Raw genomic sequence first — 72,089 nt, forward strand, 5'->3', positions numbered from 1 at the left:
TCATGAAATCCACGGGGGAAGGCTCTGCTATAGGTACCTCGCCCTGCTCCTCGATGATGGGATACTCTACTATATCCAATGTCGGTACAACTGGGGCAACTCTAGGACGTCCTCGTCCTCTACCTCGGGTTGGTGCCCACCCTCGGCCTCTAGTGATGGAGTGGGGGGGGGGAACTCCTCTTGGGTATGGAACATCAATTGTACGCATTCTCACCATCAGTGAGAGAATAGAAGAAAGAAACATAGTATACCATCAACTACACGTTAGAAGATGAATAAAGAGTAATTTCCTAATACCCTATAGCCTCTCAAAGATAAGTACAGACGTCTTCGCACCGATCTACAAGACTCTTTTAGGCCTGCCCATCACTTGTGAGACCTCGTAAACCTTGTGCTCTGATACCATATTGTCACGACCCAACTCCATGTCAGGCTGTGATGGCGTCCAACACCATTACTAGACAAGCCAAAAGTGAACAAGTTAGTGATTTCCCATTTTTATTAAACAATCCCGTCATCTATCTTTTCTTAAATTTAAAGCATTTGATAAATAACAGATTTTAAGGTAAGTAAACGGAAACAACTAGAAGAAATCATAACTATAGAATTAGAACCCAAAAATCAAGTCTACTAATATGTGCCAAGATCTAGTGTCGCAAGTGTTTGGACAACTAGCAGAATATACAAAACATGACTATCCTACTGTCTAAAATAGAGTAGATAGATACAAACAAAAGAGAAACTCCGGCATGCTGTTGAACGGCTCGAAAGGGGCAACTCACCGTGAAGTCTCAGTCCAAGATCAAGTATGCCTGCCGGGCAGGTAACTAGATGCACCTGCCTCAGATCCTGTACAATTAAGTACAGAAGCGTAGTATGAGTACATAAACAATATGTACCCAGTATGTATCTAGTCTAACCTCGAAAAGTAGTGACAAGGAGTCAACTTGACACTTACTAGGGTCAACAATAATATAATTAAAGTGTTATGCTAAGCATGGATATCATGAATATTAATGACAGTTTATAATAGGAAGTGATAAGTTCTTCTTTCATGAATATGATTTTAATTTCAGTCATATCATTTAACCACTTACATTTCAAGGCATTTAAGTAGTATAAATCACAGAGAATTCCAAATAATTAAAATGCGCAAATATGCTGAGGTCGTATGGCCCGGTCCAACATCATATTAAAATGTGCAATGCCGGAGGGTCGGATGGCGCGAACCATAGATGCATCTATTTACTACCGATGCGCTTGACCCGATCCACAAATAACAATTTATTTTCAAGAAAGCACACATTTTCCATTTACGGTCAAATATTTCATACAAATCCTCAAGTAAGTGAGTATAACCTTATACAATTATTTTATCAATTTTCAACATGCCGAGGCGCTCGACCCGATCCATAAATAACAATTTATTTTCAAGAAAGCACACATTTCCCATTTACGGTCAAATATTCCATACAAATCCTCAAGTAAGTGAGTATAACCTTCTACAATTATTTTATCAATTTTCAACATGACTTAAGTGATTATAATAGCAAGTAAGGACACAAGCATTTCAAATATAGCATGATACGGGTCCTAAACTACCTGGACAATAACACAATAATAGCTACGTATGGACTCTCGTCACCACGCACATACGTAGTCCCCACAGATAGGTACAAACATTTATTTAATTCACCTATGGAGTTAATTCCCTCTTACAAGATTACAAAGGAGATTTACCTCGTCTCAAAACCTACTTCCCAATTCAAGAAGGTGCTCAAACCTCCAAATTTGTCGCCAAATGACCCAAAATTAGTCAAACATTACATAAACTAATCAATCTATGCTCAAAAGTCCATAATTCCACCATTTAAGTGATTACCCAACCTAGATTGCAAGATAACCAAAATTCACCCCCGGTCCCACATGCTCGAATTCCGGAATTTTTTAAAGGAAGTTGTTACCCATAGCCTTAGGAACATAATATATAATTTCTACTAAATTCCATAACTAATTTCGTGGTTAAATCTCATTTTTATCAAAACCCTAGCTTTTCACCTAAACCCTTGATTTTCACTAATTTACGTATTATAATCTACCCATAAACTATGTATTTAACTCACATTATGTAGAAATTACGTACCTCAAAGTACTAAGTCGAATTCCCCTCTTTGAGAGCTCCCCAATCGCCCAAATAAGTAAAGAGTGGGAGGAAAATGCCTAACTCCCGTATTAAATGAAGTCCACCGCCTCTATCGTTTTCGCACCAGCAGTGCCTTGACCGCACTTGCGGATCCGCTTCTGCGGACCATGTGTCCGCTTCTACGGAATTGGCTGGTCCAGCTGGGGTCGCTTCCGGGGACGGGCTCCCGCTTCTGCGATCTCGCTTCTGTGGAAAAGGTGCCGCATCTGCGGAACCTGGGCTCCCCTCCTTGGGCCTCATTTACGAGGTGTTGCCCGCACCAATGAGCTCGCACGTGCGGCTGACCAGCCAAAAGTGCAATTATGACAGCAGCTGGAGCTTCAGCTCTTGCTCCAAACTTTCAACTTGGTCCAGGGCTCGTTCGATTGATGCTCGGGGCCCCCAGTCCAGCCTGAATGTACCAACAAGTTCGGAATCATAAAGAAGATTGCTCGAACTATCAAAACGCCCGAAACAAAATTAAAACTAAGAATCACTCCCTAAAATCAATTGAATCAAACTTAAGAACTTCAAGTTCTTCAATTTACTTCCAATGCACCGAAATGTACTTATACTACTCGAAATGACACCAAATTTTGCGTGCGAGTCTTAAATGACATTATAAAACTATTCTTGGTCTCGGAATTCCGTTTGGACATTGATATCACCAAAACCCACTCCAAACCATATTTTAAAGAACTTTCAAAACCTTCCGAACCAATCTTTCACTATTAGGCGCCAAAACGCTCCCGGGTCATCCAAAATCCGATCTGAACATACGCCCAAGTCTGAAATCACCATACAAATCTATCGGAATCATCAAATCCTGATTTTGAGGTCATTTACTCAAAATGTTGACCGAAGTCAAACTTGATCTTTTAAGCCAACCTTAAGGAACCAAGTGTTCTGAATTCAATCCAAACTCTTCCAAATCCCAAACTAACCATCCCCGCAAGTCATAAATCAGTATAATCAAGTACATAAGACTTATTTAGGGGAACGAGGTTCTAGAAAGCAAAACGACTGGTCGGGTCGTTACATACCAATTGTTAGAACTAAAATACTTTAAGATGAAATCCATCATCATTTACCTAAGACCTATCATGTCAAATTATTGACTATAAAAATAAACATACCTGAATCCATGGAACGGATGAAGCTTGTCATGTGGTTAGTGGTCTTCCAAACTAATACGTAAGTTGTTCTCGTCTTTCCAACGATGCGATACTGGAAAAATAACTCTAAGTCTAATTTGAGGACCATAAACTATTTAATAAATGCAAGTTTATGCATTTCTGATTTATTCCATCAATGCAAGTTTATATGTTTTTAATTTAGTCCATCATTAAATGAGACATAATATTCAGATATGAACACATAAGATCCTATTAGGCCCCAAGTCTGGAGGCGAGATCGACATTCGGTGCCTCATCTATCCTTGTGTACCAACTTGCGACTCAGGAATTTTGGACATATAATATCATACTTTGGCCAGGGGCCACATTGCAAGACAATTTGTAAAGCAAAATATAAAATTAAATAGAAACTAATGCTGACTAAATGTCAACATAAAGCTAGGCCGGTAAGGATATCATAACTACTATAACTGACAGGCCAACACAATATACGTACAGGGCCTACAAGCCCAACATACTGCACTAACTGACAGGATATGTCTACAAGCTTCTACTGATGGATGTACTGTGATCGAAACAGGGCCCCGAACTACCCATAACCTATCTACATATATAAATAAGATGTACACAAAACTTCTAGACCCGGCAAATCTGAAGGACAGGGAGCTTACCGATAAAGCTGAACTTGGGCAACACCTACTGAGGAGGTCTACCCGTCTATCTACCTGAACCTGCACGCATGAAATGCAGCACCCCAAAAAGGGATGTCAGTATGAAATAATGTACCGAGTATGTAAGGAAATATACAAAAAGCTGAAACTGAACTGATAATCTAAACATATGCTTCTCTACTCATACTGACTCAACTCTCTCAATATAGTAAATACAATAGCTGTCCGTCTCCATAAGGCTCAGTGTGTATATACATATATATATAAAATTGCTCTGCCGTAGTAGGCTCGCTCATAGGTGCTCGGCCATACTAGGCTTTCTATCTCGACCAACTGGGCTCGCTCATAGGCGCTCGGCCATAGTAGGTTTAGTATATAACTTACCATCTGACCATAGGTTGCCCAATAGGGTCTTGCCTATCGATTATAGCTCGATGGTAATGAAAATATTATAATACTGTATATATAGACGTTTTGCACTCTTGATTGGAAAAAAGAAATGCTCAATTGAATATGAAGTCCCGATAAGGAGAATATTGTAACTTACAAGACTAAGAAAATATACGTAAATTCCGGGATATGAATTTTTCTTTATGCCTTGTTATCAAACTCGTGTAATTACGAGATCATTCCAAAATGAAGAAAGGTCTTAGCCTTAACATAACTGGAGAAGAGGAAAATCTGTGTGATATTCTTGATAAGGTTTACACCGTACTCCTTTACAATTTTAAAACCTCACGTTGCTTACGATACTACGAAACCTCTGTTTGAATTATTAAAGAACCTTAGCTTCAGATGGCCTTCAACGTTGGCTTCAGGTACCTTTAATGTTAGCTTCAGATGGTCTCATGTAGAGCCTTTTCTTATTCTTTCAAAATGTTGAAGATAAGCATCTTTTAATTCTTCAAAGATATTTAGCCTCCTAATGTTTAAAAGAACTCTTTAAGAGATTTGTTTCATTCTGTCCAATGTTGAAGTTAGCTTCAGAAGGTCTCATGTAGAGCCTTTTCTTATTCTCTCAAAATGTTAAAGATAAGCATCTTTTAATTCTTCAAGGATATGTAGCCTCCTAATGTTTAAAAGAACTCTTTAAGAGATTTGTTTCATTCTATCAAATGTTGAAGGTTTCTTTTAATTTATTGCCACCTACCCAACATGACTAATGAGTCATTTGTTTTGGGTAGTGGCTTGCTTCCACATGGGGGCGGGGTTGGGAGTGGGGGTGGAAAATTTAATCTTTATCCACTTATTAGGTAATTAGGTAATGCCCTGTTACTCGGTAATTAACCAATTATCCGCAAAATTAAGAATTGTCTCAAATTATTTAAAATTCTACTTATTTTTAACACACCTTATACATCATACTATCGTGGTCATATAGTACTTTGTACGGTACTAGTCCATAAGTATCGGGTATTAGAGCTTGGACCGTATTTTATCCAAATTAGACAACCTTCAACAAAACTCATTTTCTTTAATTCGTGCACCCTTTCCTTCATGGAACTTACTTATTTCTTGGAATAAATAGCATAAATATGCTAACCTCAAGATAATCTCATCCCCGAGTTTATGTCAATTAACTGAAGACAAAACTTTAACATACGAATAATGCGAGATGTAAGATCCTTCCCCCTTAGAAACATTCGTCCTCAAATGTCTACTCTTAAATACTTTGGAAAATTTTTTGCCAGAGTCTCTTACGTACACTAGACTAAAACCAACTTGTACGTAGCCATAAAAATACTATACATGCCACATATGGCCACTGTCTATAAATAGCAACATTTTGCTTCACACAACTGTCCATTATAAATTCTGAGAGTCAAATGAAAGCTTACCTGATGGCCTACTGGTCTGAATAGAGCTGTACTGAGGTATCCCACCTTGAGCCATATCTTCAGTTTGAAATAGATGGGGGTATTTAGACTTCATTTCTTCCTCTGCTTCCCACATCATCTCTTCCACATTCTTTCTCCTTCATAAAACCTTCATGGAGGCTATTTTCTTATTCCGTAGCTTGCAGATTTGTCAGTCTAGGATGGAAACCAAGATTTCCTCATATGACAAGTTCTCCATAATCTGTACATCATCTATGGGCACCACTCAGGTAGGATCGCCAATGCACTTCCGTAGCATTGATACCTGAAGAACCGGATGGACAGACTCCAATTCTAAGGGTAATTCTAACTCATATGCTACTTGGCCCACTCTCCGAATGATCCTATAAGGCCCAATATACCGTGGGCTAAGTTTACCTTTCTTGCCAAACCTCATCACACCCTTCATAGGTGATACCTTTACGAATACCCAGTCATTAACCCCGAACTCTAAATCTCGTCGCCGCACGTCAGAATATGACTTCTGACGACTCTGAGCTGTCAACAGTCACTCTCGAATGAGCTTTACTTTTTCTATGGCCTGCTAAACCAGGTCTGGCCCATGTAATCTAGATTCTCCAACATCAAACCACCCTATAGGAGATCTGCACTTACACCCATACAAAGCCTCAAACAGAGCCATCTAGATACTGGAGTGGTAACTGTTATTATATGCAAGCTCGATAAGAGGTATATGTTCATCCCAACTTCTTTTAAAATCTAGTACAGATGCTCGTAACATATCCTAGAGCATTTGAATTGTGCGCTCAGCTTGTCCATCAGTTTGTGGATGAAAAGCTGTGATGAGATTCACCTGAGTTCCTAGACCTCTCTGAAATGACCTCCAAAAATGTGCTGTAAACTGGTTCCCACGGTCAGATATAATAGATACTGGTACTCCATGTAGTCACACTATTTCTTTAATATATAACTTTGCATAATCTTCTGCTATATATGTAGATCTGACCTGTAGGAAATGAGCTGATTTCGTGAGCCTATCAATTATCAACCATATGGAATTGAACTTACGATGAGAATGAGGTAAACCTGTGATAAAGTCCATGTTTATCTCCTCCCATTTCCATGTCGGGATATCTATAGTCTGCACTAGCCCTCCGGGCTTCTGGTGCTCTATCTTCACCTGCTGGCAACTAAGGCATTGAGTGACATACTTAATAATGTTCTTCTTCATATTGTTCCACCAATACACATCCTTAATGTCATGATACATCTTTGTCGACCCAGGGTGAATGGAGTACCACGAAAAATGTGCCTCTGATATAATCCTGTCTCGTGCCCCACTACATCTGGAACATACAAATGACCCCTATACCTGAGAACCCCATCTCCGTTGAGTTCTAACAACGACTTCTTCTATTGCGGAACTCACTCTCTAACTCGACTAACTCTACATCCTCGTACTGCTTCTCCTTTACTTCAGCTATGAGAGATGATTTTGCAGTATTTTGGAGTACAACTCCACCATTACTAGAGTCTACTAACTGAACCCCTAGACAAGCCAATTGATGAATCTCTCTAGTTAATTGTCTTTTTTTGGCCTCTACATGTGCTAAGCTACCCATAGATCGGCGACTTAAGGCGTTTGCTACAATATTAGCTTTCTCTAGATGGTAAAGAATGTTAACGCCATAATCTTTCAATAACTCAAGCCATCGCCTCTATTGAAAATTCAACTCTTTTTGCTTGAAGATGTATTGCAAGATTTTATGATATGTGAATACATCAACATGAACACCATATAAATAATGCCGCCATATCTTAAGTGCATGGACAACTGCAGCTAATTCGAGGTCGTGGGTCGGATAATTCCGCTCATGCTTCCTTAACTGCCTTGGAGCATATGCAATTACCTTTCCATATTGCATCAGGACACACCCTAACCCGACACCTAAGGCATCACAATACATAGCATAACCATCTGGACCCTCTAGAAGTGCTAGAACTGGTGCTGAAGTCCACCTATTTTTAAGCTTCTGGAAACTCCGTTTGCAAGCCTCCGTCTACTGAAACTTAGTTACTTTTTGCGTCAACTTTGTTAGTGGTGCCAAAAGAGAAGAAAAACCCTCTATGAACCTCCAGTAGTACCCTACTAAGCCTAGAAAGCTACGAACCTCTGTTGGAGTGGTAGGTTTAGGCCAGGATTTCATAGCCTCAATCTTTTGAGTGTCTACCTTTATACCTCCATTAGATACAACATGCCTCAAGAATGCTACAGACTTCAACCAGAACTCATATTTAGAAAACTTAGCATATAATTTACTATCACGGAGGGTTTGGAGCACCGCTCGCAGGTGGTCCGCATGCTCATCCTCTGAACGTGAATAAACCAAAATATCATCAATAAAGACTATCATGAACAGATCTAAATATGCAGGAATAGGCTGTTTATCAAGTCCATAAATATGACAGGTGCATTCGTCAACCCGAAGGGCATGACAAGAAACTCGAAGTGGCCATATCGGGTCTTGAAAGCTGTCTTGGGGATATCTCTCTCCCGAACCCTAACCTGGTGGTACCCCGACCTCAAATCTATCTTTGAAAAACATCTAGCTCCCTGCAATTGATCAAACAAATCGTCTTAATAGTTACCTTGTTCAGTTGCCTATAATCGATACACATCCTCAGCAAGCCGTCTTTCTTTCTCACAAGCAGTACCGGTGCACCCTGTAATGACTGGTTCGGGATTTGGAAGAGTTTGGGTTGAAATAGGCTCACTTGATTCCTTAAGATTTTCTTAAAAAGCTAAGTTTGACTTTGGTCAACATTTTTAGCAAATGGACCCGGATTTGTGTTTTGATGGTCCCGAAAGGTCCGTATGAAAATATGTGACCTGAGCATATGCCCGAAGTTGAATTCCGAGGTCCCTAGCCTGAGTAGTGAATTTTTGTTAGAAATTGTTAAATTGAAATTCTAAGGATTTAATGAAAATGAATAATACTTGATCATGTTGGTATCGGGCTCGTATGTTGGTTTTGGAGCCCGGTACAGGTCCAATATAATGTTTTAGTCTTGTCTATGAAATTTGGTGAGAAACGAGACTGATTTGACGTGATTCAGACGTCCGGTAGTAAAGATAGGAATTTGAATGTTCTTAAGGATTTCATGCGTTTTGGTGTTGAATCCGTGGTTTTAGGTGTTATTTCGGCGATTTTATCGCTCGAGCAAGTTTGTACAATGTTGTTGGACTTGTGTGAGTGTTTGGAGTAGAGCCTTGAGGGCTCGGGTGAGTTTCGGGCATAGGTTGGGAGTAGAAAAGCACACCAGATTTCTGGTGTTTTTGTTGCTGCTGCAGATTTCGCAATTGCGAGATATTGATCGGAATTGCAAGGTAAGCATAGCATTTGCGAACCCAGCAGGGTCCGCTTTTACGACCCATCTATCGCAATTGCGATCAAGGTAGAGGAAGGCCCAGTTCGCAATTGCGAACATTTCGTCGCAATTGCGACTTCGCATTTGCGAGCCTGATGTCGCAAATGCGACATTAGAGGCCTGGACACAACTTTTAAAAAAATGGGACTTAGGCCATTTATTTCATTTCACTTCTACACTTGGGCGATTTGGGAGCTTTCAAGGAGAGGATTTCAACCTAGCATTGTGAGGTAAGTTATTTCTACTTAAGGTAAGTTTAATACTTGGGTTTTGGGTAGATTAACACACTAAAATTAGTGAAAATCATGGGATTTGAGTGAAAACTTAGGGTTTTGATAAAAGTTAGATTTAACCACGAAATTTGTTATGGAATGAAGAAGAAATCATACATTATTGATCCTTAGGTTATAAAGAACAACTTTCTTCGAAAAATTTGGGAATCCGGGCACGTGGTCCCGGAGTCGGATTTTAGGAAACTTGTGTTTAAGGTTGGGAAATTACCTTGATAGTTAGAATGCGATCTTGTGAGCTTGTATTGACTAGTTCCTACCTTGTTTAACTAGTTTCGGATCGTTTGGCTCGAAATTGAGAGTTTGGCTCGTTCTTGGTATTGGAAGTACACTTTGGAGCAAGGTAAGTCTCCTTTCTAACCTTGTAAGAGGGAATTATCCCCATAGGTATAATAATTGAATCATTTGCCACTAAATGCAGGGGCTACGTATGCACTAGGTGATGAGAGTCCGTGCGTAGATACTATTATGTTAATTGTCCGGGTAGTTTAGGACCTGTATCATGCCATATTTGCAAATAATTATATACTTTCTTGCTAATGTGATCGCTTAGGATATGTTAAGGAATTGGAAATGAACATAAGTAAACGTATGTACTTGTTGAAAACTTGTATGAATTTATTTGAATATAAATGCACCTTCATGTATTTTCTTGATGATAATTGGTATTTGTGGATTGGGATGATCGCCTCGGTAGAAATAGATGCATCTATGGTTCGCGCCATTCGACCCTCTGGCAATGCACCGTTTTCTTTTCTATTGGATCAGACCGTCGACCTTGGCATAATGTGCGCATGATATCTATGTGAAATCTTATTCATGACTTGCTTTGTTAAATGTTTTGCAATGTAAATGGCTAACTGTGATATTAATAAGGACATGACTTTTTACTTCTTGCTACAAACTGTTATTTACTTGTGACTTTCATGCTTAGCATAACACTTTATTATATTATTTGACCCTAGTAAGTATCAAGTCAACCTATTGTCTCTACTTCTTCGAGATCGCCGCATCGCAGGGTTGTTTTGAGTGTAGAGACCTTGGTCATATGAGGAGATACTACCCCAGGCTTCGGGGCAAGGCAATACAACAGGGTCAGCAGCCTATGATTTCAGCAACGGTTGCCCAACCGTCTAGAGGTGGGGGGCAGACTGGTAGAGGCCGTCCTAGAGGTGGAGGTTAGACAGGTAGAGGTCAGCCAGCTGCTGCTCTGTCAGGTGGAGGCTAGCCAGCTAGCGCTTCAGCCAGATTTTATGCCCTTCCGTCTAGGCCAGATGTATTGGCCTTAGATGCCGTCATCACCGGTATTATTTTTGTTTGCGGTAGAGATAGTTCGGTATTATTTTATCTAGAATCTATCTATTCATATGTATCATCTCTGTTTGCTCATTTCCTGGTTATTCCTCCTGAGCTTTTGGGCACTCATGTTCATGTGTCCACTCTTGTGGGCGATTCTGTGGTTGTGGATCGGATCTACCGGTCCTGTATGGTCACATTCTATGGTTTCGAGACTAGAGCAGATCTTCTATTGCTTGATATGATCGACTTTGAGATCATCCTGGGCATGGGTTGGTTATCTCCATACCACGCCGTCCTAGATTGCCATGCCAAGACTGTTACATTAGCAATGTCAGGGCTGCCAAGGTTGGAGTGGAAGGGTTCCATAGTTGATACATCTAGTCGGGTTATCTCTTTCCTAAAGGCTCGACATATGGTAGAGAAGGGGTGTTTGGCTTATCTGGCTTATGTTCAGGACATTATAGCAAAGTCTCCGACGATTGATTCAGTTCCAGTAGTCCGGGAGTTCACCGATGTGTTTCCTTCTGATCTTCCTGGCATGCCACCGGATTGTGATATTGATTTTTGTATTGATTTGGCTCTAGGCACCCAGCCTATATCTATCTCACTGTACCGTATGGCTTCGAAAGAGTTGAAGGAGCAGCTTGAGAAGTTGTTAGAAAAGGGGTTTGTTAGACCCATTGTATCACCTTGGGGTGCACCAGTGTTATTTGTGAAGAAGAAGGATGGGACTATGCAGATGTGCATTGATTACCGCCAGATGAACAAAGTCACCATCAAGATCAAGTATCTGTTGCCTCATATCGATGATTTGTTTGACCAGTTACAGGGTGCTAGGGTGTTCTCTAAGATCGACTTGAGGTTAGGTTACGATTAGTTGAAGATTCATGACTCGGATGTTCCGAAGACTGCATTCTGGACTAGATATGGTCATTATGAGTTTTTGGTATTGTCCTTTGGCTTGACTAATGCCCCAGCATCATGTATGGACTTGATAAACAGGGTGTTCAGACCTTATATTGTTTCCTTTTTCATCGTCTTCATTGACGACATCTTTATATACTCACTTAGCCTAGGGGAGCACGAGCAACATTTGAGAGTAGTGCTTCAGACCTTGCGAGAGCAGAAGCTATATGCTAAGTTCTCCAAGTGTGAGTTTTGGCTAGAGTCAGTGGCATTCTTGGGGCATGTGGTGTCAGGAGAGGGTATTAAGGTAGATCCCAAGAAGATTGAGGCAGTCTAGAGTTGGCCACGTCCTACTTTAGTGACTGAGATCAGGAGTTTCCTGGGGTTAGCAGGTTATTACAGGTGATTCGTGCATGATTTTTCATCTATTGCATCACCTCTGACTAGATTGACCTAGAAGGGTGCTCCTTTCCTTTGGTTTGATGATTGTTAGGCGAGCTTTGAGAAGGTCAAGACCGCTTTGACTGCAACACTAGTTCTTGTATTGCCTTCCGGTTCAGGGATGTATACGCTATATTGCGATGCTTCACGTGTTGGATTGGGATGTGTATTGGTGCAGGAGGGGCGAGTTATTACATATGCTTCACATCAGTTGAAGATTCATGAGAAGAATTATCCCGTTCATGACTTAGAGTTGGCCACAATTATTTATGCTCTTAAGATATGTAGGCATTATCTGTATGGAGTGTCATGTGAGGTTTATATTGATCATCGCAACTTACATCATTTGTTCAAACAGAGGGATTTTAATTTGAGGTAGCATAGATGGCTTGAGTTACTGAAGGATTATGACATCACCATTCTTTATCATCTGGGCAAGGAAAATATAGTCGAGGATGCCTTAAGCAGGAAAGCAGAGAATATAGGTAGCTTGGAATTCATTCCAGCAGAGGAGAGGCCACTAGCTTTGGACATTCAGTCCTTGTCTAACAAACTTGTGAGGTTGGATATTTCAGAGCCCAGTTGAGTTCTTGCATGTGTTGTTGCTCAGTCTTCATTATTTGGGCAGATCAAGGCCCGGAAGTTCGATGATCTACATTTGGCGGTTCTCAGAGAGACAATGCTACAGGGAGGTTCCAAGGAGGTTTCTATTGGCGAGGATGGTGTTTTGCGACTCCAGGGTAACCTATGTGTTCCTAATGTTGATTGTCTGAGGGAGAGGATACTAGAGGAGGCACACAGTTTGCTGTATTCCATTCATCTGGGTGCGAGGAAGATGTATCGTGACTTGAGCCAACATTATTAGTGGCGGAGGATGAAGAAAGACATAGTGGAGTATGTGGCTAGGTGTTTGAATTGCCAGCAGGTTAAATATGAGCACCAAGGTCGGGTGGCCTACTTCAGCAGATACCTATACCATAGTGGAAGTGGGAGCGTATTACTATGGACTTCGTAGTTGGGCTGCCCCGGACTTTACGGAAGTTTGTTGCAGTGTGGGTCATTGTTGATAGGTTGACCAAGTCGGCACACTTTATTTCGGTTGTGACTACTTACAGCTCAGAGAGATTGGCTTAGATTTACATTCGGGAGATAGTTCGGTTGCATGATGTGCCTGTTTCCATCATATCAGATAAAGGCCCTCAGTTCACTTCCCATTTCTGGAGAGCCGTTCAGAGTGAGTTGGTGAAGAGTTTAGCATAACATTCCATCCTCAGATCGACGGGCAGTCGGAGCGGACATTTCAGATTTTGGAGGACATGCTTAGAGCATATGTGATTGACTTTGGAGGATAGTGGGATCAGTTCTTGCCTTTGGCAGAGTTTGTTTACAACAACAACTATCAGTCCAGCATCGGGATGGCTCCATTTGACGCTTTATATGGTCGGCGGTGTTGTTCTCCTATAGGGTGGTTTGAGCCTGGTGAGGCTGTGTTATATGGCATAGACTTGGTGAAGGATGCCTTGGATAAGGTGAAGTTGATTCAGGAAAGGCTTCGCACAGATCAGTCCAGGCATAAGAGTTAGGCAGATCAGAAGGCACGTGATGTATCATTCATGCTTGGCGAGAAGGTCCTCTTAAAAGTCTCGCCAATGAAAGGCATTATATGGTTTGGGAAGAAGGGCAAGTTGAGCCCAAGGTTTGTTGGCCCATTTGAGGTGTTGAGGCGAGTTGGGGAGGTTGCTTACAAGCTTGCTTTATCCCCCAGCTTATCGGGAGTTCATCCAGTTTTCCATGTGTCCATGCTTAGGAGGTATCATGCCGACTTGTCCCATATGTTAGACTTCAGTACTATTCAGCTGGATGAAAGCTTGGGTTATGAGAAGGAGCCAGTTGCCATTGTTGATAGACAGGATCGCCAGTTAAGATCCAAGAGGATTTCAACGGTGAAGGTCCGATGGAGGGGCCAACCAGTCGAGGAGGCGACCTGGGAGTCCGAGGAGGACATGCAGAATAGATATCCACATTTATTCGGCACCTCATGTACTTTTCTATGTCCGTTCGAGGATGAACGTTTGTTTAAGAGGTAGAGAATGTAACGACCCAATTGGTCGTTGTTGATACCCAATTTTTCCCTATATATTTTAAATATGCATAAATACCTTCAAATAGCATATGTATGCATATATAAGCATGCACAAGGGTTTTATTTATTTTTCATAATTTTAAGGGTTTAAATTGATTTATTTTCTCCCCTTTTATCCATAAAATCCCCAATAAATATTTTCCAAATTATTGTTAGGTTGATTTAACCAATTAATTTCAATACTTATGTCAAAATAGGGCTAATATATTTTTCATGCATTTTTATAACTAAATTTAATATTTTTTAAGCTAAATTGCATATAATTGCAATGTTAGCCCATTTTAAGATATAATTATATTTTATATGCATAAAATTGGTCCCTATATTATTAAAATATTAATTATGTATTTTAAATCATTTTGGAATCTTAAATTATTTTCCAAAAATTACCTATTATTTTTATAAATTAAAATAGGGAAAAACTGGCTATTTAAATAATAGCCATATTTGGCTTTCAATTGTAGCCCAACTCGGACCAATACCCAACCCAATTTTCTATTAAATAACCCAACCCAGACCCTATAAACCCCTACCTAAACCCGGATCCCACCTACCCGGTTGAATCCTGACAGTTGATCTCCTAGATTAACGGTCCAAACAAGCCCCTTCCTTTTTTTAACTCTAATCAACCCCCCAACCCTAATCACTTTTTCAATTCGTCGCCGTCAAATGCTCTCATCTCCCTCTTCTCTCTCAACCTAACCCTAATCACTTTTCAATCGCCGCCTCCTTCTCCAGTCATCTCCGGCGATTACCTCTCAACCCCAAGCCTCCAATGGTCACTCCACCGCCTTGCTCATCATCTCTAAGGCCCTCAAGGGTCCTGGGCCCTGCCGATTTGGATCTAGGGTTTCTGCTTCCATGTTCGTGGCTTCCCTGGTGTGATTTTGGGCAAATTCACACCATATGTGTTACGATTTGTGAAGTTTGCAACATGTTCTTTCGTTTCTATTTAGGTTTCCTTTAAAACCTTAACTCTCGTTTGAATCTCTTAAGATGTTTGTTATTTTTAACACTTTAAGCCTGTTTCCTTCTATGATTTGCTTAGTCTCGAGTTTCTTCTGAAAGATCCTCTACTTTAAACCATTTTTACTTTCCTTGAAAACTAGGGTTTCTCGGAGTTCCTTCTATGCTTGTTTTAACTGATTTTTTCATGATTAAACCTTTTTCCTTGCTTATTTTGACCGATTTTATGTTCCTACCGCTTTTTAACTTGACCCTGTTAAAAGCCCTAATTTTTAAGATTTTCCTTGCTTTGGTTCTGTGTGTTAGCATGATTTTCTTTGCTTTGGTTATATGTGTTAGCATGATTTTCTTTGCCTTGGTTCTGTGTGTTAGCCTGTTTACCTTATTCTTGTTAATCTCTCGTGGTCATCAGGCTTCGAATGTGTCTTACTGAATTCCTAGCCTACTTATGTCACTTCTGTGTGACTATGCTCATTTTGTTTGTGCATCTATTGCTTCTTTCTGTCAATATGGCTAACCTTTCCATTTGCTAAGTCTGTTGATCTCCTCTATTTATATGTTGAAAATGCAGAATCATGACTCCCTCTTGATTGATTCTGATTTCCTTAATTGATGGTGATTGAAAGATTTCTTTTAAAGCCCTAAAAGCTTTACCCCGTCTGTTTAAGCTGACTGATTTCATTACCATATTTGCTATGATACTTTATTTCTACTGAGTTGTGTCCTTAATTAAGGCTTTATGAATTTTATCCTAATTGACTACTCTATGCTACTGAATCTTGGCTTCTTCCATATTTAGTCATGCACTGATTTTTCTTCTGGCATTATATGATACTGAATCTTCCCGTTTGATTTGATTCCCTTAACTTAAGCGAACACTCCCTTGATTCTTTAATTGATTGATTCTGAGTTCTTCAATTATTATACTACTATGATTCTTACCTTATTTCACTACTTACTTTCAACTATAAATACTCTAAGTCTCTCACAAACACAGGACACACGAACACTTGGTTTTCAAACTACCTCTCTTACTAAACAAATCTCTGCTCTCCCTCTCTCTTGTGCTATTTGCTACTATTAGCCGGCTGCAAGTCAAGGCTAATCATCTGTGCTCTTTAGTTCTTTCATTCTACTTACTTCTATCTTTACCGGTATGTCCTAGTTTTAATTTAAAGTCTCAACAACAACATGCTTCTTTTGTTGCTTCAATTTCTCTTATTTCTAGTCTGCTTCTACTTGTGGTTCTGTTGTGAAACTTGTAGTAGAGTTACATTACTAGCATGGTATTATGTCTCCCCTTCCCTTTAGATTAATCTATTCCCTTATGTGTGTTTCAAAGCATGCCTTGTCAATTGTCTTTTACTGACTGGGTACTGATCTCCCCATGAATCCCCAAATCCTTATCACCCCTTCTATGTGTTTGTATCCTTCTTGACTGTTTTGTGATTATGGCAGTGTCAACTCTCTCTAAGCGTGTCCAAACCAGTCTTAAGGCCCTTTTCTGTGTTATGCAGCCAAATGTTTATGTATCCCCAAACACCTTGGCCCCTGTGTGACTATTGAATTCGGAAAACAAGCTGTATGTGATCTTTTCCTAAGGTGTTTAAGCTTGTTTACTACTCCAACCTCCTTTCAAGCAATCTCTGTTGCTTTACTAAGTGCTTTCAAAACAGACTTTCCAATCCAGTCTTTAATAAACCCCTTTCCACTTGTGTCCTGCACTTGCACTTCACTCTTAGTTAATAAGTTCTGCTCCCTCTAGTATGTGTACTGCCTTGGGATCCTTTTGAGAGCCCTCTGAACTCTAGCATACTGAGGTTGGCATTTCCACACTGTACTGGTTCAATGCTTGGTTGCTAAGTTTAGGTGTAAGCACTGCCCGGGGTCCTTGAGACCCTTAGGGAACTTTGATGCACCTAGACTCTGATTTGTCTATGGAAACGAAGCTTGTGAGACCATTGGAGGCTTTGGGAAACTTGGGCCTAATTGCAAGCTCCCTATAGAATAGCTTCTTGATTTTCTATTTCATTTATGTAATTCATTCGTTGGCCTGTAATAATTTGTAAAAAGATATTTGGGGTATTTAGTGAAAAAGGGTGGGTAGATGTATACTTTATCGGGTAATATGGGTAGAGATCCTGCTCTTAGGACCTTGTTATTGAAATCTGACTGCTTGTCTAAGTAGAAAACATGCTCATAGGTTTGCTCTTTTGAATCTGATTGCTTTTGCCTAATAGAAATCATGCCTATAGGATTTCACTTCTAATTTTGTTTGCATCAAATAGAAATTATGCCTATAAGGTTTCACTTCCAGTGTCGTTTGCATCAAGTAGAAATCATGTTCCTAAGGTTCTGCATTTTGGTCATGTTAGAAACCATGTTTACAGGTTCCAAACAATCATGTCTTAAATCAATTCAAGTATAGATGCCACACCTATAAGATTCAACTGCGATTCAGTTTAATAAGTCTTTCTGTATGTTGCTAAAAACAGTAATACGCCTAGATATCATGCCTATATGGATCTATACTCGCAATTTTGTCTGGTAATTCAATTTAGCCTAATAAATCAATTTCATATAACCGAGTTCATTTTTTAAATGGGTCTTAGTAAGTGTTAAACATTTTTAAAACAAGTTCTTTCAGAATTGCCTCAATCCCATTAGATATCATTCCTATAGGTGTTAAAGGAGTCTATCTTGAAACCTGTTTATTTCTGCAACATTCTGCATATAGGCAAGCCTTAGGGCATTTTCGAAACCTGCATTTTCCTGAAGTTGTTTCTGTCATCTAACATTTTTGATAACTTTAAAAAAAGGAGTCCCTAGGCAACTACTAGGTTATAACAGCTAGGTATAAAAAGGTTTGTTTGTTTCTGCATAATCACTTAGAGATCATGCCTTAGGACTTTGATTAGTAAAGACCTTAACTGTGTTTGAGTCGTGCTTCTTGTAGGTTTACTTGAGGAGGAAATTTTGAGCCTCTTATCTGCTCCCATTATGTGTGAAAGTCCTACATGTTTTGACTGTCACCTTAGAGTTTTCGCCTTTCTAAACCATAGGGGTACATCTAGAACTACCTATAGGTAGAGGTCCTAACTCCCTCCGGGACCATTAAGAAGGGACATGCAGGAGCACACAATAGGTATCAATGACCAAACACTCACTTTGCATGACCAATAAAGGGATGGGAAGGGTAGACATGGGATATGATGACTACGCGTTAATGTCACGTGTAGCCCCTCATCAAGGAGTGTTTACCGGACATTGCGTGGGGTGATACTATCGGACAAACAACCTAGGACCCCTCTTTACAAAATCCTTTCTCTATTCAAAACTTTTTGTCTTTTACAACTTGTTCCAACCTTTATCTTACTACTTGAACTATCTAACATGCTTTACTTGCAACTCATTTGATTCAACTATTTATATGGACTAATTTGTAAATATAAGTTCGGCCGGGACCCGCAGTTATGGACCAAGAGGGGTTCCTAACACCTTTCCCTCGAGGTTACTCCAAGCCCTTACCCTAATCTCAGGTAATGCAAACCAACTCAAGAGTTAAGCACTCCAGGTGCCCTAACGCACCATAATCCGTTAGGTGGCGACTCTTCAAATACCCAAATCCCAAAAGGAAACGAGTCATTACACCCCGTGAATATCGAAACCCGGACTTTCTCCCCGTGGAGGAAAAAGGGGGCGGGACAGCATGGCGACTCTACTGGGGATATCTTTTAGGCTCTTATCATAACGAACTTGTTTTTACAAATTAGTCCAAGAATGCTTATCCCATACCTTGCTCTCTTATCTGAATTTAATTGTCTATTTTTTCAAGCATTTATGATTCTTTTACCCTAAAAACTGACTTGTCTCTTTGTTTTCCTTTTTATGTAACTGTCTTTTCAATTATTTAAATTCAGTATTTATTTTTCCTACGTGAAAATACTTGCCTACATGTTATTAACTGCTGCATAAATCATGCTCCACATCATATTCCACTCGTGCGTCCCAAATCCTATAGCAACGCTTTAATGAGTGGTTGAGCTCTTCCTATTTATTACCCTTATATTCGGAAAGGCTTATTTGCGGTAAAACCAGTCGATCAGCGGTGCAGTCGACGGTTTCGTGCCTTCCCCGTTAAGTTGTCCGCTTGAGGGTACCAGTCTAAAACCCCATAGAAACCTTACTCTGTTTAAATTGTACATGCATCATGGTCAAACCTAGTTGGATCAGTTATGTTGTCCATATAATGATCCTTTAAGATAAGCCTTATCCAAAGTCCATCGGGTTTTCCATAATCCCAACAGACACAATCACTTTCTGTGCATTAATTTGGAGGACTAAATGTCGATATACTGATCATAAATGTATAAATAGTCGAGTCCGGTGGGGTAAGGCCTAACCCTTTTATTTTGCAAAAAATGAGGCACGAAGTCCCCAAATTTGGTATGGTTAGCAATATCCCTCCATTGTTGCTAGATTGGTGGGAAGCTCTTTCCTCGAGTGACAAGAAGCATGTGAAAAAGTACCTGTGTAACTTGCCTTCCCTGCTAGATATTAAGCCAAATAAAAAATTGATCGAGGCTGCTACCCTATTCTGGGATAGTGAAAGAGCTATGTTCCGTTTCGGTGGCATAGAAATGACACTGCTCCTAGAGGAAATTGGAGGACTTGTAGAGTTGACTTGGGACAGTCCCGGGCTTTTGGTGCTAGAAAACCGTACAAGCAGAGGATTTTTGAAGATGATGGGGCTGAAAAAGAATGTCGACCTAGTGTTCTTGAAGGACTCCTACATACCTTTCAAATATCTCTACGAGAGGTATGGCTACAACAAGTCTTTTCGCACTTATCATGATGAGATCGCCCTCACTTCACTGGGTCACATCCACAGTAGAGTGTTCGTGTTCATTGTGTGCTTTTTAGGGCTGATAGTGTTCCCAACGAAAAAGGGAAGAATCCACATTAGGTTGGCCATGGTTGCCAAAACTCTGATGGAGGGGATTAATGGACAGACGTATACCATAGTCCCCATGATCATAGTTGATATCTATAAGGCCCTGGAGCGCTGTCAAAGAGGGGTCCAACATTTTGAGGGTTGCAACTTGCTGCTACAGTTATGATTGTTAAAGCATCTCCAAAAGGGTCGATATCGCCAAGAATTTCTGCGAAGGGCTTGGAACAACCACATCGCTTTCCATCATCCTAAGCAGATGACCTACATTCCGGACAAATTTGCTCAGTCAAAAAGTGCCAGCGAATGGGTAGAGTTCTTCGATAATCTGACCGATGAACAGGTGCAGTGGATGGTTGAATGGTTTCCAACGGACGAGTTCATTATCAGGTCCAGGGATGCTTCACATTTGGTGTTGATCGGGTTGAGAGGGATATATCCATATGTCCCTATGCGAGTTATGAGGTAAGCAGGCAGAAAGCAGGTTGTACCAAGGGTCGTCAAGAAGAGTCATTTTTGGGCAGATTTCCAAGACTATGACATACCTTACAAGTGCCAAGCTCAACACATGTGGCACTACAAAATCATTGTGGAGAAAAGCACTGTTGATCCAGACAGATATCACGCGGGGTGCGAGCCTCTCTACCATGCATGATTGGAGGATAATCTGAAAGGAACGGTGACACCAGGGACTGGTCGAGGGAACCAAATCATAGACGAGGAAGCTGAAGCCCTAGTCAAATACAACAGGCTATGCAAGAGAGTCCACGACTCTGAGAATGAGCATCGGGAAATACATGAGAGGAACGTGAGGTTGATTGAGGAATGGAAAGAGATAGCAGTCACTTCCAACAGAAAACTGGAATACCTGGAGCGAGGAATAGTAGAGCTGGAGGGAAAAGTCATAAAAAGGATTGAAAACTGTCAGAATGCTGAAGGAGCCGAGGGAGGACATCTGGCCCGAGCCTACTTGCTGCTGGGGCTGCACGAGCTGGGAGATCTGTTTGATGGAGTCCGGAAGATCGAATCTGGAGAAGGTCCTTCTGGGACCAAATAGATTAGATTTACTTGCTTTTCTTAAAATCTAATAAGGCCAAGTGCCAGTAATGACTTGTTTTATTATTATGTTAGCGTCGTTTTTGGATTCGTCTACTTTTATATATTATGAAATGAAGCATTTATTGGCATTTGAAGTTCTCCAAATTTATTTGTCGCTAGGCCTACCTCGGCACAACAAGGCTCCCAAATTAGGATACGAGTTTATATCTCGCACTATGTGTTTAAATACTGCAAATATTTCAGGATCCCCACTAACTTGTTACCTTTTGTTTTGTTTTCTTTTATTATTGTTATTCCAATCCTCATAGGTTGGTTCATCCATACTGGCCTCGTCAGCATATCATACCAGATCTAGAGGCCCTCTACCTCCTCCTACTCCAAGCAACACAAAAAGTAGAGGGAAATCAAAGATTGACGACTTAAGTGGAATCCGAAAAGAAAACATTGAGAACATAGAGACCTCCGATGGCCGTAGTACTTCGGCCCCGAATGACCTAGTTTTGAGACCTTAACAAAAGATACTAGAACTGCAAGGAGAACTTGAGCAGGTCCGCAATTTGGCAAACTTATCACTCACCCTCAATGTCCCTGATCTCCACCAACAGAATGCAAAGAACCCAACACCTCCTCAAAACACACAAAATATCACTCCCCACCTCAAAATATCAATCCATTGCTGATACCAACTCTACCACAACAACATTAACCAATCCCGTACCCACCAACCACCACTTACCACACTCCCCAAAATACACCACTACTCATTCCCGATCCACAAAACTCCACCAATGACTATCGCTATACACTAAATTCCTGGCACCCATCAGAGCAATCCCATATATGTGGAAACTATACCACATTCTACCCAGCTAGTCTCCTATGTACCGAAATCCTCTGAAAAGGACCTATTTATGAAGAATATGGCCAAAGAACTCAAGAATCTAACAAGTGGAGTTCAAGGTGTTGAAGGCGATAAAGGAATAGAAGGTTTGAATTACAAAGATCTGTGCATACAACCCGATGTGGAACTGCCAAAGGGGTACAAACCTCCTAAGTTCGAAATGTTTGATGGTATAGGTGATCCCAGGGTTCACCTAAGGAATTACTGTGATAAGCTGGTTGGGGTTGGAAAAGACGAAAATATTCGAATGAAGCTCTTTATGAGGAGCCTTACTGGGGATGCGTTGTCTTGGTATATCAGCCAGAATTCCAAGAAATTGTCAAATTGGGTAAGCATGGCATCAGATTTCATGGACCGGTTCAGGTTCAACACAGAAAATGCACCTGATGTTTTCTACATCCAGAATCTCAAGAAGAAGCCTACCGAGACTATTCGCGAATATGCTACTCGTCAGAGGTCGGAAGCCGCCAAGGTCAGGCCCGTTTTGGACAAAGAGCAGATGAATAAATTCTTCGTCAAAGCACAGGATCCACAATATTATGAGAGACTGATGGTCATTGAAAATCACAAATTCTCTGATATCATTAAGCTCGGGGAAAGGATCAAGGAAGGGATCAAGAGCGAGATGGTAACAAATTTTGAGGCACTGCAAGCCACAAATAAGGCACTCCAATCAGGTGGCATATTGAGGAAAAGAGATGTTGGGGCAGTGATGGTGGCCCACGGCCCAAAAGGTCCACCCACATATCAAACACCTCCACCCACATATCAAACACCTCCACCCATATATTAAACACCTCCACCCACACATCAAGCATCGCCACCTACATATCAACCTTCATCTTCCAGATATTCCCAACCAGCCACTGTCCATCACACCAATAACTCCTAACCATCCCATTTCCAGTCACCACCAACTCGCCAAAATTATCCAAAACCAAGACCCAATTTTGACCGCAGGCTACCCAGACAATACACCGCCATTGTTGAGCCCATCGACCAATTGTATGAAAGGTTAAAGGTCGCAGGTTATGCCACTCCTATTCCTGCTGTGGCGCTAGAAAATCCATCACAATGGGTCAATCCAAACAAAATCTGTGCATACCACTCCGGTATAAAAGGGCACACCACTATTGAGTACCGAACATTGAAGGATAAGATTCAGACACTCATTGACAACAAGGTCATACAAGCAAAGGAAGCCACACCTAATGTCCACAACAATCCCCTCCCTGATCATATAGGTGACAGTGTACATGTTATAGAAACAAATGAGAAATAGGACCCTGAGGGGTCAATCGGGCTTATCCGAGAAGGCGATGACTTTAAGGTTGCAGTCACACTTACTCCTATCGTGGTTCAGACTCAGGCACCTATTGATGTTGAGGTAACTCCATTCGAGGTAGAGGTAACTCCGCCCACAGCCACCCCCGCTCCATTTGAAAAAAAAGTGGTCACCTTTTACTGTGACGATGTCAACCACACCCCCATTCAACTCAAAAGCGATACCCTACGATTATGTCACCGAGGCTTGACGAAAAGGGAAGACTAATATAGAGGAATCTGACGCCACACAAGGAATGACTAGAACTGGAAGGGTCTAAACACCTGAACACCTAGGAGGTTCAAGTAAGGATGCCACTGCTAGGCAGCCTATCATTAAGATAGTGATGGATGACCTATAGAGGAAAGTAAAGGCAAAAGAGTATTCTATTGTTGATCACCTGAACAAAGTCCCTGCTCAGATATCTATCTTGTCACTATTACAGAATTTACAGGCACATAAGAATGCCTTGATGAAAGTACTGAGCGAGGCCTATGTACCTAATAATATCACTGGTGGAGAAATGGCCAACATGGTCGGTCAAGTGCTGGAGAGCCATAAGATTATCTTCCATGAAGATGAGTTGCCGCCCGAAGGTCTGAATCACAAACGAGCATTGCATATCACAGTATAGTTTGAAAACAAGTTCATTGCTAGGGTCCTGGTTGATGGAGGTTCTAGTCTGAATATATGTCCACTGGATACCCTGAAAAGGTTGGACAAAGGTTTCCATGAAATACGGACCGGAAGCATGGATGTGAAAGCTTTTGATAGGTCCCAGAGGGCCTCGATTGGGGAAATCAACCTTTGCTTGCAGATGAGACTAACTTAGTTCGAGGTTGAATTTCAAGTGCTTGACATACCAGCCTCATATAATCTTTTATTGGGCTGCCCATGGATCCATGGTGCTGGAGCCGTGCCTTCCACACTACATCAAGTCGTAAAATTCGAATAGAACCGCCAGGAGGTAATCATTCATGGAGATAGGAGTAACCCCATCTACACTAGTCAAACCATCCCGGCCATTGGACATAGAAGAAGGCTAGGAGGGGAGACCGATCACCATATTGAACGGGTCAATGCCATCGAGAAGGATACGTGATGGAGTAACAAAATAGAGAGCATACTAGCATGGTCCGGATATGAACTCGGCAAAGGGTTGGGAAAGAACCTCCAGGGTATCACCAAGCCGATACAATTGAAAAATCATGGTACCACCTTTGGGCTCGGATACCAGTATACATGGCAGGAGTACAGGAAGTGGTCGCCAAGTGGTCGCCTCCATGGCGTGGACCGTATTACCCTCTTGAGCAACCGATACCCCATTTGGAACAGGCTTTCTATCAGGCACACACAATATGGGGAACTACTAAAGAAGAAGCACTAGCTAGATGAAGGATCTGTTCTTGGAAGATGAGGATATGGACTACAGTGCCATAATTGAGGAGGAGAACGAAGAAGGCCTTTCCATTCACACCGTGGAAAAAGGAGATGTTCTCAGAAACTGGACCGCCACACCATCCCGAGCCCGCTGAGTCCCTAGGTAGCTTGGCAGAATTTATAGCTGTTCTAGGCATTTAAAATTTCCAGCAATTTTGTTTTAAGATTTCTTTGTTTTAAAATAAATGCTCGATCCACCTTGCCGAGATTTGTTTGAACAATTTTCTCAGTTTTAATCAAACACATTTATCCTTTATCATTATTCATTAGTATTTTTATACTTTTCCCTTCTATTGTGTTATTATTACTTTTCCTGATGAACAAGTTATTGTGACATGTAATGAGGCAATGCAACATGAGAATAGTGATTCAGAGGAAGAAGATAAGATGCCCGAGTAAATTGTCATAAAAGTTGAGAATAAGCCTAAATCCAACTTGGACAAAACAGAAGCAGTAAATTTAGGAGACGCCGAGACCGTCAAAGAGGCCCGCATCAGCATTCACTTGTCGCCAACAGAGAAGGAAAAGTATATTCGTTTTCTAAAGGAATATGAGAATATCTTCGCATGGTCGTATGAAGATATGACCGGTTTGAGCACATCTATAGTAGCTCACAAGTTGCATACCAATCCCATGTACCTGCAAGTCAAGCAGAAACTCAGAAAATTCAAACCAGACATGAGTTTGAAGATCAAGGAGGAAGTTACCTAGAAGATCAAAGCCAAAGTTTTCAGGGTGGTTGAATACCCAACCTAGTTATCTAACATTGTGCCAGTTCCGAAGAAGGATGGGAAGGTCAGGGTATATGTTGATTATCGGGATTTAAACAGAGCAAGTCCCAAAGATGACTTTCCACTGCCAAATATACACATCCTGATCGATAACTGCGCCAAGCATGAACTCCAATCCTTTGTAGATTGCTTCGCAAGTTATCCCCAGATCTGGATGGATGAAGAAGATGCCGAGAAGATAGCTTTTATTATGCCTTAGGGTGTATACTATTACAAGATGATTCCATTCGGTCTGAAGAACGCAGGGGCCACTTACATAAGGGCCATGACAACCATTTTTCATGATATGATACACAAAGAAATAAAAGTGTATATGGACGACGTCATTATCAAATCCAAGAGGGATGCAGATCACATAGCAGACTTGAGGAAATTCTTTGATAGGCTCAAGAGGTACAATTTGAAGTTGAACCCTGCAAAGTGTGCATTCGAGGTTCCCGCAGGAAAGTTATTGGGATTCATTGTCAGTCGCCGAGGGATCGAGCTAGATCTGACTAAAGTCAAAGCTATTCAAGATTTACCACCACCCAAAAGTAAAAAGGATGTGATGAGCTTCCTGGGACGGCTCAACTACATCAGCCGATTTATAGCACAGTCCACAGTAATATGTGATCCCATCTTCAAGATGCTGAGGAAAGATGCCGAGACAAGTTGGACTGAGGATTGTCAGAAAGCTTTTGACAAGATTAAGGAATATATGTCCACATCGCCAGTTCTGGTCCCGCCAGAGCGAGGAAGACCTTTGCTACTTTATCTATCCATGTTAGATGGTGCCTTTGGATGTGTTTTAGGACAACATGATGAGACAGGAAGAAAGGAGCAAGCCATATATTACCTGAGTAAGAAATTCACACCTTATGAGGTACGATATTCTCTGCTTGAATGCACTTGCTGTGCTTTGACCCGGACAACCCAAAAATTGAGGCACTATTTCTGTGCCTATACTAAATACCTCATATCCAGGATGGATCCTCTGAAGTACATATTTCAGAAGCCCATGCCTACTGGGAAGTTGGCTAAATGGCAGATACTATTGAGTGAGCTCGACATCATCTATGTAACTCAAAAGACAGTCAATGGACAAGCATTGCCAGATCACCTCGCCGAAAATCCAGTGGGATGAGGATACGAACCCTTAAAAACGTATTTTCCCGATGAAGAAGTATCATTCGTAGGAGAAGACATTACGGAAGCATATGATGATTGGAGAATGTTCTTTGACGGAGCCACAGATTTCAAAAGAGTAGGCATTAGAGCAGTCTTGGTATTAGAAACGGGTCAGCATTATCCCGTATCTGCTAAACTCAGATTTTTCTTCACCAACAACATGGCGGAGTATGAAGACTGCATACTAGGGCTCAGCATGGCATTCGACATGAACATTCAGGAGTTGTTGGTGATCAACGATTCAGATTTGCTTGTGCACCAGGTGCAAGGAGAATGGGCTACCAAGAATTCCAAGATATTGCCATATCTGCACCATGTGCAGGAATTGAAAAGGAGGTCACAAAGATAAAATTCCGACATGTGCCCAGAATTCAGAATGAGTTCGCCGATGCATTAGCCACTTTGTCGTAAATGATACAACATCCAGATAAGAACTATATTGATTCCATTCCGGTGAGGATCCATAAGCATATTGTGATCATGTCGAGGAAGAAGCAGATGGAAAGCCTTGTGTACACGGTGAAATCGGAGGAATCTATTTCCCGCCACTAAGGTGCATTCGGGGGGTCATATCAGTATCTCGAGGCTGCAGGACTACGATTGAGCTCCCTCCCCCGAGGTTCACCCACGACCCAACAAAGATCCCGAGGGTAGGGAATTCCCAAGGCGAGCAATCAACATCAGCAGAGTCTAGCATCGTGCCTAGCCGTCTCATCCCCATATCTTTACATTTAATGCACTCTGTACTATATTGTATTCCCTCTCCTATATAAAGGGAATCCATACCACTTTGTAAGGGGCTGTTGTCACTCCAACTACACTACACAAGATCAATAATATCTCTCTCTCTTTCTTCTCTAACTTACTCGTTCTTACTCACTCGAGGCCCTCATTGGCATTTATTACTTTCATACGTATTGTTCATTTATTGCTTGGCATTGGCCATAAAGATCCTTGTTTGATCATACCTTAACTGTTATCCCTTTCTTGATTGCCCCGATAGCTCGAGATCGAGCCGGATATTGACCCCGAGGCTTCTTCATCGACCAGTCCGAGGCTCGGGCGGCAAGCCCCTAGGTTTGCTTACTGCCCCGTTTTAGCTTGTATCTCTTCATTAAACTTCATATTCTTAACATCAACTGCTCTAAACAACTAGCATAAAAATAAATCACGTATTTTTAGAATCTTATTTTATAAATTTAATTGTTGTTACCATTTTCACGGTAAACAGTTTGGTGCCCACCGTGGGGCTAAAAATAATAGTGATTATTTTCTTGCTGGTTTCATCGCACAAACGCAAGTTATCTTTCATACTTTTTCTTGTCCAAAATCTCTTGATTTCAGGTCGAAATGTCTAGCTCGGTAAATAGAGTTGAGAACGACTACCTCGAAAATCACGGTGAAAATGATGTGGCCATTCCAGCCATTGGCGCGCCACTACAGAACCCCGATAATGCACCTGGACCGATTCTAGTGGATCAGTTTCGCAAGACACGCAATGGGTAGATGAAACCTCACACACCGATGGAAACATACAGCATGGCGACCAACTAGAAGCCCAAAAAACTCCGGCTCGGGAAGCACATAAAGTTAGTATTCGTGATATTTTTGAAATGATGTAGGCACAGCAGTTGGCTATTGCTCAGTTTGCAACCATCCGAAGACTCCCAGCATAGTAGCGCCAGAAACTACTCCCCCAGCCGAACGGGTACCAGAGAGGTCAAGCAACGACGAATCGGTAGCCGATCCTACCATCATGAAAATACTGGAGGACTTCACCAAGAGGATCGAGTGGGGCGAGAAAATGATAGCAGCCAATGATAAGAAGGTCGAAACTTATAACTTTAGAGTTGACCAAATCCCAGGCTCCCGGTCCTGAAAGGTGTAGATTCGAGGAAGTTCGTGCAATGGCCGTTCCTAGAGGAAGCGGCCCCGAAACCCATTCCAAAGAAGTTTAGAATGCCAAAACTCCCAAAATACAACGGGACCTCGGATCCCAACGAACATGTCACTGCCTATACGTGTGCGGTGAAGGGCAACAACATAAAAAATGATGAGATCGAGTCTGTCCTGCTGAAGACATTTGGAGAAATGCTCTCGAAGGGGGCCATGATGTGGTACCACAATCTAGCTCCCATATCCATTGATTCATTTGCCATGCTAGCGGACTCCTTCGTAAGGGCGCATGCCGGTGCCATCAAGGTAGCGACAAGGCAGTCCGACGTCTTCAAGATTAAGCAGAGGGAGAATGAAATGTTGCGAGAATTCGTGTCTCGTTTTCAGACAGAACGAATGGAGCTACCCCTGGTCTCTGATGACTGGGCAGTACAGGCCTTCACTCAAGGCCTGAACGAACGAAGCTCGATAGCGTCGAGGCAGTTGAAAGAAAATCTGATCGAGTATCCCGCCGTGAGCTAGGGCTTGCTCTATCAAGGGGAATCCATCCCATACTTCCCTCCTATGGTCCAAGGTAATGTTTTGGAGTATTTTGAGTTGATTACTACTCTTAAACACTTATATTAACAAGGATTGATCTTGAAAATCCATAGATTCCCATTCAAATCCCTAAATTGGTCAAGAACACTACAAGTGGGGATTCTCAAGATTCTTACTACAAGAGGTATGTCTATCATCTCTAACTACTCTATGGTGATTATCTATGTATGATATATACGTTAAAACTATTACGCAACGCCTTCCTGATGTTCTTTGGAAGGGCAACGTAAGGCTAAGCAACCGATGTCAGTGCGGTTGTTGTCTGCCAATGAGATCCCCTCCGCATGCTAGACTAGATTGTTAGTGCCGTGCGGGAAAACCAATGGCATGAGCAATTGAGGAATCTGAGAGAGAATTGGGTTTTGAATGGTGATAATGATTTTATTGATGAATGAAATGCTGATTACAAAAGTTGCGGTGTCGAGGGGGAGAGACACCAGTTTAGAAAATTGCTTGCTTGAAAATGTTTGATTGTTTGATCCCCCCCCCCCTAATAATACTTAAAAAAAATAAACCAAAGTTACATGACTAGTCCTAATAAAGTTGTAGAAGCACACTGAATGAAAATGATGTAAACTAGCCTATAATTACAATGAAAAGGACTTAGGTTATTACAATGTAGAACCAAGTACGATGGCAACAACTTTGTCTTGCGGGTCAGGGTCGGTGCGCGTGGTGCTGTGGGCGCACGACACTTGCTGTGTTGGCCTGAGGCTGGGCGCTGGTGCTTGGCATCAGGGTCTATGCATGAGGCGCTGCTGGAATGGGCCTACAGCTGGGCGCTGGCGAGGCATCAGGATCTGCGCACGCGGCATTGTCAGGGCGCACGGCGCTGTTGTCATTGGCCAGTCATTGGGCGCTGGTGAGAGGCATCGGTGGGGCGATAGAGGTGCATGCACGCTTGTCACTTGGCGCAGCCAAGACCACAGGGCTGACCATGGCGCTAGGTATTGTGAGGCTTGCTAGGCCGCCATGGGGCGCAGCCAAGGGGTCATGGGGCGTGTCTGGAAAGCAGCCCATGACATTCTCCCCCACCTGAGTTGGCGCCATCCTTAGAGCCTTATGATGATGATGATTCTGGTGGTTGTTGGATGGGAGGTCTACGCCCTTATATCCTTTGAGCTTGTTGTTGTAGCGATGCAATGATTTCATGCGGCTGACATAGAAGACTGGATGGATCTTCCTCCAGGATGGAGTTTTCACCTGGTATGTAGACTTCCCAATGTGTTTTTCAATGTGCAGGGGCCCGATGTATTTTTGTTGCAGGCGAGGGTCATGAGTCCTCTCTGCAAACAAGTATCGCTTTGGGATGCATAGCAGTACTTTGTCCCCTATTTGATGTTGGGCAAATCAAAGATTTTGTTCGGTGAATCTTTTTGCCCGCTCTTGGGCTTTGACGAGATAGCTCCGCACTATCCCCATGTTGCGCTCCCATTCGCTCGAGAAGTTGGTAGCTCGAGGAGATTTTGGCATGGTTGATGCGTTCACCATTTGCGGGAGAAGCGGTTACTGTCCGGTAATAATTTCAAAAGGGCTTTTGTTTGTATGATGACTCTTTTGAGAATTGAAACACAGTTGAGCAACATCCAAGAGCTTCACCCAATGCTTCTGTGATCCGGTTGCAAAGTTGCGGAGATATTCCTCCAGCATGTCATCGAACCGGTCTATCTGGCCATCCGATGGTGGATGGATGTCTGAGTTATGACTCAATGTTGACCCAAAAAACCTGAAGAGATGGGTCCAAAAGTTGCTAGTGAAGCGTGAGTCGCGCCTACTAACAATGTCTTTGGGCATGCCCCAATGTTTGACAATGTGCGAGAAGAAGAGTCGATTTGTATCTTCTGCTAATGCATTTTGCGGGGCTGCTATGAAGGTTGCATAGTTTGAAAACTGATCTATGACAACCATGATGGATGTAAGATTACCGACTCGGGGCAATCCCGTGATGAATCTGAGGGAAACACTTTCCCATGGTCTCTGAGGGACATGTAATGGCTGCAAGGGTCCCATCTGTGATATATGATCTGACTTGTCCTTGTGGCATGATTGACAAGTCTTCACACACTGAGGCATGTCACCAGTCTTTTGAGGCCGATGACATGATGGCTGATTGTTGCTGCGTAGGGTAGCCAGAATGAGGGGCTCATGTCTGTTGACTACCTTCTCCAACTGCATGGCCGAGATGTTTTCAGCGGCCATCTTTATGGGAAAGCATGGTATGGTGTAGGGCTTGGCCCCGTTTTCTCCCATCATCAGGAGCATGTTGGCATATAGTACCGGTATGGTGTTGGTTTGCCTCATGAACTCCAAACCCACTATGATGTCGAAGTTATCTATGATTGCGATGCACAGGTCGATGCTTCCTTTGTATGGGCCAAGTTTCACTGGGACATTTGTAGTTGTTCCCCCCAATTCTGGGGTGGTGAGTTGATAGCCTTGATGCGGCCTTTGCTCTTTTGCACAACAAGACCCAGGCGCTCTACTTGAGTTGATTGGGAATGAGATTTTCTTAGGAGGACATGCACTGGTCCCCGCTAAGGCATGCGGGATAGAGCCAACAATTGCATTGAAGGCGCCTACCTGGTCTTCTTCTGATGTGTCTGATGCGTCTGACTCATCTTTGATAGTTTGATGAGCATTGACCTTTATGTTTGGGCATTCATTGTTCCAATATGCCTCGCCGCAATGACGGCATTCTGAGGCAGGATTTCTCCCCTGATTGTTGTTGATGGATGCAGCACTGTTGCTGTTGGAGGGAGGAGTCTTAGTTTTGGATGCACTCCGATCTCCCCCACTTTTGCTTGGGCCACCATTGTTGGGATGTTTCTCGTTGAATCCCCCTCAGACAGACGGCTGGGGCTTGTCGTTCTGAGTCCCCAAATGATAATCGCCAAGACATTCTGCAGCTTGAATGGCCTTGGCAGGGTGTCTACCCGTTGTCTCTGTAATTCCATACGGGCATGAGGTTTCAAACCTTCTATGAATGCGAAGAGTTTGTCTTTGTCCCCCATGTCGCATATGTTTAGCATGAGTGCGGAGAATTCGCGCATGTACTCCCGCACTGATCTGGTGTGGCGGAGCTCCCGTAGCTTTCTCCTTGCATTGTATTCCACATTTTCGGGGAAGAATTGCAGGCGTAGGGCTGCCTTCAATTCATCCCATGTCTGGAGAGTATATTCACCGGTCTTGATAGCTTCGTATTTGACCCGCCACCATAGTTTGGCATCGCCCTGAAGATACATGGTAGCAGTTGCTACCTTTTTGGATTCTTCCAAATGGCCCACAGCATTGAAGTATTGTTCAATGTCAAAGATGAAATTTTCCACTTTTTTAGCATCCCAGGATCCGTCGTATGTCTTTGGCTCTGGTATCTTAAGCTTTTGTGGAATGGGGGTGAGGTTTGCTGCACCCCTGATGTGGTTGTCGCCTCCTCGAAGCAGGCTCTGTAGGGCAGCATTGACAATATTGAGCTTGCCTGTCAAGTCGTCTATGATTTGCTGCATGGCAGTTAGTCTGTTTGCCTCTTGTTGCCGATGGGCTAAATTGTCGGCACGCTCCTGTTGGAGGTCCTCAAATTTGCCATGAATATTGGCAGTTTCAATGGCTATCGTTTGTCGGTCATCCTCAGAGTCACGACTAATGTTTGCAATGTCATTTTCCGCCTACCGCATTCGACGGTCCAGGTCGTCCAACCTTTGCACTAGGTTGTTGTTTTGATCAGGCACCATATCCACGATGGGTCGTAATCGGTCAACCGTCTCTTCTAGGATGCCAGGCACTCCCCATGATTCACCATGGTCAGAAATGGCGATGATGGCAAATGTGTTCCCTCGTTCGATGTCGAGCCTAGGCTCTGATACTAACTGTTACGCAACGCCTTCCTAATGTTCTTTGGAAGGGCAACGTAAGGCTAAGCAACTGATGTCAGTGCGGTTGTTGTCCGCCAATGAGGTCCCCTCTGCAAGCTAGACTTGATTGTCAGTGCCGTGCAGGAAAACCAATGTCACGAGCAATTGCGGAAGCTGGGAGAGAATTCGGTTTTGAATGATGATGATGATTTATTGATAAATGAAATGCTGATTACAAAAGATGCAGTGTCGAGGGGGAGAGACACCAGTACAGAAAATTGCTTGCTTGAAAATATTTGATTGTTTGATCCCCCCTAATAATACTTAAAAAAAATAAACCAAAGTTACATGACTAGTCCTAATAAAGTTGTAGAAGCACACTGAATGAAAATGATGTAAACTAGCCTATAATTACAATGAAAAGGACTTAGGTTATTACAATATAGAACCAAGTCCGATAGCAACAACTTTGTCTTGCGGGTCAGGGTCTGCGCACGCGGTGCTGTGGGCGCGCGCGACACTTGCTGTGTTGGCCTGAGGCTGGCCGCTGGTGCTTGGCATCAGGGTTTGTGCACGAGGTGCTGCTAGAATGGGCCTGCAGCTGGGTGCTAGCGAGGCATCAGGATCTGCACGCACGGCATTGTTAAGGCGCGCGACGTTGTTGTCATTAGCCAGCCACTGGGCGCTGGTGAGAGGCATCAGTGGGGCGACAGAGGCGCATGCACGCTTGTCACTTGGAGCAGCCAATACCACGGGGCCGACCATGGCGCTAGGCATTGTGAGGCTTTCTAGGCCACCATGGGGCGCGGCCAAGGGGTCATGGGGCGTATCTGGAAAACAACCCATGACAGAACTCATGGGATGGTGATTGGAAGCCATAAGTGCCTAACCTAGGTTGTGTTGGCATTGTAGAGATTGTAAAATAGGTTAATTAAGGAGGTTGATGGTTGGGTGTGAATAGATGGTCATACATATGTTGTTGGAAGTTATAAATTGGTTAGGAACGATGGTGGAATAAATTGTTGGTTAATAGTGATAGTTGGATGAACTAATACTACGGTTATGAGATGTAAAGATCTATACCTACAATGTGTTTGATAATATGCCTAAATGACATAAGTTATGGAATTTATTACTAATATTGGCCCTATTGAATGTTGTATTGTATATTGAAGTATGAATGGCTAAAAACCCCCCTCCTCTTAGAAATTGAACCTCCATGGTGCCCGTGTAAATGATGTAAGTCCGAAATTTGATCGATGTGGTACTTGTTATGTCAAATGAATTGATGTTGTAAAAATGTATGTGGAAGGTGCTTCTCCATGTGTTTAATGTGTTATTCTTTGTAAATTAAGGATGTGTGGAAAACATGAGCTATGTGCTAAATGCCTAAATGTCTAGTTAAGGTTACATTGTGATTAATATGTCGAACTAGATGAATTCCTCTCTATGCTTATAACTTAAATTTCTTTTGTATGTGCCTATGATCTTAAATGGCAAGATCAATGTTGAAAATGGGAATAATGTGAAATGTGAGTTACGAAATGTGGTAATTGTGGCTCCAAGTGCCGAGGAACTAATACATGTGAAACCAAAGATTGATTTAAGATGATTAACGGAAAAGGGTAACGTCTTGGTAAGACGGCTTAGCCGATCGGGCCATGATCGGACGCCATGTTATACACACATGGTGGTAATGTGTTGATAAATGAAAGTGGAAAGTGAGAATGAAATAAGGGTAACATCTTGGTAAGAGGGCTTAGCCGATCGGGCCGTGATCGGAATCCGCTCAAGGAAGCGGTGGTAATGTGGATGATGATGCAACAATATGGAATGGCCCAATCTACAAATTTCAGAAATCATGTTAAAACTATGTGAACCTCTTATATTGTTGACGTGGTGCTTATTTGAAGCTTTGTGTTTCTTATGATTTCTTTGTACTCTTGTATGGTTGTTCTTTCTATCTGGATGGTGTTTAGTTATACATACTAGTACTATTCCATGGTACTAAGTCCCTTTTGCTTGGGGCACTACATTTTTAAATGAATGTAGGTGGCTCCATAACGGATAGTGCCGATCGCGCGTAGCGGAGCTTCCTCCTCTCAAAGTCTTGGTGAGCCCCTTTCTCCTTCAAGGGGTTATGTTGTACATCTTTTGTTATAGATTTCCACTTTTGAGGTATATCCGGGGCCTTGTTGGCGGCTTTGTCATTATTTTCTTTTGTATCCTTAGAGGCTTCGTAGACGTTTGTGTAGGTAAGGTAAGGGTGTTGGATGGGTCGATGAACTATGTTGTAACTTAGTACTCCAGTTCTTCTAAACTATAACCGTATAAAATCTTGAAACTTAACCATGGTTTTTGGTTTGTGACATGAAAATGGACTAATATTGTGAATGTTCGATTTTGCTATTGTCTAGATAAAAGAAAGAATGGTTCCCTTAACTGTAGTGAGTTGGGTATAAATGTATGAATAAGGCTTGATCAGTTGGGGTTTACTCAATTGAGCATCGGTCGCACCTCCCGAGGTTGGGGCTTGACAAACTTGGTATCAGAGCCTCAGGTTTTGAAGTGTCCTAGGATGTCTCGAAGCCGTGTCTAGTAGAGTCCTTATCGGTGTGTAGTCGACCACATCTATAAGTTGGAGGCTACTTGGGCATTTAGGAATAACACCCTTCTTTGATATTCTGGATCGTGCGACAACTTGTTATGAAACTATTCCCTTTCTAATTAGTGCATTGTTCTATCTTTTAGTAAATGGCACCTAAGAAGAAAGCGAGAATTGGCCAAGAAGCCAATGCCACCATAGGAGTGGCTTATGAATCACTGCTTGATACTGTGGGTGAGGGTAGTCGCCCTGCTATCACCCTACCTGGTTCTCCTATTCCAGAGCAGACTACCCCAACTCCTACACCTACAGAGGGTACTACTATCCCTCTCATCGATACTCCTATTCCGCCTCCAACCTCAGCTTCTGGTTCTAGTATTTTTGATGGGGATCTTAGGGGAGCTATTCAGATGTTGACTCAGCTAGTGGTCTCTTAGGTCCAAAGGTCGAATGTTGCGCCTAGTTCATCTAGCTAGTAGGCCGATTCCACCAGTTCCAGAGTGAACAACTTTCTTCAGTTAGACCGTTCAGTGTTTACGGGTGCCAATCCAGAAGAAGAACCTCAGGATTTTATTGATGAGATGCACAAGACCATCAGGGTTATGAGTGCAACTGAGACAGATGGAGTAGAGTTGGCTACCTACCATCTAAAAATGGTGGCTTATGCATGGTTTGAGTTATGGGAAGATTCCCGTGAGGAGGGGAGCCCTCCAGCGAGGTGGAGCGATTTGCCGATGCCTTTATAAATCATTTCCTACCTGCTGAGACTAGGGCAGCCTGTGCAGCAGCGTTTGAAAATTTGAAGCAAGGCAACAGAAGCGTGTGGGAGTACCACATGGAGTTTGCTCGCCTGTCCAAGTATGTCATTCACATGTTGCCCACAATGGAGGCCAAGATGCGTCGGTTTGTTCAGGGCCTTAATCCTTTGACTATTAATGAGGCTTCTACAGCTGCATTAAATTCTGACATGAATTATGGGAAGATGGTGTTATTTGCTCAGGCCACAGAGAACCGCAAATTGAAGAACATAATGGAGAGAGAGGGTAACAGAAAGACCCGGTCTACGGGCAACATGAGTGAGTCACTAGGTGGGGGAAGATCAGCTTTCTAGGGAGGGACATCAGGGCCGTCCCAATCTATTGTAGAGTCTTCAGCTAGTGCACCGCCATCAGGGCCTATCCAGCAGTATCAGTGGAGTCGTTTCAGGCCTAGTCAGGGCAACAGAGGATCCTATCAGTGGGGTCGGTCATGAGAGAGATCCCAGCAGCAACAGAGGTCCCCATGCCCCAAGTGCAGGAAGATGCACTCAGGGATTTGCTACTTAGAGTACCCGTATGCTATGGATGCGGATGAGGGGTCACATTAAGAGGAATTGTCATACATCCTGCCAGGGAGCGGGTAGGGGCACAACACAGCCATCCAGTCCAGCAGCGGCTGCATCTTCAGCTCCCTCTCCAGCTCGAGGTACCCCAACACCCGTAGGGCGTGGAGCAGGTAGGGGTGGTGTGTAGAGTTCAGGAGGACCCAGCCGGTTCTATGCTTTGAGTGGTTGCCATCTCCAGATATTGCTACAGGTATTCCAACTATCCAATCTCATGATGTGTATGCACTTATTGACCCCGGTTCCACCTTGTCCTATGTTACCCCTTTTGTTGCTATGGAATTTGGGATAGAACCGGATCAGCTTCATGAGCCATTTTCGGTGTCTACTCCGGTGGGTAAGTCTATTACGACTGCTCGAGTTTATAGAGGTTATGTTGTTACGGTACGGGGTAGGGATACCACGACCGATCTTATTGAATTAGGAATGGTCAATTTTGATGTAGTAATGGGAATGGATTGGCTTTATTCATGCTTTGCCAAACTTGATTGTCGGACTAGAATCATGAGGCTTGAATTTCCTAATGAGCTCGTTGTTAAATGGAAGGGAGATAATGTAGTGCCTAAAGGTCGGTTTATTTCTTACCTTAAGGCCGCGAAGATGATCAAGAAGGGGTGTATCTATCATTTAGTACGGGTTACGAACACCAATGCCGAGGCGCCTTGCCTTGAGTCTGTGCCAGTTGTGAATGAATTTCTGGATGTCTTTCCAAATGAACTCCCTGGAATTCCCCCAGACAGGGAGACTGATTTTGGGATCGATGTGATGCTAGGCAAGGAGCCTATATCAATTCCACATTACAGAATGGCACCGGCAGAATTGAAGAGCTAAAGGAACAATTGAAGGATTTGCTAGAAAAGGGTTTCATCCGGTTGAGTGTGTCACCATGGAGCACACCGGTCTTGTTTGTAAAGAAGAAAGATGGGTCGTTACGAATGTGTATTGACTACCGGCAACTCAACAAGGTCACAATCAAAAATAAATATCCTCTACCAATGATAGATGACTTGTTTGATCAATTGCAAGGTGCTATGTGTTTCTCAAAAATTGACTTGCGGTCTGGGTATCATCAATTGAAGATAAGGGAGCAGGATATTCCAAAAAACAGCTTTCAGGACTCGGTATGAACACTTTGAATTTATGGTGATGTCTTTTAGGCTAACAAATGCCCCGGTAGTTTTCATGGATCTTATGAATTGAGACTTCAAGCCTTTTCTAGACTCCTTTGTGATAGTATTCATTGACGATATTCTTGTATATTCCCGAAGTCAAGAAGATCATGTTAACCATTTCATGGCAGTTCTGCAGACTCTTTAGCAACATCAACTGTATGCAAAATTTTTAAAATTTGAATTCTGGCTTGAATCCGTCGCATTCTTGGGTCATGTCGTCTCTAGGGAAGGAATTATGGTTGATCCTCAAAAAATTTCAGCAGTGAAGAATTGGCCCAGACCTACCACTCCAATAGAGATTCGCAGTTTCTTGGGTTTGGCTGGGTACTACAGGAGATTTGTGGAGGGGTTTTCTTCTCTTGCCTCTCCATTGACTAAATTGACGCAGAAGGCAGTTAAATTCCAATGGTCTGATGCTTGTGAAAGGAGTTTCCTAGAATTGAAATCAAGATTGACTACATCACCAGTATTTGCCCTGCCAGAGGGTACCGAGGTATTTATGGTATATTGTGATGCTTCAAGGATCGAGCTTGGGTGTGTGTTAATGCAACACGACAAGGTTATAGCCTATGCTTCTAGGCAACTCAAGAATCATGAAAGGAACTATCCAACTCATGAATTAGAGCTTGTAGCAGTGGTGTTTGCACTAAAGATGTGGCGACATTATTTGTATGGGGTGCATGTGGATGGATTTACGGACTACAAGAGCCTTCAATATATTTTCAAACTAAAGGAGTTGAATCTGAGACAAAGAAGATGGCTAGAATTACTCAAAGACTATGACATTGATATTCTCTATCACCCGGGAAAGGCTAACATTGTAGCGGATGTTCTTAGTCAAAAATCTATAGGGAGCTTGGCTCATTTGGAGGCATATCAGAGGCCGTTGGCTAGGGAGGTTCACCAGTTGGCTAGCTTGGGAGTTCGCCTTGTGGACTCTAATGAAGGAGAAGTAATTGTGCAGAATAGGGCTGAATCATCGCTTGTGGCGGAAGTGAAAGAGAAGCAATTCAACGATCCATTATTAGCACAACTGAAAGAGGGGATTCATAAACACACGACCACATCTTTTTCCTTTGGCATGGATGATGGTACCGTACGGTACCAAGGCCGCCTATGTGTTCCGGATGTTGACGGTCTTCGAGAGAGGATCATGGAAGAAGCTCACACTTCCAGGTATTCCGTGCACCCAAGTTCTACGAAAATATATCATGATCTCAAGAAAATTTATTGGTGGAACAACATGAAAAAGGATGTGGCGGACTTTGTGGCTAAATGTCCGAACTATCAACAAGTGAAGGCCGAACATCAGAGGCCTGGTAGATTGGCCCAAAGCATAGAGATTCCAATGTGGAAATGGGAGATGATCAACACGGATTTTGTAGTAGGGTTTCCACGCACTCTGCGCAAGTTTGACTCAATTTGGGTGATTGTGGATCGACTCACGAAATCAGCGCACTTTTTGCTAGTTAAATCTAACGACACAGCAAAACAGTATGCCCAGTTGTATATCAAAGAAATAGTCAGGTTGCATGGCACTCCAGTCTCAATCATTTCAGATCGAGTGGCTCAGTTCACTGCCAACTTTTGGAAGAAATTTCAGCAAGGTTTGGGTACACAAGTAAATCTTAGCACAGCTTTCCATCCTCAAACCGACGGGCAAGTAGAGCGGACTATTCAGACGCTTGAGGACATATTGCGTTCTTGTACTCTTGATTTCAAAAATAGTTGGGATGACATTTTCCACTCATAGAATTTGCTTACAACAACAACTTCCATGCTAGTATCTAGATGGCTCCATTTCAGGCGTTGTATGGTAGGAGATATAGATCTCCCATTGGGTGGTTCGAGGTTGGAGAAGCTGAATTGATAGGGCAGGACCTCGTGCATCAGGCTATGGAGAAAGTCAAGATTATTTAAGAGAGGTTGAAAACTGCTCAGAGTCACCAAAAGTCGTATTCGGACGTTCTTCATAGAGACTTGGAGTTCAAAGAAGATGATTGGGTATTTTTTAAGGTTTTCCCCATGAAGGGTATCATGCGGTTTGGAAAGAAGGGAAAATTGAGTCCGAGGTATGTCGGACCATACAAAATCATTCAGAGGATTGGTCAAGTGGCATACAAGCTCGAGTTGCCACCCGAGATGTCACTGGTACACCCAGTCTTCCATGTGTCTATGTTGAAGAAGGTAGTGGGAGATCCGTCCACTATAATGCTAGTTGAGACTATTGAGGTTAATGAAGAATTATCGTACGAAGAAATTTCAGTTGACATCCTTGATAGGCAAGTCCGAAAGTTGAGAAATAAAGAGATTGCCTCCATGAAAGTGTTATGGCAAAACCAGCAAAATGAGGAAGCCACTTGGGAAGCCGAGGAAGAAATGAAGAATAAGTATCCTCACTTGTTTGGATAGCTATGTAATTAAGTATTTGTGTCCTATGAAGATGTTGAAAGCTTTCCTTCTATGAATTATGTATCACATGGTTAGTTGATGATAATAGTGTTTCTTTTCTAGAAATGTGTTCCTTATGGGGCCACAGTTGGCATCATTTTATATTATGTTGCATATTTGGATTATGTATATGTTAATAGGATGTGTTTCTGGGATTCTCTGACAGGTGGATAGGCCCAGTTACAAAGGAAACTCTGCCGAAATTTTTGAAAAATTTGGGAGTTAGTCAAAATTTGGGAGTTAAAGATGTGTGAGAAAGGATATAATTTATACTAAGTATTTGCGGATTGACTCCAATTATCATTCGTGGACAAATGATCCTAAGCGGGGGAGAATGTAAAGCCCCGGAAAATTTTGCTAAGTAATTTAAGATTTCGTGGTGCCAAGGTAGGCTAATTATTTTATTTGTGTGTGCAAATGAGGATTTATGATATAATTGATATCAATTGGATATGTTAATAAGCGTATAAGTTATATTATAAGTGATTTGGGGTCTAAGGAGAGGCCTAAGTCTAAGCCAAGTTGGAAAATTTCATAATAGACTAAAGTTGTAAATGAGTACGCACAAGACCTCACATTGGACAAGCATATCTACATTTATATAAGGTGTTGTGTGATGAAAAACCTATCAAATTAAATCTCTTTGAGTCTAGTTTCCAACGCATCAAAACGTTCGACATTTGGAGGTGTATACAGAAAGTTATGACCATTTTACCGGACATGTGTCAGATGCACGTCCGCGGTGCGGCCGCGGGAAAATTGAGAGTTTATGCCTCCCGAGCATGGTACGAGCGTGGACACCGTGTACTGGGCGCGGTTTGACCACGCTCGCGCACTAGCAGTCCTATAAATACCCCAAGACCGGGTATGGAGTGTCTCTAAGTCATTTTTTTGAGCTAGGGCTTGCTCTATCAAGGGGAATCTGTCCCATACTTCCCTCCTATGGTCCAAAGTAATGTTTTTGGAGTATTTTGAGTTGATTACTACTCCTAAACACTTATAGTAACAAGGATTGATCTTGAAAATCCATAGATTCCCATTCAAATCCCTAAATTGGTCAAGAACACTACAAGTGGAGATTCTCAAGATTCTTACTACAAGAGGTATGTCTATCATCTCTAACTACTCTATGGTAATTATTTATGTATGATATATACGTTAGAACTCATGGGATGGTTATTAGAAGCCATAAGTGTCTAACCTAGGTTGTGTTGGTGTTGTAGAGATTGTGAAATGGGTTAATTAAGGAGGTTGATGGTTGGGTGTGAATGGATGGTCATACATATGTTGTTGGAAGTTATAAATTAGTTAGGAACGATGGTGGAATAAATTGTTGGTTAATAGTGATAGTTGGATGAACTAATACTACAGTTATGAAATGTAAAGATCTATACCTACAAGGTGTTTGATAATATGCCTAAATGACATAAGTTATGGAATTTATTACTAATATTGGTCCTATTGAATGTTGTATTGTAGATTGAAGTTGCTTAATTGTATTGGATCATTATAGTATCATTAAGGGGCAAATTTCAGGTATGTATGGCTAAAAACCCCCCTCTTCTTAGAAATTAAGCCTCCATGGTACCCGTGCAAATGATGTAAGTCCGAAATTTGATCGATGTGGTACTTGTTATGTCAATTCTCAAGAGTGAGCAAAGAAGGGAATTATTTTTGGAGGAAGATAGGACAAACTTGTAACCCCAGGAAACGAAAGGAGCAATGGACAAGCATTAAGAGTCATCACTTAGAATGAGAGGGGGCTACCACATGGGGATGGGTGAAATTTAATCTTATCCCCTAACTTATTAATTAACTAGGTAATGATCTGTTATCCGTTAATTAACCAATTACCCACGTAATTAAAGATTATCTCAAATTATTAAATTACTACTCTCTTTTTTTAATACATTTTATATATCATACTATAATATGTGAGCATGTGATTTTTGCCCTATACAAAATACTCCTATAAAATCCCGAGAAAATAGATTTTTCTATTAATTATTTGCCATTTTAGGAATTTCTATAGAATTTTATTTAATTGTTTGCATTTTTGTGCATGTTTAAGTTTTATTAAAATCATGAAAAATACCATGCATTGCATTTAGGCTTTATTTTTATATTTTTTGGATTAATCAGTAATTACTTGTTTTATAAAAATTGAAAATCATAAAAATAGCTGATTTTTATATTTTTACCTTTAAATCTTTAGGTTATTGATTTTTCTATTTTAATTTAGAATTAAGTGATTTTTATAATTTTTATAACCAGTGAATTAGCTTAATTTTGTAATTTAGATTAATTTAGGAATTTATTTTCGATATTTTTAATTAAATAAAAAAAAGAGAAAAAGAAAAAAAAGAGGAAATAGGAAAAAGGAATTAAAGAAAAGGGGTTTTATTTTGAAATTGGGTCAATTTTACACCAAAAACCGGCCCAAATGTTCCCTTTAAAATAACCCAGACCCAAGCCCAAACCAGTCCACCCGGTCCAACCCACTCTCAAACCAAGCGACCTCGTTTTTTAGTAATCTGATCACAGCCGTTGGATTTTGATAATACATACGGCTCGAAACTAATGGCTCACTTAATATATATATATATATATATATATATGTCCGAAGATAGACCCCCCTACCCCCAAAAGACCCCTCACTCACCGTCTCTACTCTCTCTAAACTCTAAATCCTAGCCGCCCCCTCACCCCTCGTCGTTTCCGCCCTATTCCGTCGTGGTCCGTCGGATGGAAATTGCCTCACGGCGGCAGACCACCACTAATCTTCTCCAAATTTACACCATGAATCCCCCATAACCTCCTCATTCCAAATCTCCAATCCTTTCCCCTCGAATCCCGGCCAAAATCCTCGAATCTTAGATCGAAAATCATGGCCAAAACCTTAACCGATCCAAATCCCACCAAATTCACACCATATAATCACCTTCTCCTCTTTTCCCCGAATATCCCCATAATTCCTTTCGAACAAGCCCGGAATCGCCCTATTTTTGGATATAAGACTCAAAACCCTAATTTTTTCTTTCCTCTTTTCTCGGTCTGTATTTGGTCAAATGAACCCAAAACCACCATTAGTCGAGTGTTCTTGTTAAGAACAGTCAATTAATGGTAGTTAAAGTTCATTCATGCTTTAAGGAGTTTGGACGAGTTCATAACTGATCCAATTTTGAAATAAAGCTTAGGTAAATTTCTTTCTTTTCTTCTGTTATTTGTTTTACCTTTTGTTCTTCTTTTGCGTGTTTAATTGTTTTTATTATGGTTGCATGTTCTAGTTAGGCTATTTAAGGTTCTCTTTCTGTTGATTCACAGATCTTTAGCTTTGTTTGATATTTGTTTTTGTTTATTAGATTAAAAAAAAGCATGTTTCCTATTGCTCGATTTTAGTTAGCCTAGGGTTCATTCTAAGATTCAGTATTTCAAATGATTGTTCTGTTTTCCTAAACTGATCTAATGTCTTATTCTAGGAGAATTAACAAGTATTTAGGTTGTTGTTTCATTTGTTTTAGAAACTAATATAGGTTGAATTTTAGGTTTTTCCTTGCGATTGCATCTTTGATTTTGTTTTGATTGTTGTTTAAGTGCATTATTTGTTAGTTTCATTTTGGTTTAGGCTTGATCAATTAAGAATTTCCTTATGTTGTTTTAGATTGCATCCATTTGATCCTCTTAGGCATTTGATCCAAAATTTTCAATCCTTTCTAGGCTTGTCCTTGTTTGTTCTGATTTGCCCACAGATAGAAACTTTAGGGACTTAACTGAACCTAAAAGTTTAGGATAAAACTAAAATAGGTGGTAATTCAAAGGGTAAAATTGGAGTTTCACATTGGGTAAAATCAGGGAGTTCTAGAACTTAGGACATCTGTCCTTATTCTTAGCAAATGCTGATTTTGGATAAGGAAAAAGGACAATACAACTATAAAAAGATGATGTACTAGGTCAGAATATTCCTTTCTTGGGATGCTTTTTGACTCTATAAAGGGAAACATTCCCTCACACAATGACACACACAATCATTAGCAATCATCAGCATTATTCTCTGCATAAAATTCCTCTTTTCTCTGAAAATTTCAGACTTGAGAAAATCTCAGAAAATTTCTAAAAAACCTCTCCCTTCTTTTAACGAGCTAGAAATGATTCGAAGTAGGTGGTTTTCTAGGGTTATTTGGTTGAGATTTTTGGCTTTCAAGTGTCTGGTTTTGGTTTTGAAACTCTGGGGTTCACTCGTTTGCTAGCTTGTTTTTGAGTTCTGCTGCTGCTCTTTTTTTTGGGTTTCTTCAATCAGTGCCTTCTCATCGTAGGAGTTGCTGATCTTTTGCTATTTAAGGTACTGATTCAAACCCTCCCCCATGTAACTATTTTGATTGATGAATTATAAATATCAAGTTTACAAGAATGTGTTTAGCAAATGAGTGCTTCCTTTGTGTTTGTTTGATTAGCATACTCTGAACTTAGTTGATATGATTGCAAGTTGAGATATACTGATATGAACATTCTGTAAGTTTGATACTTGTGATCTTCCTAAAAGATGTCAAAGAACCTGAATTTGCTAAAGGAAAACTCTATGCTGATTTTCCTTTATTTTAGCTATTAAAGTTGTTGTCCATACCTTCCATGCTCATAAATGACTTCTAGTATAATGTTTGCTTTGTTTGAGGTCAAGTAGGCTATAACTTGTAGATTTGAACATTGATTGGCCAAATCAGCATGTGTTAAAGCCCAGAATTAGACATGATAGTGTGCTGAAACCTGTGTGTTATTTTTGTTGTTTGGGTATGAAAATAGCCACAAAGCTGTTAGCTAAACCTGGGCTAGTACCTGCAAATTTGGTCACTAGTTGACCAAATTAGCAGGCTCAAAATCTAAAAATGCACAATAGGTTAAAACATGTAGTTAATCAGATAATAGGCTATTTTTAACAGTTTAAGCGACTGTGCTAGAAGCACGGAACCTGGGAATGCCTAACACCTTCTTTCGGGTTAACAGAATTCCTTATCTAGAATTTCTGGTTTTGCAAACTTTTAAATAAAGTCAAAAATTTCCTCGAATTGGGGTTTTAAAATAAACCGGTGACTTGGGACACCAAAATAATTATCCAAGTGGCGACTCTAAAAAATTAAAATAAATAAATAAACCCATTTTGAATAATGTCACTTTAATTGGAAAAACTCCCACATACCCTCGGGGTGTAAAAAAGAGATGTGACAGCTCTGGCGACTCTGCTGGGGACATAACCCAGAACTTTTGGTTCAGGGTTCAAGAATTCGAGCTTAGAATAACTATTATACTTGGCTTTATTTATTATCTGATTTTTACATATTTGATCCTAATGTGTTAATTGCCGCTTTTTACCGCTTTGATATTGTTTGAACTGTATATAAAACTGTTACAAAACCCTCTTCTCTCTGAGTCTTCTAAATCATCTAGGAAGTGTGCACTTCGTGTAACTTCTTTTCTGTTAGAGTCATATCCCAATTTTAGAATGAGGTTCAGACAAGTTGCAAAGTTGGTGAAGCTTCTGTATTCTCGGTACGCTGCCTCCCCTCCTCGGCTCGAACTGTCCGCTCGAAGAAGCCAGGTCTAGAACAATACACCCAGGGTTTTAAACCTAGTATAACAAAGCCTAATTTCGGATCCTTAGTAGGAACTCTTGTTTGCATTACGTGCATCTGACTTTGGGGACTCAACACAGGGGTTGGATCCGTGTAGGACAGGTTTACCCGAAATCAAAAGATCATCCTTACGCATTTTACTTGCTACTTGTACATTTATTTTCTTTGGATTGCATGTTGACCGGTTTCTAGATTAAGGGAGAAAAATTGGAAAAGTCAAATTGAGGTATGAGAGAGATAATTACCCTTCTTCAGAGAATCTAGTGTCCATAATATATTGAATCTCTGCCAAAAATTTTGAAAGAAAAAGAGAGAAGAGAAAATGGTTTCAAAACATTTTATGTCTTTTTATTATGTCAGAATTGTCCGAACTACGCAAGTTTGATTCTCACCGGATGTGGGATACGTAGGCAACCCTCACCGGGTCCAACTCCATTTTTGCAAAAATAACCCGAAAAGAAAAATGTTATAGTCATAAATAAAATTAGGTGATGTCGTTCTTGTCTAAGTAGCCAAATGTCCCCAAAAGGGCACCGGAAAGTTGTTTTTGCAAGGATAGCCACTTAGGGTCCTTTTTCAAAAATTTTGGTCGATTAGCAAACACAACCCTAAAATCTTCTTTCCCAAGGTGCTGAAGGGCCGTATCTGCAAAAGGTGTTTTTGTTTTGAATTGAAATTTTTGAAAAATTGATAATTTTCTCTTGAGTCAAAATAAATCATGATCTTTTAACCAATCACTTCAAAATAATTGTGCAGGATGAGCACTATTGAAAATGAACACTTCACAGTCCTCGAGGAAATCCCGTTAGAACTCCATATGTGAAGGAATGATTTAGGGAAAGTCAGCAGAGAGACCTTGGTAAAAGCTTTGGGTGGTCTCATTGGTCTTTTAAAAGTTAAGTCGAGGCTGGATATAATTTAGGCTTTGATACCTTTTTGGGACTCGACGCATAATGTGTTCCATTTTGCTGATTTTGAGCTAACCCCTATGCTTGAGGAAATAGCGGGCTATGCTGGTCTTAGTGGGAGTCTCAAAAATCGATACCCAGTGGCACCTATAGCGGTGACTCCTCATAAGTTCCTGGACCTTCTAAGTATCAGTCGGGAAGTTAAAGATGGAAATTTGGCTAAGGGATTTTGCACATTCTATTTCTTGTACAAACGTTACGGGAATCCCCACGGTTTTGAAACTCCAGATACCGGCCTAACTCATTCAGGGAACAAAAATAAATGGGAAGCATGTCGAGGACTGGCTTTTATGGTGGCATTCCTGGGTATCTTAATCTGCCCAAGAAAGGATGAAAACATAGAGTTGGGGCTCATAGGAATAGCCAACTTCATGACTAGAAAGGCTAATGGCACCATTGTACCAATGATCCTATCGGAGATTTATCGAGCTTTAACTGTTTGTCGAGTGGGTGGAAAATTCTTTGAGGTTTGTAACATGCTTCTACAGCTTTGGATGGAAGAACACATTTGCCATCGTCTGGGATACATGAACTATGGTATGACTGGTCTTGACTACATTGAAGAACATGAAAATCGGGTGATGGGTCATGAGTTTCCGGAAGGTACGGAGGCATGGTTCGCGCATTTGAGTTCCCTGACTTCAAGCAAAATCGAGTGGACATTCGGTTGGCTCTCGGTCACTGAAGTCATTTACATGTCAGCCGAGGTGTGTTTTCTTCTATTGATGGGTCTTCGGAGTATTCACCCATATGCTCCACATAGGGTTCTGTGCCAGTTAGGCCAATACCAAACTATCCCCCATGATGAAAATTTGAGCCAACAAGTCATCGAACTAGGCCAAAAAACGGCATTCCTGGAATAAAGGGTTCGCCAGATTTGGCATCAGTGTCGGTTCCTAGAACCACAAACTCAGGTGCATGACTTTTCCAAAGGTGAATTAGAGCCTAGATACACGGTTTGGTACTGTAAAAGGTTTCCAGTTCATCAAGATCCTGAACAGCCATCCAAGAGGCCCCATGTCCAGCAGTTCACTAATGGAGTGCAAGAGCAATGGGATTGGTTGGTAAAAAAGGAAAGCTACAGGGCTAAGATAAGAAAATTGGATGGACAAATCAGGGATCTCAAATTCGACAATAGTGTACAGGCCGTTGCTGATGAAGGCGAGAAGAAGAAGTTGGCTCAAGAAAACGAAGCCCTTTGAGCACAGATCCAAAAAATGAAGATAGCCGCTGAGAATCAGGAAAGGAGCCGAATGGACGAAAGACTCATAAATGATCTTAGGAGGAAAATATCTGAGTGCGAGGATGATTTGGAAAAATCTGAGGGTAGTCTGGCAAGAGCCCGGGCATAGTTAGAGAAGAACGCAGAAGGACGGGCAGAGTTTGTCCGGAAATTGAAAAGGAGATATGATAAAAAAGTCACAAACTTGAAGAAAAAGCTAACCACCCTCGAGAATGAGATGGCCAAACAAACAAAGAGTTTTAAAACAGAGAGGGAACATTGTTATTCCTTAATGTCACGGCTAGAGGAAGATATACAACAGTTGTAGGGCTAAAGCCGTCACGACACCCAAGTGCTAGAAGCTAGGTCTCAACAAATCGGATGCTTGCTCTAAGAGAAGGGTATCATCAGGGAAAGGGTTAGAGCAATTGCTGACTACATCGTCATGAAATGCCATGAATGTGAAGACATGACTAGAACCACCTTCTTTGCCACAGTGATGACCTTTTTCGCCAAATAATGAGTGACCTGAATCGTCTCCAAAGGGATCTTGCACATAGGCCCGTGGCGAGACTGACTGATGTCCCACGGGCCCCTAGAGTAGAAATTCTTGATTTTTGTTTTGAGTCTGTATTTCAAATTCCAGTTCTAAAGTCTGTTTCAAGTCTATCTTTTTTTTTCAATTCCTAGAAAAGTATGATAGAGTCATTTGTAATAGAAAGATTGGGAGTTTTTATGAAATTTGAGGAAAAACCAAAAGTTGTTTTTATTTATTTAATGCATTTGTTCCTTGAACTACGTCATGATCTGATTCACGCGATACCGTGATACGTAGGCAATCCTTATCGGATCCGATGGATGAGACTGAAATGGTCAGTGTTTTTCTACAAGCCCAAGAGGCTGACTACTTTCAGAATATGATGTCTGCAATGGGAAAGCCGTTTGCGGAGGCTATCAAGATTTGTGAGATGGTCGAAAATGGTCTGAAAACAGGTCACATATTGAGCCAATCTACCATAAGAGCTACGTCCCAAGCAATCCAAAGTGGGTCAGGTGGTGTAGCAAATAGAAAGAAGAAAGAAGAGGTGGCGATGGCGGCTTAAAGTCTGAGAAACCCCCGTCCACCCAGAGGTTACTTCCTTCAAAGTACCTCATAACATTATTATCCTCATCAGGATGTGGCCTATGCTATGGCTCCTCAGCCGTATGCAGTAATAAATGCCTAGCCATACACTCGGCCACAACAACAGTTTAACCAAAAACGAGCTCCACTTCCTAGAATAACCCTCCTCACCAAGCCCCATATAATCCTCGTCTCCCTCAAAATAATTTTCCATACAATGCCCGAGCTCGGGAACCACCTAGAAGAACAAGTTTCATGCCTATTGGTGAATCATACTCTAGCCTTTTCCCTAAACTGGTCCAAATGAGTTTGTTGCAACCCGTACCCCCGAACAGACAAAATCCAAAGTCACCTTCCTACCGACCAGGTACTCGATGTGCTTACCATTCAGGGGTGGAAGGGCATGGCACTAAAGACTGTTGGACTCTCAAAAGGGCAGTTGAAAACTTAATAGAGCAAAAAAGGGTAGTTCTGAAAGATGAAGAGATCCCCAATGTGACCAATAACCCGTTGCCGGCTCACAACAACAAGCTAGTTATCGGGATAATTTGTGAAGATAAAGAGTTTGACCCAGATCTAAAAGCCATCATTGCCATCGCCGATGTTGAAAATAAGCCAAGGGCGGTTGAAAAGCAAGGCAAGGGGAGAAAAAGAGCAACTCTGCCCTCAAAGTATAGAAAAGACAATGGAAACCAAAACAGGGGCAGCACCCCCTAAAGACGCCATTCTTTATGTTCCCCTGGCTTCCAGAAAAGAACAATTGGTGTTGAGTCCCCCCAGGAGGTTTGAGCTGAACAAAGGACCTAAGATGTACATACCAAGAGGGACTTATGTGGCATGGGGGCTGGTAATTTTACCAAGGCTGAATGAGCCCGTGGTTATCAGCCGCGCACCATAGAAGCCCATGAAGGATGCCACTGCCGTCCCCTAGAATTACAATAGAGTGGTAGTGACGTACAAAGGAAAAGAAATCGTAGGGAAAGTAAATGAAACCAACCCATCTGGGAAGTACCTCAATCTAGAGGAAGTGAACAATGCCAAGCGGCAGCGCTTCCTGCTCAAAAAGCTAATTAGTGACGAAGAAGCAGAGGAATTCTTTGGAAGAATGAAAATTGTGGACTATGAGGTAATTGACCAACTCCGGAAGTCTCCTGCTCAGGTCACACTCTTGTCTCTACTGATAAGCTCGAATGAGCATCAGAAAGTGCTGATAAAGACCATTAATGAAGCCTATGTTCCGATTGAAACCACAGTGGAACAACTGGAAAGGATGGCAGAAAGATTATTCACAGTCAACCAGATTTCATTTAGAAAGAATTACTTGCCCCGGAAGGGGCTGCCCACAACAAAGCTCTTCCTCTGACAGTTAAGTGTGAAGGGTACTATGTAAAAAGAGTCATGGTGGATGGCGGATCAGGGGTCGACATATGCCCTTTCTTAACTTTGCAAAGAATGGAAATTGGGACTGAGAGGATTAGGCCTAATAATGTTTGTGTGCGCGCTTTCGATGGCATCAAGAGGGACACAATAGGGGAAATCGATTTGATCTTGACTATCGGTCATGTGGATTTCGAAGTGACGTTTAAGGTCTTGGACATGGATACCTCCTATAATTTTCTTTTAGGAAGGCCTTGGATCCATGTTGCGGGGGTCGTGCCTTCTACCCTCCACCAAATGGTGAAGTTTGAACACGAAAATCAAGAAATTGTGGTTCATGGAGAAGACAAGCAGTCAATTTACCAGGACCTGTCAGTCCTATGTCTCGAAGCTAGGAAAGGTAGCGAGCATATAGTCTATCAAGCTTTTGAGATTGTGGTCGCAGATCAATGTGAGGAGGGAAGCCCGTGTCCTCAGCCCTTTTTGTCAAATGCGTCCATCATGGTCGCTACTGAAGTGATTAAGCATGGCTATAAGCCTGGGAAGGGACTCGGGGCATCATTGCAAGGTATCACAAAACCTATCACTTTAGCTGCCAGTGAGAAGTTCTTCGGTGTGGGTTTTCACACCACAAAAACTGATGTGACATGGGCAAATGAACGAAAGATCAATGGTTGTGTTCTACCTCAGCCAGTCCCGCATCTCTACAAAACATTCGTCAACCCCAAGTACGCAGGAGAAGAAGAAGAAGAAGAAGAAGAAGAAGAAGATGAGGCCTTAATGGACGAGGAAATTGAGGACATATGTGGAGCCATGAGGCAAATGTTATATGAAGCCCACATGGTCCAGCCTGGTGAAGGTTCGAGCACTACTAAGGTGCAATTTATGGGACCCGATGCCAAGCTACAAAGTTGGAAGGCTACTCCGTTCCCGGTCAGGCGGGAATCCCAATAGTCCAGTATTGCCATCTTTTCTGCATTCCGAGTTATTCCAGGGTGTAACTCAAATATTTCTTTTAGTTTATTGTCTTTAAAATTCCAATGTAAACCCTGCTATCTTCAAATTCAATGAAATGAAATCAATATTTCATCGTCTATGAATCTCTTTCTTTATTCTTTCTGATTTTTGTTACTTTTCTTATTTCTTCCTTTCAGTTCTAATAATGCGGACTTAAATGACATGACATACATGCGGACTTCACGCCCAGATCATAGCATGCTGTCTAATTGTGAAATAATGAATCAAGAATTGAAATATGATGAAGATGAGGCTTTTAGGGAAATAAACCGAGAACTGGAACAATTCAAGAATAAACCTAAGCCAAACTTAAATGAAACCGAGCCGGTTAATTTGGGTAGTTTAGAAGAGGTCCAAGAAACCATGATAAGCATTCACACGGATGAAAGAACCAGGGATGCATTGATCCAACTTTTGTTCGAATTCAAAGTTGTGTTTGCTTGGTCCTATGATGATATGCCAGGACTAAGTGTTGATTTGGTGGTCCATAAGTTGCCGACTTACGGATCAAAGAAGAGGCCACAAAACAGTTGAAGGCGGGGGTAATCCGAGTGGTTCGATACACCACATGGATGACTAATGTGATTCCCGTTCCAAAGAAAGACAGAAAACTCGAGTGTGTGTTGACTATCGGGATCTGAACAAAGCAAGTCCCAAAGACAACTTCCTTTTTCCAAACATCCACATCCTTGTTGACAATTGCGCCAAACATGAGATACAATCTTTCGTGGATTGTTATACTGGGTACCACCATGTCTTGATGGATGAAGAAGATGCGGAAAGGACAACCTTCACCATACCTTAAAGCACCTATTGCTACAGGGTCATGCCTTTTGGTTTGAAGAATGCTAGGGCAACTTACATGAGGGCTATGACTGCCATCTTTCATGACATGATGCACCAAGAAATCGAGGTGTACGTGGACGATGTGATCATCAAATCCAGAATGCAGGACGACCATGTTCGGGACCTGAGAAAGTTCTTTGAGCATCTGTGTAAGTATGACTTGAAGCTAAATCCAGCTAAGTGTGCATTTGGAGTTTCGTCTAGCAAACTCTTGGGATTTATAGTCAGTCAGAGGGGCATCGAGCTAGATCCAACAAAGATAAAGTCTATTCGGGATTTGCCTCTTCCGAGAACCAAGAAAGAGGTTATTAGCCTACTGGGAAGGTTGAATTATATCAGCTGGTTCATTGCTCAGTTGACATCCACATGTGAGCCCATATTTAAGCTGTTAAAGAAAGATGCGGCGATTAAATGGACAGATGAGTGTCAGGAAACTTTCGACAAAATCAAAGAATATATGTCGAATCCGCCAGTCTTGGTCCCACCCCAACCTGGGAGGCCTTTGTTTTTGTATTTGACAGTCTTAGAGAATTCCTTCGGATGTGTCCTCGGGCAACATGATGTGCCTGCGAGGAAAGAGCAGGCAATATACTATCTGAGCAAAAAGTTCACTAGCTACGAAGCCAAATACACTTTGTTAGAATGGACTTGTTGTGCCCTAACTTGGGTCGCTCAGAAGCTTCGGCATTACCTATTGGCCTACACCACTTATTTCATCACTAGGCTAAACTCTTTGAAGTACATATTCCAAAAGTCGATGCCCATAGGGAGGTTAGCAAAATGGTAAATGCTGCTCACTAAGTTTGATATAGTCTATGTCACCCGCACAGCAATGAAAGCCCAAGCTTTAGCGGATCACCTAGCTAAAAATCCTGTTAATGATGAATATCAGCCCTTGAGTACTTACTTTCCGGACGAGGAAGTAAATTCAGTTGAGGTAACATCAGAAGACACCAATGTTTGGAAAATGTTCTTCAATGGAGCTGTGAACGCAAAAGGTGTCGGGATTGGGTCAATCTTGATCTCACCCACTGGCCAGCACTATCCGGCCACAGCCCGACTTCGGTTTTTCTGCACAAACAACATTGCCGAGTATGAAGCCTGCATTATGGAAATCAACCAAGATGTGGAAGAATTGATAATCATGGGAGATTCGGATCTGATTATCCGACAAGCTCAGGGAGAATGGGAAATTCGGGATGTCAAGCTTATCCCATACAGGCAACATGTGGAAGATCTTAGCAAGCGGTTCAAGTCAGTCGAGTTTAGGTTTATTCCTCGTTTTCACAATGAGTTAGTCGACGCACTCGCTACTTTGTCCTCGATGTTGTCGTATCCATGCAATCTCCACATTGACTCGTTGGAAATCCAAATCCGAGAAAGGCATGGTTACTACAATGTAGTTGAGGTGGAACCAAATGTTAAGCCATGGTATCATGATATCAAGAGATTTCTGAAAATAAAGGAATATCCCGAGCAAGCCAATGGAGACCAAAAAAGAACCATTAGAAGGCTTGCCAGCGTTTTCTTCTTGAGCGGGGAAGTCTTGTACAAAAGGACTCCAGATCTCAACCTGTTAAGATATGTAGATGCCCAAGAGGCTGGAAGAATCATGCATGAAGTACACGCAGGAGTGTGTGGACCTCATATGAATGGATATGTCCTGGCAAAGAAAATCCTTCAAGCAGGCTATTACTGGATGACTATGGAAAAAGATTGCTTCAGATTTGTCCGAAAATGTCATCAGTTTCAGGTACACGATGACCTGATTCATGCACCACCTATAGAACTGCATCCTATGTCAGCACCGTGGTCGTTTATCGCCTAGGATATGGATGTCATTGGGCCAATCGAGCCAAAAGCTTCAAATGGGCATAGATTCATATTGGTTCTCATTGATTACATCACAAAATGGGTTGAAGCAGTCACTTTTAAAGCAGTCACTAAGAAAGCAGTGGTAGAATTTGTGCACTCCAACATCATTTGCCGTTTTGGTATCCCTACAACTATCATTACAGACAATGCTGCAAACTTAAATAGTCACATGATGAGGGAGATATGTGAACAATTTAAAATCACGCATCGGAATTCTACCCCTTATCGGCCCAAAGCTAATGGTGCTGTTGAAGAAGCAAACAAAAACATCAAGAAGATTCTTAGAAAGATGATCCAAAGTTCGTGACAGTGGCATGAAAAGTTGCCATTTGCATTGTTCGGATATCGCACAATTGTGCGCACATCAGTTGGGGCAACACCTTATCTATTTGTTTATGGCACTAAAGCCGTAATACCTGCAAAAGTTGAAATTCCTTCTCTCCGAATCATTGTTTAGGCCGAAATTGAGGATAGTGAGTGGTTCAAGACCCGTCTAGAATAGTTAACCTTGATTGACGAAAAGCGGATGGCCGCAGTTTGCCACGGGCAGTTGTATCAACAAAGAATGCCCCATGCATATAACAAGGAAGTGCGGCCTAGGAGCTTTGAAGTGGGGCAACTCGTTTTGAGACGTATTCTCCCTCATCACAAGGAAGCAAAAGGAAAGTTCGCTCCCAACTGGAAGGGCCCATACATTATCAGAAAATTGTTGCCGAAAGGGGCATTGTACCTGGGAGACATTGAAGGAAATGACCCTGAAACAGTTGTAAATGCAGACGCGGTCAAAAGGTATTACACTTAACCCTTTTGTGGTACCAATATTATCCGATTGGGATGACGAAGGCTTTCATTCTTACTAACCCAAACACTCAAATCCTTTGCTAACCCTTTGAGCCGGTTACCTTTCTTTGATTACCCTCTTTTGAACCTGAAAATGTTTGTAATAAACCAAATCAAAACAAAAACAAAAACAAAATGTTCCCTGAACTACGTTCGACTTGATTCCTAAAGGATACGTAGGCAGCCTCTCTCTGGGGTTCAGTCACACCAAAACAAAAAATCTAAATTTCCCCAAAAGTGAAACTGGGGCAGATGTTATGATGGTTCGGCAATGATCCCACCTGAATGGTACCAAAGTTGTAATTCAATCCAAATTCATTTTACCCCAAATCCTGTTCAAGTCCTTCTGATCAATCGGTGAGAATCTTCAAGAATCGGAGAATGCATTTTTTTGGATCTGATGCAACAAGATGAGAGAAATATAATGAGAGAGTCTTATTGGTAAAAATCCACACGGCACTGTAAGGTGATGGTGAGTAAAGAAACTGAAATGAGAGACTCTTGTTAGTAAAAATTCACAAAGAGCACTATAAGGCGACGGTAAGAAGAGAAATGAGAGAGGTCAATTGGCGAAAACCCACAAAGGGCGTCGTTGATCGAGAAGAAGAAATTCCTTACAACCATTGGCACTGAAAGAGTCCTGGCAAGGTTTCTCGATTTTTAAAACACGAGTCATAATGGGTTCATGAGAGATTGGATAGTTGCACAGATCGGGTATCCAGTGCAAGGAGAATGTCATGTCTATTGAAGTCTGCATGCACTCCAGATAAGTTCTCCTTTCCTCCTCCAAAAGGGACACTTCTCTTAAAATTCATTATCCTGTCCTTTTTTTACTTTACTGTGAATCCCTTTCTGTTTAATCCTCCTCCAAAACTAATACAAAGAAAAGATGGCAAGATTGGTTTTACAGGGTCCTGTCTAGCAAAAGTAAAGTTCAGGAGAAGGTACCCAGCCTCAACAGGTGCATCAAGTCGGCTTCGACTGGCCATGACAGTCGATGCTCCAGAGTAAAGGATTTCATCAAAAGAGTTGGGCCGAGATCAAAACACTCAAGGCCACAAAACCAACCATCATTTCAAACTGACAAATTGTTCTTTGATTTGAAAATAGGTGCAGTCCAAGATAACCTCACAAGAAGAAGGTACAATAAAAGCAAGGTGCGCGGAGACTAGAATGGTCCTGCAGCGGAAGTTTAACCCAAAAGGGAAGTGTCACACCTCCTTTTTACACACCCGAGAGGTATATAAGGGGCGTTTTTCCAATTTAAGTGACATTATTCGAAATGGAATTATTTTATTTATCAGAGTCACCACTTAGAATATTTTATTGGTGTTCCAAGTCATCGGTTTTATTTTAAATCCCAAATTGAGGAAAATTCGACTTTCCTTTTGAAGTCTGCGAACTAAAAATTGTGAATAAGTAATTTTGTTAACCCGAGGGAAGGTGTTAGGCACCCCTGAATTCCGTGGTTCTAGCATGGTCGCTTAAACTATTATAATTGACCTATTATCTGATTTTAATACATGTTTTAACCTATGGTATAATTTTAAATTATTGTCACACCTCCTTTTTCACCTACATCCTGAAAAAGGGTATATGTAAAGGGAGTTTTTCTAATTAAAGGACAATAGAAACGGGATTTATTTTAAGAAATTCAGAGTCGCCACTTGGGAGATTTATGGTGTCCCAAGTCACCGATTGAATCCCGAATCGAGGAAAATATGACTCTGTTTAACAGTCCGTGAACCAAAAATCCGAGTAAGGAATTCTGTTAACCCGGGAGAAGGTGTTAGGCATTCCCGGATTCCGTGGTTCTAGCACGGTCGCTCAACTGTCATATTCAGCTTATTTATCTGATTTTAATACATGTTGAACCTATGTGCCAATTTTAGCTTTCAACCACTTTTATTCAATTATTTTTAGAGAAAGTTGAACGTCGTTTAAAACGTGTCTTTGGATCGCGTCACATGAAATGCACCCACAATCCTGAACACATTTTATTCAACATTTTTGGGATTTGATTTGGTTCACATGAAATGCACACCCGAGTTTAAGAAGGTAAATTATTAAAAGCGCACCTAAAGTGACTAATGCGTTATTATATTTGGGGAGGGCTGTGAAATTTGCTAAACGGCCTATCTCGAATTCTAAGTATTTTATTATAGACATTTAAGAGGACCCCGCAATTTATGCATTTTGTTTAGCAGGGCTCGCCTCATATATATTATTTAAAGGCCAACCTAAAGCAAACTACAATTTTCTACTTAGTTTGTCTCTAATAATAAAAGAAAAAGCCCTAATTAATTAGTATTGTTCAAGAACTAATATACTTACGTCCTTGACTTTTATTCAAAATTTCAGTAATTCCCTTGGGCTTCAAGCTCAACCCAGTAAGAATAAGACACAGTCCAAAACTCAAGTTGGGCTTCGGACAGACTTCATTCAGGCCCAACCTTGACATTCAGGCTTATTAACTTGCAAATGATGGAGCTATTTCACATTTATTCAAATCAACACTTGACATACTCATATGCTCATCTCAATAAAATTCAAAACAGCTAGACGTCTAAACCGACTGGATTGGATTTATATTCTAAAATTCAGATTTTTCTTATCTATTTACCTACTAGTGAACTTCTGGATATTACTAAAGGCAAAACAAACTGGGAAACGTGAATTGAATTTTAACAAAAATAGTCATGAATATAAACCTCAGATGAGCAGGCTAAGCAACTTAATTACGAGATTTTACTTACACTAACACGAACAGGTTAATAGCCTAACTTCACACTTTATTCACATCTAATCATCATACAACTAAACTAAACTACTTAATGAAACGTAGATGTTGATATGAGTAACTAATCTACTGATCTTAGCAACTGCAATACAAAGTTGTTTGAGACGTCTCTTCAGCTTGAAATTAAAATTAATGTGGATATCATACGCTGATCTCAAAATCAATTGCAATACCCAAACTATTTCTGATTTTTTTTTAAAACAAAACCGTTAAAATAAAGCAAGTTCTAAGCTATACTAAGGCTACAACTGGATAACCACAAATTAACAGTCCCAAACAGTCCAATTAGGTACAAATTACGCAGTCCGAGTTTCATGTGAATATAAATCCAATTAGACTACACTACACAGTTACATATCATTAATATCTACTTAACTACAGATGTATAGTCGTCCAAACATGCATCATCCAGTAAACAAATGTCTGAGTACTTTCATTTCATGTTCATCTCAAAGCTACATCAATTTGAGTTCAAGTGTGCACCTGGAAATGAAAGAATGAAGCAGAAAAATGAGGTATCAGCAGTAACCAACAGCAGCAGTAGTATTCAACACCAGAAAATGAACTAGCAGACTAATTTTGAAACCAAGAGATGTGATACGATAGTCAGACCCTAATTTCAGTCTTAGTGAATCAGCAAACCCCAAACCAGACTCGACTTAAACCCTTTTTATTATCAGCTAACCAAGAATTGCTTCCGTACTAGAAGAAAACTTCATAAAATACCAAATGACTCAATGAAATAGTGTATTTTTCTAAAATTCTGTAATCGTTTTTGATTTTTTTTTCTGTATCTATTTTTGTGTATCTCTCTTCCTATATCTCTCTTAGAATCCCTTCCAAGTTCTCTTAGCTCTCTGCCCCTATATATCTGATGTTGCCTTGTTGATTTGTGCTTCCTCCGCTGTTTCTTTACTTCTAGCTCGACTTGTGGTCTTCCTTCTGATTTCTGCTGGGGATTTTTGTTGTAACCCTCCGCTTTACTGACTTCAAACTTCAATGTATTCCTCTGTTATATGGGCGGGCTCCCAACTTCAAACTTGAAAAATGTAAAGACTGAAATGTATTCCCTGCTCTCCAGGCGGGCTCCTGACTGCTAAACTTGAACTGCTTCTCCATGTTCTCCAAGCGGGTACCTGATTGCTAGACTTGAAATGTATTCCTTGCTCTCCAGGCAGGCTTCTGACTGCTAACTTGAAATGTATTCCTTGCTCTTCAGGCGGGCTCCTGAATTCAACCAAAATAGACGAAAATAAAGGAAATTTTTCTGCCCCAGTTTGGGTATCTGGGAACATATGTAAGTGTAAAACGAATCACATTACCAAATATCAATAAGAACTTGAAAACTAAAACTTGAATTGTACTCCCTTGTTCTCTAGGCGGGCTCCTGACTGCTAAACTTGAACTGCTTCTCCCTGTTCTCCAAGCGGGTACCTGATTGCTAGACTTGAAATGTATTCCTTGCTCTCCAGGCGGGCTCCTGACTGCTAACTTGAAATGTATTCCCTGCTCTTCAGGGGGGCTCCTGAATTTAACCAAAATAGACGAAAACAAAGGAAATTTTTCTGCCCCAGTTGGGGTATCTGGGAACATATGTAAGTGTAAAATGAATCACATTACCAAATATCAATAAGAACTTGAAAACTAAAACTTGAATTGTACTCCCTTGTTCTCCAGGCGGGCTCCTGACTGCTGAACTTGAATGTATTCTCTGCTCTCCATGCGGGCTCCTGACTGCTAACTTGAATTGTATTCCCTGCTCTTCAGGCGGGCTCCTAACTGCTGAACTTGAATGTATTACCTGCTCTCCAGGTGGGATCCTGATTGCTGCGCTTGAAAGTATTCCCTGCTCTTCAGGCGGGCTCCTGACTTCAATGAAACAGATAAAACAAAGAAAACTTTCTGCCCCCGTTTGGAGGTTGGGCACATATGTGAGTGTTAAACTGAATCATATTACCAAATATTACTAAGAATTCGAAAGCTAGGTCCCATTATCCAGGGGGTCCTTACAATTCTTACCTAAACGACAATTTTAAATCTAAGTTATATCTTCTAAAGGTGTGACTTCCGCTAAATATTGTTATCTAAGAGGGTCTTAAAGCTATCCCATTATCCAGGAGGGTCCTGAAAACTCCTAATTACATCCTATCTTAGACATGCAAACTTTGAAACCAACTTATATTCTCTGGGGTATATTCATGCTACTTATGATTGTTTTGATTTTTTTTTTAAAACTAGGTCCCATTTTACATGAGGGTCCTGAAAATTTCCGACTAAATTTGGAAAAGGCGGAAAAGATGGTGTTTCTGCTTGGGGAAAATGTTGAGGAAACAGAAAATCATAATCATTAATCTGGGAAAGAAGAGAAGTCAGAATCTTTGTTCTCCTGGGGTAATGTCCAAAGTGTATCTCAAACATACAAACTTCAAAGTTCCACTTATAATCTTCTAGAGTGAACTCATGCCAAATTCCGCTACTCATAATTATTTTGAATTTTAAACTAAGTCCTATTTTCCAGGAGGGTCCTGAGAATTTCTGCGATCAATTCTGCCTGGTACTTACTCTTCCTACGGATGATTTCCCAAAACAAATGCCATTTTTGCCCCTGTTTCAAATCAAAGAAAATTTCGTCAGTTTAAAACGTGGTGGTTCATCGTGTCATTCTTGCTGGAGGTGGTTTTCTCTTTGCCATTCTTTTCTTCGTCCAACTGCCTTGAACTGATAGAAAAAGATTGTTTTGACCTTCTGACTGATCCTTAACTGCAAGATCCCCTACTGCTATTTTCCCCTCCTGACCTTTCTGCCTGAAACTGTACATTTCCCACGACATTACTGAACCATTCCACAGTTTTAACTTTTGCTTACGCCATAGGTCCCATTTTTCATCATATCATCTTTGGCATGTTCTAGCTGCATTTTGCTTTGTGCAATTCCGAAACTGGTAGTAAGCTTTGAAATTCCTTCTTACAAGGCTAATCTTGGTAGAGCTTTAGAGAAGTAAAGTTAACAGCAATGAAATGCAAGGATTTTGAGAATAAAGAAAATAATCCAAATTTGGATGACTATTGGAGACAGGAAAAGGGACTTATCTGAGCGGAATCTCCAGCACCAATGATCATGGTATGCATTTGGATTAATCAGCCCAGTCTATTTAACCAATCTCCTTTCCAATAGTTTTATTTTGTTCTCCAAGATTTCCACAACCCAATGTTACTTTCTGCCAACTTACGGACCTTGTTCGACTTGCAGTGCCCTGAAGGGTTTTCACCGACAAACCTCTCTCATTTGTTGATTCCTCAATTACTTGTCGCTTGATGGTGCCCGTGAAGGTTTTCACCAATAAAACTCTCTCATTTTTATTTTCTCTCAGCTTTCGTTGCCTCATGGTGCCCAAGAGGGTTTTCACCAATAAGACTCTCATTTTTTTATTTTTCTTACTTAAACTGGAGTGTTGCCCTGATATGAATTCTCTGTACATTGCTCGACTTGGAATCTCTCAGAGACTGATCGGAAGGTCTTTCTTTGGACCGTAATGTGGGCTTTTGGATGGGGTTAGAAAGAAAGGGTATCAAAGGTTCAAAGCAATTTCGACACGGGTTTAAAATTACAACTCTTGGAATCACATTTCTTATTACAAGTACAACTTCTGCCCCAGTTTCTTGTTTGGGGATCTTTGGATATTTTATTTTACTATGACCGAGTCGTGAGGCTGCCTACGTATCCTTTAACAGGAATCAGGTCAAACGTAGTTCACACCTGAATTTCCTTGTTGTTATACTTTCTCTTTTCACTTCTTTTTTTTTTTTTTTTTATTGATTCCAAAAAAGGGGTATGAAAGAAACAAATAAGGCTCAAAAAAAGGGGGAACGAAGGGTGAAGTGTTTATATAGCAGAACAAATTGCCTTCGTCATTCCAATCATTGAAATAATGCCAAATACAAACAATCAACAGTTATAACAAAAGAAATCATACATAATATCTTTTTACTGCATCAGAATTGATAGTCATGTCTATGCATTTTCCTTCGATATCCGTTAAACATAAAGCACCATTGGACAATACTCTGGTCACAACGAATGGCCCTTGCCAATTTGGGGCGAACTTGCCTTTCGCTTCAACCTGGTGTGGAAGGATACGTTTCAGCACCTGCTGGCCCACTTCAAACTTCCTGGGACGTACCTTTTTGTTGTATGCTCTTGCCATTCTCTTTTGATACAACTGGCCATGACACACTGCTGCTAATCTTTTTTCATCAATCAAATTCAACTACTCCAAACGGGTCTTGACCCACTCATTATCATCGATTTCAGCCTCAGCGACAATCCGAAGAGACGAGATTTCAACTTCCGCAGGTATCACTACTTCAGTTCCATATACCAACAAATAAGGAGTCGCAACTACTGAAGTACGGATAGTAGTGCGATAGCCCAGCAACGCAAACGGTAATTTCTCATGCCTTTGCCTGGAACTTTCTACCATTTTTCGAAGTATCTTCTTTATGTTTTTGTTGGCGGCCTCAACTGCTCCATTCGCCTTGGGACGATATGGGGTAGAATTGCGATGTGTAATTTTAAACTGTTGGCATACCTCTTTCATCAATTTACTATTAAGATTAGCACCATTATCCGTGATGATCACCTTTGGGATGCCGAATCGACAGATGATATTTGAGTGGACAAAATCGACCACTGCTTTCTTGGTCACTGATTTGAAAGTTTTGGCCTCAACCCACTTGGTGAAATAATCAATGGCTACCAGAATGAATCTATGCCCGTTGGATGTTGCTGGCTCAATTGGTCCAATGATATCCATGCCCCAAGCAACGAAGGGCCATGGTGCCGACATCGTGTGCAATTCCGATGGTGGAGAATGAATCAAATCTCCGTGTATCTGGCATTGATGACATTTGCGCACAAAATTAATACAATCTCGCTCCATGGTGAGCCAATAATAACCTTCTCGGAGAATTTTCTTTGCCAGCACATACCCGCTCATATGTGGTCCGCAAACTCCTGAATGTACTTTGGACATGATAGTCGTAGCTTGTCTAGCATCTATGCATCTTAACAATCCAAGGTCTGGTGTTCTTTTATACAAAACTCCTCCACTTAAGAAGAATCCACTTGCCAACCGTCGAATTGTTCTCTTCTAAACCCCCGTGGCTTGCACTGGATATATCCCCATTCTGATGTACTCCTGGATATCATGAAACCACGGTTCGCCATCAAGTTCTTCTTCAATCATGTTGCAGTAAGCATGCTGATCTCGTAGTTGAATATGCAGAGGATCGACATAAGCTTTGTCTGGATGGTGCAACATTGACGCCAGGGTAGCCAAAGCATCAGCGACCTCATTATGGACCCTCGGAATATGCCTGAACTCCACTGATCGAAACCGTTGACAAAGATCATGTAAACATTGTCAGTACGGTATGAGCTTCAAATCTCGTGTTTCCCATTCTCCTTGAATTTGGTGTACCAGAAGATCCGAGTCTCCCAAAACCAAGACTTCCTGGACATCCATGTCTGCAGCTAGCCTTAAACCCAAAATGCATGCTTCGTACTCAGCCATATTGTTGGTACAATAGAAACGAAGTTGAGCTGTAACAGGATAGTGATGCCCTGCTTCAGAAATAAGCACGGCTCCTATCCCCGCTCCTTTCATGTTAGCAACCCCATCAAAGAAAAGTTTCCAACCTGGTTTTTCGGCCTGCTCTAGTTCATCGACATGCATCACTTCTTCATCGAGAAAATAAGTTCTCAATGGCTCGTAATCTTCATCGACCGGGTTTTCGGCCAAATGATCAGCCAATGCTTGGGCTTTCATCGCGGTCCGAGTCACATAGATGATGTTAAACTCTGTGAGCAATATCTGCCACTTCGCAAGTCTCCCTGTCAGCATAAGCTTCTGAAAGATATACTTCAATGGATCCAAGCGCGAAATGAGGTAAGTAGTGTAGGATGACAAATAATGTTTCAATTTCTGTGCCACCCAAGTTAGGGCGCAACATGTCATTTCCAGGTGAGTGTACTTAACCTCATAAGTCGTGAACTTCTTGATAAGATAGTAGATGGCATGTTCTTTCCTGCCGATGACGTCATGCTGCCCCAATACACAGCCAAATGAATTTTCCAAGACAGTCAAGTAAAGAATCAAAGGTCTCCCTGGTTCTGGCGGTACCAGCATAGACGGGTTAGGCAAGTATCCCTTTATCTCATTGAATTCTTCTTGACACTCATTAGTCCACTTGATCATAGCGTCCTTCTTCAGCAACTTGAAAATAGGCTCACAAGTTGTCGTGAGCTGAGCAATAAATCTGCTGATATAGTTCAACCTTCCTAACAGACTCATCACTTCAGTCTTGTTCCTCGGAGGGGCAATTCTTGTATGGATTTGATCTTCGATGGGTCCAACTCGATGCCTCGCTGACTGACTATGAATCCCAACAGTTTTCCGAATGGAACACCAAATGCACACTTGGCGGGGTTAAGCTTGAGGTTGTACCTGCGAAGCCTCTGGAAGAATTTCCTCAAATCCTCGACGTGGTCGGCCTGATGCTTTGATTTTATGATCACATCATCTACGTATACCTCAATCTCCTTGTGTATCATATCGTGAAACACAGTAGTCATTGCCCTCATATAAGTTGCCCCAGCATTCTTCAAACCAAATGGCATTACCCAGTAGCAATAAGTTCCCCAGGGTGTGATGAATGGCGTCTTTTCTGCATCTTCTTCATCCATTAGAATCTGATGATACCCGGCATAACAATCCACAAAAGATCCAATCTCACGCTTGGCACAATTATCAATCAAAATGTGGATATTGGGTAGTGGGAAGTTATCTTTCAGACTTGCTTTGTTGAGATTGCGGTAATCGATGCATACTCTGATCTTGCCATCCTTATTCGGTACAGGCACGACATTAGCCAACCAAATAGGATATCGAGTGACCCGAATAACCTTTGCATCCAACTGCTTGGTAACTTCTTCTTTAATATTCACACTCATATCAGTTTTGAATTTCCTCAACTTTTGTTTGACGGGAGGGAATGCTGGATCAGTGGGCAATTTGTGGACCACTAAATCAGTGCTTAACCCCGGCATGTCGTCATATGACCACACAAAAACATCTTTGTACTCGATGAGTGTTTTGATTAACTCCTCCCGGATTTTCGGCTCAAGGTGGACACTTATTTTAGTTTCTCGGACATTGTCTGTGTCCCCTAAATTGACGGCTTCTATATCATTCAGGTTGGGTTTGGGTTTTTCTTCGAAGTGAATTAACTCCTTACTAATTTCTTCGAAGGCTTCATCCTCATCATCGTATTCTGATTCGTAATCACAATCTACTTCTTGAACTAACATTTCGGAATCAGATTGATTTTTAAGACTGGGTTGAGGATTCCTTATGCATACCACGTCACTAGAACCAGCGAAAAAAGAACTGTATAGAAAAGAAAGGAAAACCATCAGGAATGATGAAGAAAGGGAAATTGTATTTTATTGAATGATAAAAGATAACAAGGTTTGCACACTCAAACAGACTAAAAAATGAAATCCGGATTACAACCCTGGAATAATCCGTACAAACTTAAAGGAAAATCAAAGCAAACTACCAAGACTCCTTCCGAGTAGGGAGAGGAGTAGCCTTCCAATTAATAAGCTTTGTTGTTGGCCCGACAAATTGCACTTCCGCGTTGCTAGAACCTTCTCCAATTTCCACCATGTTCACACTGTCAAACAACTTCTCGAATCTTTCCATTAACTCCTTGTCTGGATCAATCACAGAACTAGGAATTGATGTCACTGGGCGGCTCCTCGTACCGGACTTGACAAATGATCTAGAAAGACGTTGGACCGGCTTTGGAAGGACCCATGTCATCTGTTTCAATTTCCTGGCTCTTTTTATGTCTGCGGCTGTGGGCTTGAATCCCAGACCAAATGTTCCCAAGTTTTCAGGAAGAGACACGGGCTGTATGATGCCTTGCAGATCTGACTTCAAACCCTTTCCTGGTACAAAACCATTCTTCAGCATTTCATACGCTACCATGACTGATGTGGCGGTTATCTTCGAATTTGGGATACACTTTCCCTCTGGAACTTTCTCGACTGACATTGTGTCAGAAACTTGGTAGACCCATGGTCCCTTGTCATCTTCCACCTCAATGAATGGCACAATGGTGTTGCTGTGAGCCCACAAATTATCTTCGTCATGTACAACTATGTCCTGTCTGTCCCATTCGAACTTGACCATCTGATGGAGTGTTGATGGTACTGCTTTAGCGGCGTGGATCCATGGTCGTCCTAATAGCAAATTGTAGGAAACAGCTATATCCAGCACTTGGAATTCCATTGTGAATTCTACTAGACCTATAGTCAGCTCCAATATTATGTCCCCGACTGAGTTTTTGCCTCCGCCGTCAAATCCTCGCACACAGATACTGTTCTTATGGATCCTCTCATCTTCTACTTTCAGCTTGATTAGAGTGGAGAGTGGACAGATGTTCACACTTGAACCATTGTCAACCAATACCCGGGTAACCACGGAATCCTCGCATTTTACTGTCAGGTAAAGGGCTTTGATGTGCTCAGTACCCTCTATGGGCAATTCATCATCGGAAAAAGTGACTCTGTTTACTTCAAAATCTTGCTGGCTATCTTTTCCAGATGGTTCACCGAGATCTTGTCGGGAACATGGGCCTCATTCAGGATTTTCATCAATGATCGGGGGTGCTCATCTTAATGGATTAGCAATGAGAGCAATGAGATCTGAGCGGGCGTTTTCCTCAACTGCTCTACAATAGAATAGTCATGCACTTTCATTTTCATCAAAAATTCCTCTGCCTCTTCTTTAGTTACAGCTTTCTTCACCGGCGTTGGATCATCCTTAGTTCTTCTTAACTCCTCGGGAGTAAAACACCTTCGTGAGCGAGTCAAACCTTGTGCTTCACAAACTTCTTCCTTGATTTCTTTTCCTTTGTAAATCACCGTCACCCGTTCATAATTCCAAGGAACAGCTTTGTTGTTGATCACTGGAAGCTGAGTTACTGGTTTTATAATAATAGGCTCTGTGCGAGCCCCCTTCACGACCACAACAGGTTCACTTGCAACCCTTGGTACTACCACTTTAGCTTTCTCGAGTTTCACTACAACAATGCTTGACGACCCTTTCTCGGCTACCACAGCTGGCTTATTGTCTAACCCTTTCAACTGGACCATTGATTTCCCATTAGTTACCTTTTCCTTTGAGCTGGTTTTACTGGAACGGACCATCATTACCGTCTGTGAGGGCTTCTTGGGATCCCCTCATTTGTGTATCAACTCAATCATATGGGTCTCATGGTGAGCTGGCAGTGGGTTCTGATTGATATTTGGTGCTTCTGGGGCCTGAACCTCGATCCGATGAGTATCCATAAGTTCTTGCACAGCTGTTTTTAGTTTCCAACATTTCTCTGTATCATGCCCCGGGGCTCCTGAACAGTACTCACAACTCACCGAGTGGTCAAGATTTCTAGGAGGAGGATTTGGCATTTTAGGCTCAATTGGATTCAACATGCCCAACTGCCCCAACCTATGGAAAAGACTGGTATATGATTTCCCCAGTGGAGTGAAAGTCTTTTGCTTTTGTAACCTCTCATTCTTGAAGGCTTGGTTTGGTCGGAAACCCGTCCCGGGGGGATTTCTGTAGGCTCTTGGGGGTGGATATATATTTTGTGGAGCTGGGTATGGATTTGGTGGAGCCGGCACACGCCATTGTGCGTGTGCCGGAGTTTGGGTATAGGTTTGTGCATGATGGACGGAAAAATGGGGATCTGGTGATGGGTAGTAATGTTGTGGAGGGCTATATGGAGTGTGGGGGTAATTTTGGTGGTAGGGTCGTGGTTGGCTATAGTAGGGTGACGGGCCTCTAGATCCGAACCAGGCACCGGATTCAACAGTCGTGACATCTTCTTTCTTCTTCTTCCCAAGTACACCCCTAGTGCCGCTTTGAATGGCCTGAGTGGTTGCTTTGATCGCTGAATAACTCATGATTTTGTTGGACTTAAGCCCCTCCTCGACCATGCCTCCCATTTTTACAACCTCATTAAAAGACTTGCCAATTGCGGACACCAAATGACCAAAGTAAGTTGGCTCCAAAGCCTACAAAAAGTAATCAACCATCTCGCTCTCTTTCATTTGGGGATCTACCCTTGCTGCTTGCTCCCTCTACCGGAAACCATATTCTCTAAAGCTTTCACTGTGCTTCTTCTCTAGCTTAGTCAAAGATAGTCGGTCTGGAATGATCACAAGATTATACTGAAAGTGACAAGCGAATGCTTGTGCCAGGTCATCCCATGTGTACCATCTTCCGTGATCTTGGCGGGTGTACCACTCCAATGCTGCTCCGCTCAAACTCTGACTGAAGTAAGCCATTAGCAATTCATCCTTTCCTCAGGCTCCCCTCATCTTACTGCAAAAACCTCTCAAATGAGCCACCGGATCACCGTGTCCATTGTACAAGTCGAATTTGGGCATTTTGAACCCTGCCGGTAGTTGTACATTTGGGAATAAATAGAGGTCTTTGTAAGCCACACTTACCTGACCTCCTAGCCCTCTCATATCCCTGAAGGATTGTTCTATGCTTTTCATTTTACTAAACATCTCTTCATGTTCGGGATTTTTGGCTGGTCTTTCAGCTTCTCTCGGGAGATCAGAACGTGGATCATAGGGGTAGGTTTCGGGAACTTTGAAAGTGGGCTCCGGGGAATAATACTGGTTGTCCTGAGCTTGGAACACAGGTTCACTCGGGGATTTATGGAGTGCAGCTGGTGGAGATACCACAAAGACAGGGGTGATTGGCGGAGGAGGGTATGGAATTGATTTTGGTGGTGGAGCTTGTGACGTATGAGAAGTAGTGCCATGGTAGTGTTGATAAATGGGAAAACCTGGATCGGTGGTGGGATGATCCTGAGACTGAGCTAATGGTGGGGTAAAAGCCGGGTTGGCTGGGTAAGACGGTGGTGATTGCCCTTAGGACCAGGCCTGGTACATTTCGGTCATCTGTTGCTTAAGCTTGAACTCTCCTCTTTTATTTTATTGACGTCCAACTCCTCTACCTCAACACTAGTGTCGACCTCCGGGATAGACATGATTTCTGGTATTGGTCCCTTTGATCTGGTTTGGTAATGATAATGTGTCAGTATCCTCTAAATAAACAAACTGCTTGAACTCTCTGGAAAATAACAAACTTGTTAGTTCTTAGAGTTTAACACATATGTAATTACACGTTGGGATGCAATGCACCTAGGCAATTAACCATTTTCTATCATGCATTTGCTTCGGTTGCGTGCGTCATCCCGGCCTCTCATAATTGTACCCCTTCTTTTAAGCTTCTTTTATTCTATCCTTCTTTATTTCCCCTTTTTCTTTCTGATTATCGCTCTTTTTCTTCCTTCTCATTTCTCACATCCCATGACTTCACCTTTTTTTTCTCTCTTTTCCGTTTCCCTTTTTCCTTTCTTTTAACAGTAAAAAAAAGTGATTCGATCGAACCCTATGTAGGTTGCCTACGTATCATGACCCCGCATGAATCAGATCTTTGCGTAGTTCTGGAAGAACGGGAATAAAGTTAACAAACTGACATTCTCCTTTTTTTTTATCCTTTTGAAACAAATATTCTATTAAGAATATCCTAAAAGAGAAAAATATATTTTTTTTGATTCTTTTTTTAGGAAGAAAATCTAAAGAATAAACCACAGAAAATTATTTTGAATTTTCCTTTGATATCTTGACGCAAGATTTTGAAACAAGAAAAAAAATATTTTTGGGTTTCAATTTTGATTGCCTAAAAGAGAAACTCTGAAAATAAATCAAAGATAAAGTATGTTGTCTTTTTTTCTTCTATGTACAATATCCTAAAGTTCTAATGAAAAGAATTTTTTTTTTCATTTTTCACTAATTTCCCAAAGAAACTTCTCAAAAGAAAATCTTTTTGGATTTTGAATTAACACCTTAAATAAAGCTTTTAAAGAAATACCAAAAGAAAATTCTCTTTTTTTTTTGAATTTTTGGTCTTAATATACTAAAGGGAACATAAAAAATATCCATTTTAAGTCCTAGATATTAATTGCCTAAAGGAAAAACAACCTCGAAATTTTTTCCATTTCTAAAATTAGTATTCTAAATAAAGGAAAATATAAAGCAAAAAATAACAATAACAAAGGACTTGACATTACTGTACAAAAGTAGAAAGTAAAAGACGACATAAAATGAAGAACAGCCTCTGGACATAAAAATAAAACAAATCTCCTTAAGCAACTCCCGACTGAGCGATCCTGACTGGATGGTCATGGGGTGTCTGTCATGCTTAGACTCCGGTAAATAAATCCACACCTGTATAAGAAAACTTTAAACCAACACTATGTGAGACAATAACACTCCCTACTGGACACATGCAAGACATGATTGAGGCTATTTTTGCAAAATGGCTTATTTAGCCAAAAGGTGGCTAGAAGTGCAAAATTTGGCTAAGACCCCGCAAAGCTAAGAACATAATATTTACTAGTAAGACCGGACCCTATGTGGGTTGCCTACGTATCCCACCCCGAGAGACGAGAATCAGGTTCGCGTAGTTCGGGCAGAGAAGCTAGCTATTTTTGAAAACAAGATTCTTTTTCCTTTGTTCCTTTTATAACAAACAAACAAACTATTTTTCTTCTCCGTTTTTGAAAACAAGACAAACTAAAATAAAAGACTCTTTTTCACGCATTTTTGCTTTTTGAGTAAAACAAACAATTTTAAAAACAAAAAATATTTTCTTTTTATTTTCTCAAAATTTCGGCAGAGTTTCTACAGTATTTGGGCATTGGTTTTATTCTAAAAATAGGTAATTAACTCTCTACACTGTTATTTCCTCTCTCTCCTTTTTCTTTTTCTCAAATTTCTGATATTCCCGAGATTCAGAAGCCGGTCAACATGCAAGTCCGAACAAATAAATGCACAGAAAACAAGTAGGATGCATCAGGATGGTTTTTTTCATTTCAGGTTGCTTGTCCTAGACGGACCCAACCCCTGTGTTGAGTCTCCTAAGTCAAATGCACATGATGCAAATAAGCATTCCTACTAGGGATCCGACATGAAGTTGAGTTATTCTAGGTTCAGAACCTGGGTGTTTGTTCTAGACCTGGCTTACCCGAGCGGACAGCTCGGTCCGAGGGGGGGCAGCGTACCGGGAATACAGAACCTTCGCCGGCTTTGCAACTTGTCTGAACCTCATTCTAAATTTGGGATATGACTCTAACAGAAAATCACACGAAGTGCACACTTATTCATGATTTAGAAGACTTAGAGAGAAGAGGGATTTCGCAATAGTTTATATACAGTTCACAAAATATCAAAGCGGTAAAAGCAATCAATTAGCACATTAGGCCCAAATCATGTAACAAAATCAGATAATGGATAAAGCCAACTATAACAATTATTCTAAGCTCGAATTCTTGAACCCTGAACCAGAGATTCTGGGTTCTGT

At 41.4% G+C, this 72,089-nt stretch overlaps 3 protein-coding genes across 3 annotated transcripts; all 3 read left to right on the plus strand.

The window, feature by feature from the left end:
• The first annotated feature begins 13,841 nt into the window (after positions 1-13,841).
• LOC138870633 (uncharacterized) lies at positions 13,842-14,279 on the plus strand. Its single transcript, XM_070148456.1, has one exon. It carries the CDS (start codon positions 13,842-13,844, stop codon positions 14,277-14,279), a length of 438 nt encoding a protein of 145 aa, XP_070004557.1.
• A 7,952-nt stretch (positions 14,280-22,231) lies between these two features.
• Positions 22,232-23,494, plus strand: LOC138870634 (uncharacterized). Its single transcript, XM_070148457.1, has 2 exons — positions 22,232-22,921; positions 23,120-23,494. Exons 1-2 carry the CDS (start codon positions 22,232-22,234, stop codon positions 23,492-23,494), a joined length of 1,065 nt encoding a protein of 354 aa, XP_070004558.1.
• A 30,402-nt stretch (positions 23,495-53,896) lies between these two features.
• On the plus strand, positions 53,897-54,892 carry LOC138870635 (uncharacterized). Its single transcript, XM_070148458.1, has one exon. It carries the CDS (start codon positions 53,897-53,899, stop codon positions 54,890-54,892), a length of 996 nt encoding a protein of 331 aa, XP_070004559.1.
• The last annotated feature ends 17,197 nt before the right edge of the window (positions 54,893-72,089 follow it).

Source organism: Nicotiana sylvestris, chromosome 6 (assembly GCF_000393655.2).
Source record: "Nicotiana sylvestris chromosome 6, ASM39365v2, whole genome shotgun sequence".
Classification (NCBI taxonomy): Eukaryota; Viridiplantae; Streptophyta; class Magnoliopsida; order Solanales; family Solanaceae; genus Nicotiana; species Nicotiana sylvestris.

Bases quoted from the DNA above. Each gene is read 5' to 3' on its own strand.
- LOC138870635 (XM_070148458.1), top strand. From the start codon at position 53,897: ATGAAAGCCCAAGCTTTAGCGGATCACCTAGCTAAAAATCCTGTTAAT.
- LOC138870633 (XM_070148456.1), top strand. From the start codon at position 13,842: ATGAAAGGCATTATATGGTTTGGGAAGAAGGGCAAGTTGAGCCCAAGG.
- LOC138870634 (XM_070148457.1), top strand. From the start codon at position 22,232: ATGGCCAAAGAACTCAAGAATCTAACAAGTGGAGTTCAAGGTGTTGAA. The intron at 22,922-23,119 runs GTGATGGTGGCC...TCCCATTTCCAG, and splicing joins GGAAAAGAGATGTTGGGGCA to TCACCACCAACTCGCCAAAA.